Source organism: Eumetopias jubatus, unplaced genomic scaffold (assembly GCF_037043125.1).
Source record: "Eumetopias jubatus isolate StellerSeaLion01/CBP00866 unplaced genomic scaffold, mEumJub1_p1.0 scaffold_3, whole genome shotgun sequence".
Taxonomy (NCBI): domain Eukaryota; kingdom Metazoa; phylum Chordata; class Mammalia; order Carnivora; family Otariidae; genus Eumetopias; species Eumetopias jubatus.
The window spans coordinates 113,540,217-113,611,366 of NW_028274809.1; the positions used below are offsets into that span (position 1 = coordinate 113,540,217).

Consider the following 71,150-nt stretch of genomic DNA (forward strand, 5'->3'; position numbering starts at 1 on the left):
CTTCTTCTGGGATCCCAATTATTCTAATGTTGTTTCATCTTATCGTATCGCTTATCTCTCAAATTCTGCCCTCGTGATCCTGTAGTTGTTTCTCTCTCTTTTTCTCAGCCTCTTTACTTTCCATCATTTAGTCTTCTATATCGCTGATTCTTTCTTCTGCCTCATTTATCCTAGCAGTTAGTGCCCCCATTTTTGATTGCACCTCATCAATAGCCTTTTTCATTTCGACTTGGTTAGATTTTAGTTCTTTTATTTCTCCAGAAAGCGTTTCTCTAATAACTTCCACGCTTTTTTCAAGCCCAGCTAGTATCTTTAAAGTCATGATTCTGAACTCTAGGTCCGACATCGTACTAATGTCCGTATTGAGTAGGTCCCTGGCTGACGGTACTACCTCTTGTTCTTTTTGCTGAGGTGATCTTTTTCATCTTGTCATTTTGTCCAGAGGAGAATAGACGAATGAGAGAACAAAATGCTAACAGGTTTACAACGTCCCCAGCAAATATACTGTATACAAATCAGAAAAGACCTGAAACCAGGGGAAAAGAAAGGGAAAGAAAGAAAAAAGAAAGAGAAAAAGAAAAAAAGAAAAAAAAAGATAAAAACAAAAACAGAACAATACAAATAAAGCAGAATGTGATCAAATATGATCAGGCTAGTGCATAGATCAGTGCCACACACTAGATTTTGGGCGTATTTTGGTCTGTTAGAAAAAAGTGCCTCCTAAAATTTTAAAGGAAGAAAGATATATATGTACAAAATAAGGGTTGATACAATGAAGGGATAGAAGATGACTGTAAAGATGAAAATTATAAAAGATTTTATAAAAGGACTTGATAAGATAAGAAGTTGTTTGAAAAAAGAAAGAAGATTTAAAAAAAGAAAAAGAAAAAAGGGAGAGAATGTGATCAGGCAGGAGACTAGAACAGAGCCATACACTAGTGATTTAGGGTATATTTTGATCTGTTAGAAGAAACTGTATCTCAAAATTTTAAAGAGAGAACAACTTATATATATATGCCAAAAATAAGGGTAACTACTATGAAGGGATAAAATATGACTCTAAAAATGAAAAATAAAAAAATTTTTTTTTAAAAAAAGAGATTGATAAGATGTTGGTTGAAAAAGGGAAAAAGAAAAAAAAACAGTTAACAAAAATTAACTTTGATGAACTAATGAATCATGGTAAAAAAAAGCCATGAATTCTATGTGCAGTATTCCCCTAGCGCTGGAGTTCTCCCGTTCTCCTTGATCGGTAAACTTGGTCTTGGCTTGCTGGCTGTTCGTGCTGATCTTCTGGGGGAGGGGCCTGTTGCTGTGGTTTCCAAATGTCTTTGCTGGAGGCTGAATTGCCCCGCCCTTGTCGGTCCCGGCTAAGCAAGCTGCTCGGGTTTGATCTCAGGAGCTTTTTTCCCTGCAAGCTCTCCGTACAGCCTTGGAGGACCAGGGCAAAAATGGTGGCCTCCCAATCTCCACCCGGAGGAGCTGAGAACTCAGGGCCCCGCTCCTCAGTGCGCCCCCAGAGAAAAGCAGTCACTCCCTTGTCCCCGGTCTCCGGCCGCCCTCCGTGCTCACCCGGCCTGTGACCGAGCGTTGCTATCTCCGGCACCTGACCCCGTGTGGAGTCCCCAAACCCAGTAGATCCCTGCGGTGCATTCCCGCGCCGCTCCTCCCCGGGAAGGAAGGGGAGTCTCCCCGGCTCTGCTGCCTGTTGGGTCCCTGCTGGAGGAGCAGTGGCCCGACTGGGCCGCGGATCACAGTTTATGGCCACCCCGAGCTGAGAGCCCGCGCCTCAGCTCCGTCTCTGCAGCCGGCTTCCCCGCTCCGATACCTGGGAGCTCTGGCGCACTCAGGCACCCCCGGTCTTTCTGTGACCCTGAGGGTCCTGAGACCACACTGTCCCGGGAGGATTCCACCCCCTGCTTAGCCACTGCAGCGACGTCCCTCCGCGGAGCCGACTTCTAAAAGGTCCGATTTTGTGCTCCGCGACCCTATCACTTGCCAGAAGCGGCCGGCGGAGGCCCCTCCCCCACCGTCTATCCTCCCGAATATCGCCTCGGATTCACTTCTCCGCACGGCCTACCTTCCAGAAAGTGGTCGTTTCTCTGTTCAGATAGTTGTTGCTACTCTCCTCTTTGATCTCCTGTTGAGTTCGTAGGTGTTCAGAATGGTTTGATCCCTATTCAGCTGAATTCCTGAGACCAGATGAAATCTAGGTCTCCTATTCCTCCACCATCTTGCCTAAAGCCTACCCTTCTAAAGAACACTTGTCAGTTCTTTTTCTAAAAACTGGATTTGCTCAGGCTATTCTCCCACTCGAGAACTTTCAAATGGCTTCCTACTGCCTATACAAATGTCTGCAGGCTAGTTTAAGATTAAGGTCTTTCCCATTATGGCCCACATCTACCATTTCCAGGCTTCTCTCCTATAATATCTCTCATCTACCCCCAACTCTCCTTTCATGCTATCTGGTTTTGCTCATATTGCTCTCTCTGCCTACAACATTCTATATTCCCCTCTCTTCTACTAAATGAAAACTTACTCATCTTTCAGTTATCATGTTTGAATCCTTCTAGACTCTGCACCGTAGGATAACCCACTCTATCCTCTGAACTCTCTACTGTACTTTGATAATACCACTAACATAACATTTCTCACAATATATCATGGTTAGTTCATATATACACGTCACTCAGATTATGAGCTCCTTGAATACAGAGACCCTGTCTTACTACAGTATCTAGCACAGTGCTGTGCTCATTAGAGGTGCTCAGACATAACAGGAAAATTAGGGAAGTCCTTTTCTTTCTGTCTCACCAACCCTAATAATTGTAATTCAAATAGTGGACTAGTAAATAAGAGCTTAAGACTTTCTTTTTGTCGTTGTTTAAGATTTTTTATTTATTTATTTGAGAGAGAGAGAGAGCACAAGAGGGAGGAAGCTCAGAGGGAGAAGCAGACTCCCGGCTGAGCAGGGAACTTGATCCTGGGACTCAATCCTGGGACTAGGATCATGACCTGAGCCGAAGGCAGATGTTTAACTGACTGAGCCACCCAGGCACCCTGAGCTTAGACTTTCTTTTTCCAACTACACCTTACACAGCTGCCAGAATTGTTACTTATAAGTCACTTCCAGAATTATATTACTTATAAGGCACTTTCTTGCTCAGAAATAGGCAATAACTCCTCCAACTTGTCCTTGTTTCTAGTCTTTCTAGAACTGAACCACATCCTACAAAGCCATCTCTCTTCTACTCCTTCCCAAAAAGAACTCATCCAAGAAGGCTAATTTCTTAAATAATATTCTTACCAACTATCTACTCAAGCTGAGTTTCTTTCTTTGCCCAAGTCATTTCCTAAACTATAATACTTTTTCTTCTGTTCTCCACACCCACAAGGTTCTGATTAAAATGGCATATACTTCTCTAATACTGCATCTTTAGACTTTAAAAAAATACAGAAATAGAAAGGAACTATATATAGCTTTCAATGTTATTTCTAATCCCAGGGTACTTTCTCATCAACTCATTTCTCCAATTTCTATAGCATTTTGTCTAAAATAAACATTTTTGTACCTAATAATGCCTAAGAAATTTACCTCTGCATATTTGGGATACATATTACATTATTATAATATTTTTTTGTATTCTCCAGAGTTGCAGAATAGATAGTAAAAGACAACTCAGACTTTTTTAAAGAATAATAGTCCTACAGAAATTTGAACAAGGATATTTCTTTATTTAAGGTGATAGAAATTTGTCTGAAATTTAATGTCAAATTGCAGCCTAAAAATGCCAAACATTCCCATACAACCAGTAGTTGAAGATTTTGAGCAACATCAATAAAATATATCCTACAGACCACAATATACATAAAAAGTGTGAGCCACACACATTATTAAAATACACACCCTACGGTGACTCAGTAGGATAAGCCTCATACTCATGATTTCTTCAGCTCAGGTCATGATCTCATGGGTCTTGAGGGTGAGCAGCCCATTGGGCTCCCCACTCAGCAGGAAATCTGCTTGAGATTCTCTCCCTCTGCCCCTCCCCCCACTCGTGCATGCTCTCTCTCTCAAATAAATATTTAAAAAATAATAATTAAAAAATAAAATACATACCCTATTTCTACATCAGCATTTCTAACAGGTTAATAATATTTAATGCACATTATCAAGGCAAGAAAAACCATTAGACTATACCCATCATATTCAAATCTTCACTCATTCAGAACCAAATAAATCAGAATGGAACAATGACCTCCTCTCATATAACCAAAAGAAACTTCAAAAAAATTTTGGTAGACAGTATGTATATAAAAAACTCATTCACGGTGACCACTTTTTTTTTTTTGAAGATTTTATTAAGTTATTTGAGAGACAGCGAGAACACAGAGGGAAAAGCAGACCCCTGGGGAGCAGAGAACCCATTGTAGGACTCGATTCCAGGACCCTGCGATCATGATCTGAGCCGAAAGCAGATGCTTAATGGACTGAGCCACCCAGGCGCCCCACAGTGACCACTTTCAATAAGAGACCAGCACCTAGGAGTGTCTTTTTATTCTTTAGTTTCAGAGGTCTACTGGAAAAAGACAAAGTATACAGAACCGGGAAGTTGATAAAGGCACCTTGTTTTCACTTCTGTTAGAAAAAATAAAAAGGACCACTGCAAACGAACTATTTTATCATCAAGACAACTTTTCTACCTATTCATTGTAAACAAGTGTAATGATATATTGAATCGTTAAACAAGAAGATAGCACTGAAAAGAACCTGATGACCATTTAAAACAGAATAGACATCATTACACACTTTCAAAAGATTTACAGCCAGGGCGCCTGGGTGGCTCAGATGGTTAAGCATCTGCCTTCGGCTCAGGTCATGATCCCAGGGTCCTGGGATTGAGTCCCGCATCGGGCTCCCTGCTCGGAAGGGGGCCTGCTTCTTCCTCTCCCTCTGTTGCTCCCCCTGCTTGTGCTCTTTCACTCTCTCTGTCAAATTAAAATCTTTAAGAAAAAAAAAAAAGATTTACAGCAGAACAAGAACCAAATACTTACCCAAAGTAGGATGTAAATTAAAATTAAATTCTCTACCCAGAACAGTGTCCAGCAGAGCAGCTACATCTGCGGCCATAGCACATGTATTACACAAAGCAGTATTGCAGGGGACAGGGCTGCAGTCCCAAAAGGATCACAGGAAAGTGCCTGCCTGCTGAAGTTCCCTGAGTATATAACCTGATCGAAAAGTCACTCCCAGTCTTCATTCCAGTCTTGTTCAAAGCAAGAATTAAGAACTAAGAATTAATAAGGTAAAGGAAAAGGTGCACGATCAGGTTTCAAAAAAAGTTTGTAGGTTGCTGTGTATTGTAGAAGTACGAAAATATGACATTATTCTTTGGATTGGGTCTGTGATCATATGGAATGGAGAAGTCAGAAGTCAGACTTGATACCCAAGTGGGAATATCGACCTGCCAGTCCCTACGTAAGCCTAATCCTTTTAAGTTATTAATTTTAAAAATCAGTTTTATCCTATTCTGTTGAGTCTTTCTTAGAGACTCTCAAAAATGCCTAAGCTTCAGGGTAAATACCTAGTAGTGCAATCGCTGGGTCGTAGGGTAGCTCTATTTTTTATGTCTTTAGGAACCTCCATACTGTTTTCCAGAGTTTCTGTACCAGCTTGCATTCCCACCAACAGTGCAAGAGCCACAACCTCGTCAACACTTGTTGTTTCCTGTCTTGTTAATTGTGGCCATTCTAGCTGGTGTAAGGTGGTATCTCTCATATGTGGAACATAAGAAATAGAGCAGAGGACAACAGGGGAAGGGAGGGAAAACTAAATGGGAAGGAATCAGAGAGGGAGACAAACCATGAGAGACTCTGGACTCTGGGAAACAAACTGAGTGTTACAGAAGGGAGAGGTTGGGGGGATGGGGTGACTGGGTGATGGGTATTAAGGAGAGCACCTATTGGGATGAGCACTGGGTGTTATATGCAACTAATAAATTGTTGAACACTACAACAAAAGTTATGATGGCTGTATGTTGACTAACTGAACATAATGAAAAATTTTTAAAAAATGCCTAAGCTGCTTGAGACATCTTAAACTATAAGATACATTACACCAATAATTTCAGTGTCATACAGATAATAAGCAGTATGCCATCTTTCTTACCATTTTTTAAAAGAAAATTGGGAAAAATAAGTCTCCAAGTCTGATAAAAATTATAGCATGATCTAAAACGAGAGCTTAGCTTTCGGTATGAACTTTTACGTCCAACAAACATATACTATAATTCAAAATAAAATCATGACATATAGCAAGGATAGTTTTACTTGGCATTTGTTAGTATAAGAGGCTATAAATTCACATGCTTGCAAAAACAGAGATAAAAAACAACAATCAGCAAATTTGGAAGGAGGCTGAAGGTTTGGGAAAAAGGTAGCTATTTCCACTTTAATCTCATCCCTCAAGTAGTGGTATGGGAGCAGACTCAAGAACAAAAAATGAGAGCAACCAAGGATAATTTATTAAAATTCACCTTAAAAATCGAATCTGCCATCTTGGATCTCTGTACCTGGTGTAACTTCCATAGTACAGTCTTCAGCCCAAGTTAAATAACATATTTCCCCATTAAGATACCACGTAATTTTTCACTGAGAGGCCATATAAGGACAGACTAGCTGTGCCTATGACTTGAAACTAAGAACATCGGATAATCATTAATATGAAACTGAAAGGGAAGGAAGGGAAAAAACAAACATGGTAAATAGAATGAAAATTTTAAACTATCTTATAGCATTTAACCACCTTAATGGGGAAAAAGTTATTTATCTGGGGAGTAAGTTTGAGACTGTAGAAAAGGCTGGGGTATTCTGGAATATTTACTTAATTACTGTAATTTTATTTGTAGTAGAGGTAACTGGTATAACTTCAAGTCCCATTCATAACCTCTTTTGTTTTTCACAGTAAGCTTTCCAGGTATCTTCATTAAAATCATAATTTAAATAATAAGAAAGATCAGCATCTAAAGATGTATCACAGTGTTAGTGTACAAATATCTCAATTCTATTTTTATGTAGCATATAAAAGCGAATAAACTATAAAAATATAAATCTTGTGTTCTGTCAGTTTTATTACCCCCTCTAATTTTCCCAATTCTCCCAATTACTAACATAAAGCAACAGGACTATAAAAATTATTTTTATATAAAAATAAGTATTTTATATATAAATATATATATTTCTATTAAAAAAGTATTTCCTTTAAGCCAGAGAGTATTATGCTAAGCAATATAAGTCAGTCAGAGAAAGACAAACACCTTATGACTTCACTCATGTGGGATTTAAGAAAAAAACGAACAAAAAAGGAGAAAAAGTATTTCCTTTAGAAATGGCATTAAGGAGGGCACGTGATGTGATGAGCACTGGGTGTTATACTGAACCGATGAATCATTGAACATTATATCAAAAACCAATGATGCACCATACTTTGGCTAATTGATTTAAATTTAAAAAAAGAATCACCACTGTAAAGTAAAAAAAAAGAAATGGCATTATAATAAAAAATATGCGAGTCTACTTTGATATTATGCACAAAAGGGTGGCCTAAAAAAAAAATCCATTTAGGGTGACTGAATCTTAAAGTTCCAGTAGTCCAAGGCTTTGCCCCAGATGGTTATAAGAAGGACTCTGTTATAAATAAGTTTTAAATCATGTGGCCTTGAGAGAGGGAAACTGAACTCCATAAAAATCTTTTTGCTCCTTCCTGCTTTTATTCTTGCTAGGAACTCCACCCACACTTTATACATGCCTGATAGGGCAAATAGTGTATGTCTTCCTTGTAAGGGACAGAGTTAATAATTTCTTTAGAGTCTTCCAGCAAAATAGACAACATCTAAGGAAGGACCAGGTGAGAATGACAAGAAGAAACCATCATACACACATTCCAGACCATTTGTGCTAGACATTTCTATCCCAAAACTCCCTGGCTCAAAGGAATAATTGACTTATGAAGGACACTTGGGAACTTGTCCATGTTCTAACCAGTTCCTGGATGTCTGAGAGGACATATACACTGGACTACAATCCTCAGGAAAAACTCCAGACCCAGAGCAAAGACAAGGCTCTCTCCTTTCCTTTCTAAGTCTCCCAGATACTCTGCCGGTCCCTGCTCTCTCTATATACCTTCAGTAAACTCTGCTCTCATCTCCTGATGGCTTGCATTTGATTTCTATCCTGTGTGTAGCCAAGGAACTTCTTGGCTGGTCCTGCGAGACACCCTCTCTAGGTCCTTGGACCCAGCCTGCCTGTATCAGCCTGGGCAATTTCGGTGTTAATAAGAGCATCAGGTTGCCCTTATTAAATATATGTGGCTGAGGTTGGAGCTCCAGCATTAATCTGTAGGCAGGCCCTCTAATAATGGCCAATTACTATAAGCCCTTTGCCTCAGTTGTTGGCTTGGTTCATGATGGGCATGTTTCTTTGGCTTGTAGGGTTTACATTAGCCAAACAAATGGCATGCAGGCCTCAGCATTTGCCATGTTTAATTAAAACTATAGCTTCTTTGGGGCCCATGGGTGACTCAGTTGATTAAGTGTCTGCCTTCGGCTCAGGTCATGATCCCAGGGTCCTGGGATGGAGTCCCACACTGGGCTCCCTTCTCAGCAGGAAGCCTGCTTCTCCCTCTTCCTCTCCTACTCCCCCTACTTGTGCTCTCTCACTCTGTCAAATAAATAAATAAAACCTTTAAAAAGGAAAAAAAAAAGAGGTTATTGCTTATTTGGAGGGTTTGGGCCTATTACAGACCAATGAAAGCACTTAATAGTAATAAGACAACAGTCAAAAGAATGGTGTGCAGCTGCAGTCAACAAGCTTTTGTTGTCTGATACTGGTTTTCCTCTGGAATACATCATCATTACGGGGTATGGTGTTGATTTTATTATCTCTGTGATTTTTATTTAATAAGTGGAATTTTCTATCTACTTTTTTTGGTATTCCACATTGTCTATGGGAATGGCCCTGGAGAACTAATTTTAATTTCCTAAAGGGGATCAGAAGGAGAGCCCAGTTTAATTATGTACCTCTTATAACTAAATATTCAGGGAGACTTTTTTGTTGTTGGGGATGCCTGGGTGGCTCAGTCTGTTAAGCACCTGCCTTCGGCTCAGGTCATCATCCCAGGGTCCTGCGATCAAGTCCTGCATCGGGCTCCCTGCTCTGCAGGGAGCCTGCTTCTCCCTCTGCATCTGCCTCTCTCTCTCTCTGTCTCTCATGAATAAATAAAATCTTAAAAAAAAAAAAGGAAGACTTTTTTGGTTGTTGTTTTGGGGATTTAGGGTTTATTGAGTGGTAGAAGTTTAGACTCAAATGGGTCCCATATCAGATGACTACTACCTGGCCCATGGGGCAATCAATGGTTAATGAGTCCCAGGAGAGTACGCACCTTCAACCAGGACTCCAGGTCTTATGGGATGAAGATGAAATTAAAAGTTGAGAGAGATAGAGAGAGCCATATTAAAGGGGTCTTTGTATACATGGAGGCAAAACATAACCCCCTTAAAGTATAAGAAAGAATAATGGTAAAGTTTTGGGGGGCTTTTGTTCTTTTTAATTAATTTTTTAATTAACATATAATGTATTATTTGTTTCAGGGCCACAGGTCTGTGATTCATCAGTCTTACAGAACACACAGCACTCACCACAACATATACCCTCCCCAATGTCCATCACCCAGCCACCTCATCCTCCCACCCCTCTCCCCTCCAGCAAACCTCAGTTTGTTTCCTAAGATTAAGAGTTTCTTATGGTTTATCTCCCTCTCTGGTTTCATCTTGTTTCATTTTTCCCTCTCTTCCCCTATGATCCTCTGCCTTGTTTCTTAAATTCCACATATCAGTGAGATCATATGATAATTGTCTTTCTCTGATTGACTTATTTCGCTTAGCATAATACCTTCTAGTTCCATCCACGTCATTGCAAATGGCAAGATTTGTTTCTTTCTTTCCTTTTTTTTTTTTTTTGATGGCTGCAATGGGAAAGTTTTTTTTAAAGTTGGTTTATCAGTCAGGATTTTTCAGAGATGCAAGCTAGCAAATCCAAAATCTGCCTGATGAGCTAGTAGGAAGCAAACCAGGAGAATCATTGCTGCAGTTACAGTCTAAAGGCAATGTGCTCTATAACCAGGAAGGACTGATATTACAGATGAAATTGGAAAGCAGTCTGCTGGAGAATTTTCTCTTGCTCAAAGGAGGCTAGTCTCTTTGTTCTACTCAGACCTTCAACTGATTTGATGAGGCCCACCCACATAAGAGAGGGCAATCTGCTTTACTCAAAGTCTACTGATTTAATTCTTAATCCCATCCAAAAATGCCCTTACAGAAACATCTAGAATAATGTTTGACCAAATATCTGGGCAGTCTATGGCCCAGCCAAGTTGACACATAAAATTAATAATTATGGTTGTGAATTAGGTCTTAAGGCCTGGGGCAAGAAGAGATTCATTAGTCAGACTGGAATTTGAAAAAGGAGTTGTTTGAGGAGACCATATGTCTCCTTTAAACTATCTGGGAACTATCAAGGACATAAAAGTTTTACTAAATACTTTTTAAGAGCCCAGCACTGTGTATTTTGAGAAGTAATATTTGTACCTTGGGAAATGTCTGTAACCCTGAAGAGAATAAAGAACATCCTGGCAAGTCTTCCTATTGTGGTAGATTTTTATTTATATTTTGGTGTATGTGAGGCAGGAGATTCCAGAGTTCTTTATCCTGAAGGGGACAACTCTCAGCAATGATCCAAAAGTTTGTAATGAATGTGCAGATGGGACCATTTGATGGCCAGAGGATCCAATCTAGTGCTAAGATGACTGCCTTAAATTTGACCAATTGCATTGATCCCTAGTCCATCTATTATCAGAGATATCTTGGCTACAGGATGAAAGGCAGTAATATTCCACTGAGCTCCATTTGTGATGGTGGCAATGCTGTCCATAGAGTCTACACATTTCCATCTCTGCTCACTCAATTTATCTCAAGGGACTCACTGGGTAGCCAAGTGATCTTGAGGAGGGGTGACCTCCTCTGGCACTGTGGCATCTGACAATGGACTAAGAACAGGGAAGGCCTCCCCATCCTGTAGGTGGAATATGCCAGAGGGCCCAGGATTCCCTCCATCCTGTCTTCAGGAGACCTGTATAGCCATGTTGAGCTTGTGATATACTGTTTCCATGATCCAAAGCATAATGGACAGCTGGGTATGGATGGTCACAGGCTCAGGGTCTGTGAGAGCCCTTATTTCCAGGAGATCCCAGTATGTAGCCAGCAGTTTTCATCTTAATAGATTTTATTCCAGGCCCAAGAGGACCAACTTCTTGCACCAGAGGCTTTGGGGCAACTTATAACATTATATGTCATCCAGAGACCCCAGGGGGCATAAGAAAAGGAATCAAACCTCTCCAATGAAGGAGTCTCTGAGGGCACTAATGGAAGTAACTGTTGATTTTAATTTGGACAGATTCTAAAGTATTTGTTGGAGAAACTCACTTAAAATAGGTTGATTTGTAAGTAGCAGCATCAGTGAGATTAAGAAAAATTTGTAAATGAATATGTTGCCACCAGAACCCAAAAGAGATTTGTATGTCCTTAATTGTCCTTAATGAATATGTCCAATGAGTATCCTTGGAGGACGGTCATCACTGTAATGTCATCCTGGTGTTTGTGGAGAAAGGCTATGTAGTTAAGATCCTGTCTGTAAAGATTATGGATTATGTGTGATAGTAAAGCTGTGAGGAACCCCATGGGCAGCCTGGAAAGAGTATATTGTGTCCCTTTGGAGGTGAGGCAAACTGCAGCTGAGAAAAATTGGCACTGAACAGAACATACTAGATAAATCTGTAATAGCAAAAGATTTACCAGTTGTTGATTGGATGGAGTCAGTAATTTTAATAATATTGGGCACTAGGTATAAAACAATTACTGGATAAGACCACAAAATTAGGGTTGCAGTAATCAATCCTGAGTCATCCATGCTTTTTTTGTTATTTAAAATCAGACAAAATTGAGCTGTTAAAGAATCAGTGGGGATAATCACTTTCATTAATTAGGTCTTTTTTTTTTTTAAAGATTTTATTTATTTGACAGATAGAGAGCACAAGTAGGCAGAGTGGCAGGCAGAGGGAGAGGGAAAAGCAGGCTCTTCGCTGAGCAGGGAGCTGGACGTAGGGCTCAATCCCAGGACCCCAGGATCATGATCTGAGCCGAAGGCAGCTGCTTAACCGACTGAGTCACCCAGGCGCCCTATTAATTAGGTCTTTTACAATAGATTTACTCCATAAAGGCCCTGTTCTAACCTACATTGGGCCATATTAATGGGAGGTCTATGGAGGTCTCACTATTATCCTGCCAATTTGTAAATGTCAAAAACTTAATTTAATTTTAATTGATTCCTCATTGTGTTAGAGGATCTATGTCCAATCTGGGATATTTTAGAGCAATAAGTACTATGGTTATGGGAAATTTAGGCAAGGCTATGGTTAAAGTGACACATACTTATTTTTCTCTTTTATATTTTGTGCCTTTCCTAAGATTATAGGGGGTACAATGTTTATACTTAGTGGGACCCCAGGTATAACTGTAATTTGAGCCCAAGCATTAAGACCATGAAGCTTTGTCAGTTGGTGCATTTTAGCAGATGTTAATTTAGAACCTGTATTGTTGAGGCACAAAAGCCCTTTTGTTTTTTATTATATGAAGTCTTTTAGTAAAATTTCCACTTACAATTGAGTCAAATTAAATATATATACTTTATTTACTTTTTATTTTCCACCCTGCATCTACATTTCTTTGGGTGCATTTTTTTTCCTTTTTCTTTTTTTCTTTTTTTTTTGGTTAGTTTGTTTGTTCGTCTTAGTCTTTTAGTTGCCTGAATCCACAATTTCTAGTTTCTGTCTCTGGCTAATAACACTATGTGTGTACCTTCTAAGTGGTTACAGCAAAAGCAGGGGAGAGGGAGGAGCCCCTAATAGGTGGCACTTCCTCCTTCCAAGCCATCCAAATACACCTCCCAAAGATTGGGGATTTGTACTTAGAAAGCTATAACAGCCTCTTCTTGGGATAGTGCAGTTAGCTCTTGGTCTGAAGTACCAATTCTTTTTCATTGTCTTTTTGGTAAAATCTTTAAAAATGACTTGTATGTCCAGGCGGGTAAAAATTTTAGTTTTTGTTTTAGTCTCCTGTTTGTCCCAAACTATTTTGACCTTTGAGTATTTACCAAAGTACTTGGTGGTCCCAAATGGTCTTATCTGTAGGGGGTGGCCACCCTGTCCATGATGTCTAATTTGACCTCTGAGGGGTCCACATCCACTTCCAGGAGAGCAACAGTGGCCTTATCAGTACTTTGAGGATCCAGGTTTTGAGCATAAGGCCCTCGGTGTGCTGGTGAGCAGTACTCAGAAAGGCCCATGAGTGTTGCCCAGAGTTTTACATTCCTGAAACAATGGTGTGACTTCCTCAGGGGTCTTAGACAGAGTAGGGGTAGTGTCCCCCAACCTTTCCCTTTTCATTAAGCTTTGTGCTATTGGCTTTCATCCATGTGGCCCCTCCTACCCCGCTGAGTCACGCAGTTAGACAAGCAACAGTATAACAATCATTTCCTTTATCACAGGACCTGTGGGTGCCATGGTCACTAGGATACCCTCACATTGACCCTATGAATGGCTTGAGAAGAGAGTAGTTTCCTACATAGTGTGGAACAGGCCAAATAAAATGATTCTGTTATAGGATATAATAACTTCATTGGCCCCACCACTTGCTGACCAGTAGGCTACTCACACCCATACCCTGCCACTTGGATGGGATCATACCTCACTCCCTTCAGAGGAACCTTTTAACAATCAGAAGTAGCCAATTAATTTGAGCTGCCCCCAGCTGCTGTCCTAGACACTTAACACCTTGACTCAGAGAGGACACAAGGGAGGACTGTTCACAAATTTCACAATTTGTGGAGTAGATTCACAGCAACATCTGGTAGAGGCCACAAAAAGCAGCTATGGCCCACAGCACCAACATGCCAGCTGGTGGCACACCTGCTAAGGGAGCTACTGCTGTCTGGAAGAACCTGTAAGTCAGAAAAGTCTAGTGACATGTCGTTTGGTGGAAGCAAACCATCCTGCTTTGCTGGGCTAATTGTTTTGGTAGGTTTTATTTATTATGATTATTTATTATTATTATTATTTAGGTATGGTAAGGCCAATAGATCAGGAGACAACTGATACTGAAAAGATAGTTTATTTTACTCAAAGTTCTCAAGAGAAGAAGTACACATCATGTGGGGGCAAGAGGGTGGCAGTGGGGGACAAAGAATGACCAATGGTGAGGTCAAAAGGCAGACAGGGTGAAGAGGAACCTGTACACAAAAGATTTTATGATGATTTCCTTGGGAATGAATGGATTAGGCAGGGTAACCAGAGTTAGGATTGGTTAGTTTGAATCATTTCAGCAGGCTCGGGGGCATAGGGGCTTCCCCTGTCTCGTTATCTGGCCCTGGAGTGATTAGGATAGGTATATAGCAGCCCATAGTGTGAGAGCCTGATAAAGAAAGTGGTTGGGGTGTGGATTTAATTACTCAAGAAGGGGAATTGACTAGCCTGCAGCCAGAGCCTCAAAACTGAGTCAAGATAGCATTCATAAGAACTATATTACAAGAATCCACTGGTCTTGTAATTTGTTCCAACATGTGCTCAGTGGTGGGGTAAAGAGTGTCTTCCCCCAAATTCATGTCCACCTGCAACCTGTATGTGTATAATCTTATTTGGAAATAGGATCTTCGAAGATGCAATTAAGTTAAGATGATGTCATACTGGATTGGAATGGGCCCATATCCAATCACTGTTGGATTGGGTCCATAACTAATCTTCCTTATAGGAAGAGAAGAGGACACAGAGAGAAACATAGAGGGAAGAAGGCCATATGAAGATGGAGGCAGAAATTGAGCAATGCATCTGCAACCTAAGGAATGCCAAGGATTTCCAGGAGCCACCAGAAGCTAGGAGGAGGCAAAGGAGTTTTCCCTAGAGTCTTTAGAGGACAGGAAGGCTAGAGAGGGTTGGGTACTTCTCTTCCCGCAGGTTGGGTGGGCTCTAGTAAAACAGTTTCCCTGAGGATAGGCCTTTGTTGGAGAACTGGGTGCTCTGGCATATTTCCAAGTGGTTACTTTTCCCTCCTTTTGCCAGAGCACCAGGGGATTCTTCTCCAGTCTTGACCCTAAGAACCTGGTAGGGTTCCTGGAGGTAAAACCCACAAGAATGTGAGGGTTGTCAATGCGAAATGAATAAAACTTTCAGAAACTCTAAAAGAAAGAAAGTTTTATTCCAGCCCAAGTTAGGACAGCTGCCTGGGAAACACACTCTTCACAGGAAAGATAATGCTCCAGAGAACGAACACTTTGTACAGGGTTATAGATTTTTTTTTCCGTTTTGTAAAAGGTCAAAAGATTACAGATTAACATATAGGCAGGAATCACAAATTTTAATTTAACATTAATGCAATGTTAAAGGCGAAGGGGTAGGAGTATTCATTGATACCTTAAGGACAAGATGGTTTTCCTTTATGGCTTGGCAGGCCATAAATCAGGCTTTTGGTTTAAACAAAGTTTACACAGTCATGCTAACTTAGAAATCTAAAATGGCTTCCCCTTGGGAAAAATTAAACAAAGATGTTACTGCAGATAGAAATCTCTTCTTTTGCCTTTGACCAATGTCATACTCAAGGGCTTTATTCTTTCACAAAATCTGTACATGCTCTGGTTGGGGCCTCTTCATTTCCTTAGTTTATAAATAAGAATGCCCCAGTTCCTCTGGTGAATCTGCCTGTTTCTCTCTGTCCTGGCTGAGGAGTCAGGAGGAGAGGTGAGGTTGTGCTGATCACCCTGTAGCTGAGGTAGAAAACCTTTGATTTTGCCATCTCTGACAAATTTCTTCCAGTTTTCCTGAGGGCTCTGACTCTGAGTCTGATGGCCATTGGATCCATGCCTAGATCCCAAATGGAACTGGAAACTGTTCTAACTGGCAAAATCTTTGTTTGTTTGTTTGTTTTCAGTTTTTATTTGAGGAAAACCGACATTTACCTGACTGGCTATTTCTAGTCTGTTTATAGATGTGTGAGTTCCCTGGGTCTGAATCTGCCCAGGGAGTGTTATGGGCTCCATGTTAAGGAGGGCCACAGTCACAGTGACTTTCTCACACTGAAAAACTTGAAAATTATATAACTGTCTACATCAGAGCCAAGTTATATTTGCTTTATAGCAAACTGTGGAGAACTAAAAGTGCATTGTACAAAATGTTTATACTGTTCTCATATTTCACCTATGTCATATTCATGTGACTAGATCAGTACTTTCTAGAAAATGGTTCTGTTAATAACTTAGTGAGTCGCTGTTAAAATTGCTATGGTAATAAATTGATGCATCTTAGCTATTTTTGTCTAAATTAAGCCACCATGGTAGCAAAAACCTAAGATTCTTGTTCTGCAAAAGAACGATAAATATTAAACATGTCAAAATAAAATAAAGTAAAATAAAATAAAGTAAGATAAAATAAAAAATAAAATAAAATAAACTTCCTTTATAGATCAGGTCTTTAGAGAGTTTTTCTCTCAACAGGGTCAATTAGCCTTTAAGTTTTCCTACCAGTTACTGGCTCCAGCAGCAGCTTCTGAGCCTGGTATACTATGACTCTCTGTAGTCAGTCTTCCCCCCAATTTTCAAGGCAGCAATTCAGCCGTGACTTCAATTTTCTCATGGATCTAAGAAGAGTTGTTAAATTTTAGTTTATTCAGCTTTTTTTCTTGTGAGGACAGACTGATCACTTCCCAGCTCCACTGTATCCTATTTTAACCTATACACTTTAAATTAATATGATTACAGAAATAATTTCTCCCCTCCCCCTCCCCCCTCCCCCCCACCAAATGTATGAGTGAATAAATGAGTGTAGTGGTCCACTTCTGAAGGCAGAACCTCAGCCCTGCACATAACCTCCTTGGGTTGACTAAGTGAACCAGACAAAGGGGGTGGAAAACTGACAAAGGCACTTAGTGACTCATGTTTGTATGTTTGGCTCTCCTTTTGACTGGAAGTGTGCAAGTGTTGGGGGTCGAGAGGGATTCTTAAGTTTAAAGTAATTTCTTTCCATAAAGGGTTGGGGGCAAACTGGATTGCTTAAGAACTCTAACCACTGGACTAGAAGGCAAACAAAGTGGCCGCAAGACCAGAGAAAATTAAATTGCCAGAGACTTCTTCCAACTGGCCCTCTCCAGTCCATTCATGCACTTCATCCTATGCTCCTCCAGAGATTCAGCTCCACTTGTTGCAGCCCAGCCTCTGGACTGGCTCTGGAGCAGAAGCTGCAAGGGTCTTGACTTCACCCATCCCTTCCTCCCTCCCGGAGGGTGCCCCCACCCAGAGATTGACAATAAATTTTGAGTATTTTAAATATTATTCAATATTTAAATATAATGGTATTCAAATCTATAATGTATATGGTATCTTATATAATTAATAAATTACTGATAGAGAAAACACTTTAATGATGTGATGAAAATTAATACTTCGTTCAAAACACAGAATGATAGGTCCCAGAGCTCCCCTCGCCCGTTTCTCCAGGCTTAATTGGAAAGAAACGCCGAATTCGACCTGAGGCATTCTAGTGGCGAAAATACAAATTTCTGGCCTGGGCAGTAGAAACGAAAAGAAAAGTTAGTCCAATTCCCATACCGGGAGTCGAACCCGGGCCGCCTGGGTGAAAACCAGGAATCCTAACCGCTAGACCATATGGGAGGTGCTGAAAATACATCTCTCATTTCTATAGACATCCCTTACCTCAGCTTGCCGTCTACCCCTTCACACAAGTTTCTTACCCGTTGGGATCGCTCCGCCCCCGGAAGTCCTGACTGCGGCTGCGCAAGCCCCAGCTGCAAGGATCCCCTTCCCCCCAAACGGGCCCTGGGCTGGAACATCTGGGCCTCTCTGAGGGGCGGGAACTCCTGCTCCGGGAGATCTCCCAAAGGACTGGAGCCAGGGCACGTTGCAGAGCGTTTGTGGTTTTCTCAGTCCCTATTTGCCTACTGTGCTGGGCATTCAAACAGTAAAATGAAGGCTATTGCTTGACCTTCAACATCAACTGACATCTAAAATAAAGGACCCCATCCGGGACGGAGTTCCTCGTGAATATCTTTTCTGTGAAAAACAAAAACGTATTGTTACTTATTTTGACTTCAAAATCTCACTGGCTTGACACTTCCTAGCAGGATTTTGTTCTGAAATTCAACCTATGTGATAAGGGATGTACTTTTTTTCTCTAGTTTTTTGAGTGCTTCCATAGGCTTTTCACTGACAACTGAAGCTCAATGTGGCAAAACAAAATAAAAAAACAATTCCTCCGAATCCAACCACAAATAGGACCTACTGCGATTAAAGTAAATGTTAAAGACTCAAGGATTAAAACAGTGTGGTACCTGTGTATTAACTGACAGTAAAATCAATGAAACAATGGAAGCTCCAAAATACAGTATGGGTTTATGTGAAAAAAAAGGTGACATCTCAAATCAATGGTTCAACATACAGTTTGTAGACCTATGGTAGAAAAAACAAGCTGGATGCAGGATTCACCCCATACCTCACTGAAACCACAAAAGTTCTTAAGGAAAATACTGGAGAATTCCTTTATCATATCATTTACAACCCTAAATCCAGAAATGATAAAACAGCTGATTGATAAAGTCAACTCTTAAATCAGTAAAATTTAAAAAAATATGAGAGCTGGTGGTGGTTACTATAGCTTTCACCTTATTCATTAAACTATTCAATTATTTTGTGCAGTTTAATGTGTTTTATTTTACAATAAAGGTTTAAAAAAAAACAATACCATAAGCAAAGTTACAAGAGAAATTGGGAAAAATATTTACATTCCATATTATGAACAAAAGATTAATCTTCCCGCAGCATAAAGATTACCTCCTAGAAACTACTAAAAATACCAACAACCCAATAGGAAAATGAAGCTGATCCCAGCACAGGAAATACATTTGGCCCTTCAAAAATTAAAAGCAGCTCAGTCTCACTCCTATAAAGATAAAGAAGAGTTCCTAGAGTTCCCTTGAAAATCTAAGTCAGATCTTTTTTACTTTTGGGCTTAAAACCTGCCAAGGACTACCTATCTACTTAGGTGTTCATGTTTTTTATTGACATGGAATCAAACTGTCCTGATTTGTTAGCCATGTTTGCTTTTTTTCCTACATCAAAATTAGTTTTGAGAATCTAGTGAAACTGAAGCACCTATTTGTTGTCCTTCCCTGCCACTAACTGTGCAGTATTTCATCCTGTAAAGAAGCCACAGCTGATATATCCATGAGGCTGTTCTGGTTATTTATGAACTAACCTAACAGCTTTGCCCCTGCCCCACATGAATGTGTCCTAGGAGAATACAAGCTTAGAAGTGGTTTCACAGTAGTGACTTTCAACATTATTCAGTTTGCTTCTTCAAACTTTTACACCTAACAAAGCTAGAAACATGCAAACCAGAGAAATTTTAAGGATAAGGGATTAGTTGGGGTGGGAATAGGGGCAGGGGCAATCTGTGAAGGAGGAAGGCCTGAGATAAGGCAGCCACACCAAAGAACAGCTGTGCTCACTGCCCTGCCTCTGGTCACAAGTCAGGCAGACTCAGGCTCCAGCTGCTTGAGTTTCTCCTGGAGCTCCTGGAGTTGGCTTCGACCCCAGTCGATCCGGATCTGAAGGCTGGCCATGTCTGTAGCCAGCTGCAGGCCTAGAGGAAGAGATAAGATTGTCACCATAGTATCCTCGATGTGACACATGACTCGGGGGCTCTGAACATCTCCAGGGACTGGAAAGGCTCCAGAACTTTCTGGCCTCCACACTTCCTAAAAGATTCCAAGAAGAGCCTTGCATTGGCTGCTTCAGAACCTCACTAGACCCACACCCTCACCTCCTTCAGATCTTTACTAAAATGTCACCTCTTCAACAGACTTTCTTTACTCCCTTATATTACCCACCAGGGACTAACAAACACTGTTGCATGCCCTCATTTCCTTCCTTCTTTCCTTCATTATAGTAGTCCTTCACTGTTCTCAGCCTCTCTTCTGTTTTCTCTGCCCCCAGGAGTGTTCCACATTCTGGATCCACATCTAGGTGGCTTTTGCCTGATGTTTCTGCTTAACAGTCTTCTGGGCCCTCCATGCCCAGTCCACTCGCCAGTTCAGTCTTCAGCCTACCTGCCTGACAGCAGAGCTGGCCACACATCTGCTCACCTCCCTCCAGGAAGCACTTTCTCCTCTTGGCTTCTGGGATCTCTCACCCTCTGGTTATTGCTCCCGCCTCACCGCTAGTTCTCAGTCTCCTTGAGTGGTTTCTCCCCTTCCTCCTCCCACCTTCTGTCCACATTCTGAGGCCCTCTGCTGATTTCAGCTTAAATGCTGTGTCTGTGTCAGCAACTTGGGAATTTAAACACAAGGGTTATGCAGTGGGCTCCCAAAACTCTCTTTCCAGCCCAGGTCTCTTCCAAACTCAGATGCATGTGCCCAGACACCCGAGCAGTCTCCACCACACAGCACTAGGAACACACTCTCACCCAAGTCCTGACTTACCCTTGGCTGCAGCTCTCTCCCACCAGGTGAGGGCAACTTCATTCCCTCAGGTGTTTCTGCTGGAATCTGTGGGCTCAGCCTTCATTCCTCTCCTTCCCTTACTCTCAAATTAATCTGTCAGTAAATCTTGTGACTTCTATTCTCAAAACATGCAGGTTCCCATCACTTACCCTCTCCTTCACTGCCTCCACCTGCATCTCAAGCCTGGCTGCTCCCCGTCACCTGCTTCCTCCCTCTGCTCTTGTCTGTTCCCACCCAGCACCAGTCTTCCTATCACTCTGTGGGTCCAACTGTGCCTCCCTCTCTTCAGAGCCACCCATGACTCCCAAAGTCCTCATCAGGGCCTGTACCTCAAATCACGTGGGCCCAGCCCCCTCTGACCTGCGCTCCTGGCACTCCCTGATACATAAACTCCACTCCAACCCATTTGGCCTCCTCTCTGCCATCCTAAACATGATCTCACCTCAAAGCTTTTGCCCTGGCTGGTCCCTCTGCCTACAGCACTGATCCCCCAGATCAACCATAAAGTTCTCTCCATCTTTTCAGAGAGGCCTTTCCAGGCCACCCTTCATAAAATAGCTACGCTCACCCACTCCTGTCCCACTCCATCCACCATACCCTATCTTATTTTTCCCTAACAATTCTCACTACCTGGTATTATATATGGGCCTACTTATTTATTTGCATGTTTTCATTCTCCCCTCAATAGAATAAACATTCCATGAGGGGTGTTTATCTCTTTTGTTTCCTGCTGTTATCTCCAGCACCTAGCATGAGCCTGGAACACTGCCAACAGCCAGTAAATGCTTTGTTGAAAAAACAGCAGGTGTGCAACAAAAGCCTGCTATGGAGAAAACCTGGAAAACCCTTTGCAGATTAACCCCAGCCAGGCATGGCATTAAGTACTCAAGTTCTTCCTGCAGACAGAAGTCTACTCACCTTCCCGGAAGCTGGCTTGGGCATGACGGAGACTGTGAGGAACCAGGATTCCAAACCAGTTCAGAGGGTCCCTGGGGGCTGGGGAGGACTCCGGCTCTGGGGTTCTGGTGAGACCCTTGCGTCTGCGCAAAGCTGGAGAAAGACAGACTGGAGGTTGAGGGTCTCATTACCTGTCCCTTGTCTTCTCTGTGACAATGTTGAACTTGATCTGAGCTCATGATCCTGACAAACACTGAAGGCTGCAAAATCCCTCCAACCATTTATGTTCCAGAAAACAGCTTACCACAAAGAACAACCCTTCCCTTTATGATTCAGATGAGATGCCCAGACCACTCCTCATGACTCTCACAAGATCAGCAGATACCCCCTTGTTTACCACAAGGTAAACAAGGAGCCACACACTTACTTTTCCCATTTTGCCTGAACATGCTGAAAGGCCAGACAGACCCTCCAACTTCCCGTTCGTCTCATAAATGATTGAGATTAGAAGTTTGTCCCTCTGAAACCAGACATTTCCTGTTCAACTGACTGAAGTTTCCCCCAATTGCAAAACTATCCCAACTGTAAAAGACATCACCTATAACTTGTCTATTTCTCCCTACAGAAGTCTAAAGCAAAAAACAAACAAACAAACAAAACAAAACAAAACAGCCTGCTGAGACACTGTGATCCTCCCATCTGGGCCGCTCTCTCCATCGCAACACTTAATAAAATCATCTGTTACCCTGTACGTTTTGTTTTTGACATCGGGAGGACGCCCTGACAGGAAGAAAGGGGGACTCACCGGCCTCACGGGGCCCCACCTCTTCTGGAGTCTGGGCGCTGGCTCTCACCACCCAGAACTTCTGGAGTCCGTCCTGGGCCTCGCTGAAGAACGAGAAGGTAGAATCGACATTTGGAGGCCCCAGCCTGGACCCTGCCCGCCCACCCGTTCCAACATGCACGGCTCCTCACCTAGTGTAGACGCAGACCTGAGGCTCCATGCGGGAGGCATACTGCAGGGGACCTACAGACTTGGCACCCATGGCGTAGCGAGCTTTAGAGAGCGAGAGCCAGCCCTGGGATACGAGGAGAGAGATGAAACTCAGTTTACCTCCGCATGCCCGCCCATCCCTCCCTCCCCAAGATCCCACCTCCTCCACCCGAGTGTTCAATGCCGCCCTCTTCGCCTCCAGTTCTTCCAGGTCCCGGAGCAGTTGCAGAAGGAGCGAGTCCACCTGCGCCCTTACGTCCGGCGCAGCCATGGGCCCACGGTACTGAGGTCTGGAAGCAGCCTCCTCACAGGTTGCCCAATCGCCGCTCGCCATACCGCCATGACAACCAATAGGCTCACCTTCAAGGGGCGTTCCCAGCCGTGGGCCGAGTTGCCCAACGTTTCTAAAGGCAAGCGCTCTTGAAGCAGCGACCCAGAATTGACTAGCTGTGCTCACCCAAAGGTGTGAGGCAACGGAACGGTCGGCTAGAACTGGGTAGAGCTGTGGGTGGTTCCGAGTCGCTTTTGGAAGAGGCCGCATTTTACACTTGAACTTGGCCAAAAGGCCGAGAAGCGATAAGAGGCCGCATTTTAATAGTAGGGCGATATCTGTGGTGATGGAAGAGGCATAGCTGTATGGCAGCCATTTTAAGGGAGAAGAGGCTTTAATTCCAGGAGCCGGTAGGCGAGCCTCCAGTCAACCGCTGTGCTGCTTTTACGGTTGCTGGATCATTTCGAACCGCCAGTTATTACTCAAGCGGTTCATCACTTGCCCATCTTAAAATTGGGCATCCTGCACAGCAGTGATAAGTAATGAAGCCATGCAGCGACATCTTTAGTAAGGGCGATCCTTAGCGACGTGACAACGTTTTGACGCCAGCCTATTGGCTGTTCCAATAAGCATGCGCTTCCAGATTGGCCAATCGCCTTGCGACTCCCAACCCACCCTCCGTCATCTTAACATTGGGCACTCCCGACAGTAGCAGAGTGTAGCGAAGCCTCCAGCGACCTTCTTGGTTGAGGGCAGAATCGAGGGTGGCGTTGCTTACGCTGCCCCGGCATTCTCCTGGACCCACGTGGAAGTCGCGCTCAGGATGGTAGGAGGGATGTTTGAGCTCCTGTTTTTGATGTTGGGGACTCGCCCAGGGCTGGGGATTATTCCTAGGCTTGGGGCTGGTGAGGCTGGTGGCCCCCGAGGCCCGGCTGTGCGTGGCGAGAAAGAGGCTGATCGGACCTTCTGTCCCCTAGCTGCGTCGTGAGGCCCGCCTTCGCCGGGAGTACCTGTACCGCAAGGCCCGCGAGGAGTCGCTGCGAACCGCCCAGGAGAGGAAGGAGAAGGTTCGGCGCGCCCTGGAAGGTAGGCACGTCTCCGCCCCCCCCAGCGGGGGGGGGGCTCTAGACCTATCGTTATAAAAGACCTTTGGTTTGCATTTTAAAATCCAACGGAGTAAAAGACCAAATGGTATAAAACGCGTTTATATTAGTATTTCTTAGTGTTTGTGTGGCTGAGCATCCTTTCAAGTATTTACTGGACGTTTTTCTTGTCTTTTGGCTTTGCAAATGCCCCTTCCGTGATGTTATAAATTTCCTGTCTTGTCGTATATGCTGCGGTGTCCAGATTTTACAGTTTGCCTGTTAGTTTTGTTTATAGTGTGTTTAGTTCTTCCCAAATTTTAAATTTTTACGTTGTCCTATAGATTTTCTCCCTCCCGCACCTCCCCCATCGTTCTTTTTTTTTTTGATACCTTCTTCAGTACAAGGTAACAAAAATATTTTACTGTCTTTTTATCGTTATTATGATTCCGTTGCATTTTAAAAGCATTAAACCGTTGAGAATTTAATTTTATTCGACTTGTGAATTAGGATCTAACTTTGCAATATTTTCTCCACTTTTTATTTGTCATACTAATGAAGAGTAGTAACATGCCTGAATGGAAATGTTATATTTATCCCTATTTTCTTGGTTCTTGTGTAGAACTTTGTTTCCTATCTGGATGGTACATCAGCTTACTACCTGATTATTTTAAATTCACTTTGATTTTCTGTGTTTTAAACAAATAAAGTGCATGTGGTATGTGACTATATGTTTACATTAAGCGTTATGTTAAATACCTGTGACCTATCTGCCCACATTATTAATAAAAAATCCTCAATATATTGAAATTCAGAATATTTTCCCCAACTCAGATAACCACAATACAGGATACTGTTTAAAAATAAGCCATTTCCTTGCTTTTCTTTGTGCTTTTATCATACTTGTTTGTATCCCTAAATCATATGGGTTGGTTTTTAGTTTTAAACGTAGTTACTAGGTTGTATGTATTCTTTCCCAGCTTTATGATTTCATTCAGCATTGTTTCTAAGATCTATTGAGTGTAGAGGGGGCTCCCATTTCCCTGTCCTTGGTGTTGACCTCATTTTTTAGTCTGGGGCAGTTAGGAACAGCATTGCTGCTATGAACCTTCTCTTCCATGTGCAAGAATTTCTCCAGGGCGTATTGGAAAGACCTGCTGGTTCCAAGGGCATGTTCATATTGAGCTCTGTACTCCAAAGTGGGCATGCCCACAGCCCAGCCCTTTTTTAACCAAGTCTAGCTTTAGTTCACAGAGGAAACCTATGAGTCAAAGCATCAAGTTTAGCAGTTTTGTTGTCAGAGGGTTTCAGGGTTTCTGGTCCACCTTCGTACAGAAAGAGCACTCTGTATTTGTTCTTTTAAAAATTAGTTTTTTAACTTTTTTCTAATTACAAAAACAATATGTACTTGCAACTAAATATTTTAGAAAGCCCTCAAACCATGAGACTCAGGAACCATAGAAAATGAAATCTCCTGTAACCATTGTTAACAGGTTGGCATGTAGACAAAAATAGTTTTGTCTCTGTCTTCCCCCTGCCAAAAAAGTTGTGTATCACCTTTCTGCACAGAAAGGAGTGAAAAGGGTACTTTTTAAATAAAGTCTGTACAGTTTTTGTAAGCCACAGTGTTATATAAACTGAGGGCTCCATGCATGTGTCTTACTCAGCCCGTCTGTGTTCCACCTGCAGAGAATCGCCTGATTCCCACCGAGTTACGCAGGGAGGCTCTGGCCTTACAGGGGTCCCTGGAATTCGATGACGCCGGCGGTGAAGGTAAACTTTCCTGACACTGGGCCAGCTTCTCCCCCTGCAGTTGAGCCTGCTGGTTTCCATCTCATTCTGCAGACACCTTGAAGGAAAGGCCGTGGAGCTCCTCCTTGCAAAACTGTCTTCCATATGCCCTCATGACTCTGCACAGATGGCACCTCAGGAAAGCTCTTTCTTAGTGCTCCCAGTTTTGTTTATATAACATACAGTATTATCCCACTTACTCTGTTTTGTCTGTTAATTGCCCCCCTTACTAGAATGTGAACTCTGCTGAGGCAAGACAGTGTCCATTTTGTTCACTGCCATGTCCCCAGGTCCCAGCACTTCATTAACACCCAAATGTTTCATTCATTGCATTATTCAACAAATATTAAAGGTATCACAGACGTTATAAATTTTTGTTATGAGGAAAAGGAGTCTGTTACCTTTGGCCTTAACAGAATCCAGACTTGCACTTAGATGGTAGCCATTAGTCCTCTGTGATAAAAAATGAACTAAAATTAAATCAAATTTAAGTATTTAGTTTGTCAGTCATACTTGTGTTTATAGCCAGTGTCGCTGGGGAGCCACCCTCTTGCTCAGTGCAGGTGTGGAGCATTTTAGGTTCATTGTCGAAGGTGTTGTCAGACAGTGCTGCTCTAGACAGATTCAGCCGCCCTCAAGTTAGCATTGTATTTCCCAAGACAGTGTCTCGTTGTTGCCTCTCATGCTCTGACAGGTGTGACCAACCATATGGATGATGAATATCGATGGGCAGGGGTCGAGGATCCTAAGGTCATGATCACTACCTCCCGAGACCCCAGTTCCCGCCTCAAGATGTTTGCAAAGGTACCAGTAGTGGGAAGTGAGTGGGAGGTGCTAAGGCACTAGTGGCCCCAGTCCTAACTCAAGTGAGTTCATGCACAGGAGCTGAAGTTGGTGTTCCCAGGTGCCCAACGCATGAACCGTGGCCGGCATGAGGTAGGGGCACTGGTGCGAGCCTGCAAAGCCAATGGTGTTACTGACCTGCTGGTTGTCCATGAACATCGAGGCACACCTGGTAAGACTGTGGGTGGGAACAGGGTGTCTTCTGGGGTGGTTGTCTGAGAGCCGATGAGGTTTCTGACGGCCCGCCTGGCCCCACCAGTGGGGCTCATTGTCAGCCACCTGCCCTTCGGCCCTACTGCTTACTTCACACTGTGCAATGTGGTCATGCGGCACGACATCCCTGACCTGGGCACCATGTCCGAGGCCAAGCCTCACCTCATCATGCATGGCTTCTCCTCCCGACTAGGCAAGCGGGTGAGTCTGGGTCCACAGGGTGATGAGGGCTGGGGGCAGGGAGTTCCCGGCTGGGCATTTGCCACTCTCCTTCCCTCTGACCCAGGTCTCCGACATACTCCGTTACCTGTTCCCTGTGCCCAAAGATGACAGCCACCGGGTCATCACCTTCGCAAACCAAGATGACTATATCTCCTTCCGGTAGGTCCGTGGGCTGGCCTCAGAATAGTGTCCTGACCTTTGTGTCCCACTGCTGTTTGTTATTGACCCACATCTGCTCCTTGTCTTCCGTTGCCCATGCCCTGCCTCCCCTTGCCTCAGGCACCATGTATATAGGAAGACCAGCCACCGCAGTGTGGAGCTGACCGAGGTTGGACCTCGCTTTGAACTGAAGGGTGAGTTTGGGGCTTTCCTGCCCTTCTGGTGGTGGGGGGGTGCTGGCGGCGTAGGTGGCAATGTGCCCATCTCCGCCCCCCCAGTGTACATGATCCGCCTGGGCACCCTGGAGCAGGAGGCCATAGCAGATGTGGAGTGGCGCTGGCACCCGTACACCAATACCGCACGCAAGAGGGTCTTTCTGAGTGCTGAGTGAACCCACGCGCTGGTCAGGACGCGGGCCTGGACCCAGGACTTGGGGAGCGGTCAGAATAAAGTCTATGTGCCACACCACCCCCTTTGCCTCTGTGTGGTCAGGACAAGCCCACCGTCAGGCTGAGTGTGAGGGACAGTTTCCACTGGGTCTTCTTAGGTGGGGAGCTGACAGCTCAGAGACATTTGCAGGTGTGCTGTTGACATTGTGTCTAGGACAAGGCAGGCCCAACCTGCTGGCTTGCCCCTTAGCCGTAGCCAAGGTTTGGGAGATTTGGTGTTGCTGTCACTTGGGAGTCAGGGGCCCTGTGAGAGCCCATCTCAGACTGGGACTGGTATGTACCCAAAGACCTTGGTTTTACACAGAACATGTGTCAGGACCCTACAACATGCCCCCAAGTTGATGTGAAGGGGGGTATAACATTAAGTAAGAAAGCCATCACACCACTTGGGGCAGGCCTATGAAAAAACAAGTCAGGCAGGGGGATGGAGAGTGGGGGAGACCTCTGCAGATGCCCTGAAAGTTACAGGATGGCATGAAGCAGCAGGGACCACCTGGATGACGCACGCAAAGACCCTGAGGTGGACGTGCTCATAAGGGTTCCAGGAGCAACAGTGGCCTAGTGAGAGGAGTCTTGATGGAGAACAGGCAATAGGACTTCACAGGGATGTCTGTGACTTCTGGCCCCACTCATGTGAATCTAGGGCCTTCCAGAGCCTCTCTCACCTTGATGTAACCTCAGCTCACAAATGAAAGATATGCCACTAAAACTTTTATGCAAGTTATGGAAATTCCAAAATACGTACAAAGTAGAAGTAGTATGATATTTATATTAGTTTTCTGGGACTGCCAAAACAAACTGCCACAAACTGGGTGGCTTAAAATAACAGATTTATTCTCTCACAATTCTGGAGGCCAGAAGTCAGATGAAGGTGTTGGCTCCACTCCCAAACCCTCCTCCATTACTTGCGTCTTCCAAGCTTCTGGTCGCTACTGACAATCCTTAATATTCTTTGGCTTGTAGTTGCATTATTGCGGTTTCTGTCTTTGTCTTCACGTGGTCTTTCTTTACTGTCAAGTTTCCTCTGTGTGTCTCTTATAAGGACACTTGTCCTTAGATTTATAGCTCATCAGAAAATCAAGGATGACCTCTTCATTTAAAGATTCTGAGCTTAATCACATCTGCAAAGACTTTTTTTCCTGAATAAGATCACGGGCTCCAAGAATTAGGCTGTGGACATATCTTTTGGGGCCACCATTCATCTGACTACATGTCCTCATTCCTCACTTTCAGGAGCTGTGGGGCTCCTGCCCTTCCTGTTCACTGTATCCCCCTGTACCTTGCAAGCATCACAGGCATGAGGATGATGCTCCCCTGCTTACTCTGAGCATCCTCCCGGGTGAGCACCATGAGGCCTGGGGCTGCATTCACTATTTCACCAAGCCTAGAGCAGGCCTTTAGTCACTGGTGTTTTGTTTTTTAATAACAGCACAGAAGTCTCAGAGCAGGCCTTTGTGCAAACTATTTATTATTCATTTTATTGTGGCTTCCACTGCTAAAGAAGTCTTTGAGTGTAATTCTTTCAAGTTCCTCAGAGAAGCCAACACACTTGGCCTCACCAGTAGTGGGGGGCTTTATGGAAGACGGTTGGGTCCACGTTTTGCTCATCAGCTGTGTTTAGCCATTGGATGTGAATGGTATGTACTGTCAAATGATAGCTGGGGGAAACAAGACCCCTCATACTGTGCTGGTGGAAGAACCTGTAGGTAAAGGCTTTTCAGATGGCAGTTTGGTAGAGTTTCTTAGCATTTAAAATATTCTACTTCTTGAGTCACCATCCTAGGGTCAGAAGTGGTCACTGTTGCTGCTGGGGACAGCTTAGGCACACCTTTGCCTGGATGTTTGAGCAGGGGGGTTTGTAAAGTGAATCAATAAAATAACAGTAATTAAAGCATGAAATAAGTTGTGGGAAATGTCCACTGTAGTGCCCTGTGTATTGCACAGATAATATCCTGAGGACTCACAGGGAGCCTTGGATTTGAGGCTTGGTACAGTGCTTAAAGAGATATTTATGCATCTTTTATTTGACTTTTTTTAGGAAGAAATCATTCTTGTATGGTTTTGAAATGTGAAGGACAAGGGAGGAGACAGAAGTGGGGGTGGGCTTTGGTGCGTACCATTTGGAGCATCTCCTCTGGCCAGAGAGCAGTGGCCCAGGGAGAGTAGAGGGCCTTTGTGACCAGGAAAAGCCCTGTGTCATGTCTGCAACTGATTTTCGTGTTCTAGTATTCTCAATATTCAGAAATATTAACGTGGGGAATCCAAGTGAAAGGCATGAGAGATCTGTGCCCTGTTTTTGCAACTTTTATATAAACATGACATTTCAAAAGAAAAGTTACAGAAGTTTTAAAGGAATTACTGCTAATCTATTGGGTAACAATATAACATTGGAGTTCCTTTAGAAAATGTTCTTAGTTTTTAGGTATAGTGAAGTATTTAGGGGTGAAATATCAGCCTGATACTTGCTTGAAAATGCTTCAGTGGAGGGGGAAAAACTGAAGCAAAATACTAATTGTCACATTTAGGTGATGCAGACGGGGTTTGTTACAATATTCTTTCTACTTTGATATATGTTCTAAGTTTTTTTGCAGTAAAGGATTAAAAGGAAAATAATTACAAATGCCTACTGTTGTTATTAAAGCATTTTTCATATTTTTAAGTTGTTAAAAATCTTCAATAAAAAGGTTGAGGTATGAAAATAAAAGGGAACCTCCTTTACAATAAAATTGTAAAACCAGCAGGGAGTGATCTCACGCCCTACCACTCCTAAACTCCTTAATTGCAGACCCAAATGGAAGAGAAACCATGTAAGTCCCTGCTACTTTAGCTACTACTTTGGTATCCCAGCAGAAGAAAGAAAGGTTTTCTACTCCTCTGGCAACAGCCCAGCCAATGAGAGACAGTCACAACTCAGCCAATGAAAAGCCACTATACTTTGAACTCCCAGTTTACTCTAATGGACTTTTTGTTTATAACAGCCCTCCCTACTTCTCACTTTCCTCTGTAAAAGAACATTCCTCTCTTTTGTTCTCTGGACTTGCCTATGGTTTTGCCTTACCAGGCTTGTCTTGGATTGCAATTCTCTGCTATTCCCAAATAAACCCATTTTTTGCTGGTAAAACAACTGCTGGTTTTATTTTTAAAGTTAACAAAGGAAACGTGCCAACCATTAATGGTGGTTGAAAGCCATTGAGAGGGCCAAGGGGTGGTGGTAAAAAAAAGAGGAAAGAGAATGTGTTCATGTACAAAAAAGTGAAAATTCAAGCACAATATGAGGTACATTTTAGGCATTGGTCCACCGAACTGGCTACAGTGAACATCTTGCCCGCTATCCCTTATTCTTTACCTAGGGTACACTCCTAGAAGTGGAATTTCTGATCCAAGGAGATGTGCAAGTCCAAGCCTTTTGATATTTAGTACCAGAAAGTTTATAGCAGGAGACGGTTTTTATCAGATTGGCAAAGATGGGGAAGGTTCAGTATGGTTCATAAAGGTGTGGGGAGTTGAGTTTTGTATAATAGATGTAAAACTGTGGGGAAATTTTATAATTTCTACTTTGATCCTGTAGCCAGACCTAGGAATGTGCCCAACCTGCACACCATGTACACAGTGGTCACCGTGCAAGGATCTGTACCGTTGTCTGTAGCAGCAAAAGCAGGGAAACAGCCTGGATGTCCATCAGTAGCACTGAAGTTACATAAACTAGGATGCATCCACAGAGTGGAACACTGCAGCCACTAAGCACCTCAAGATAAAGTGTTGAATAAAAAGCATGGTGACATGCCATATATGATATGCTACCAGTGTGCAGAAGGAAGGGGGAAGGCCTTGTGCTGGTGTATGAACTGCGTTATCCTCAGGAGGGTAAACATTCAACTGGTGCCTTGCAGGAGGGAACAGTGCACCGAGGATCCAGGGAGGAGGGAGAATTTGGTGCTACTGTGGGTAGGTAGACATTTCATTTACTTGTTGACCACTTTTGTGAGCTCCCATCTGGCTTCTCTGCCCAGTTTTCTTTGGAGTGCAGGGAAGGCACTTTGATTTTGTCTGATTGGCTTCAAAAGTTTGAAGATGTTGTAAATACTTCTCTAATACTGATACTTCTTTAAATTACAAAAGTAACACACCCTCAAGTTAAAAAAAAAAAAAAACAACAGAAATGCACAGTGAAAAATAAACCACCTTCCTCCTTCCTGTGCCCCCAACAATCCCACCGTACTCTCCAAAAGCTATGGACTATTGACAAAAAATATATGGCCAGATGTTTTCTCTTCATGGTATTTTTTAACCCAAAAATCATGCTGTATACACCATTCTGAAACTTCCTGTCTTTCCCTTTAATGATCTCTTTCAGCTGCCTCTAGGTTATCAAGGGTATCCAGTACATGTGGATCCACCTCCTATTTAATACCTGCACATTCAAGTTGGTTTCTATTTTTGCTACCAGAAACCTTGCTTCAAGAACATTATTGAACATACCTTTGTGTATACTTATGCAAGTATATCTGATGAATAAATTCCTCTGAGTGGAATGTTGTCTTTAAAATGATCATAGATGCTGCTGCATTGTCCTCCAAGAGGCTGTCCTGGCCACTTGTCAGTAGATCTGAGTGCCTGTTTCTGTGTCCTTGCTGGCACTGGGTACTATCAGACTTTTCATCTTGGCCAAGTTCTAGGTACAAAATGGTTCCCCAGCTGAATTTGTATTTAATTATGATGGAGGTTGTGCATCTTTTCAAATACTATTGACCATTTGTATGTGTGTGTGTTCTCTGACCTGTTTGCTCTCTTTCTCTATAGAAATGATTGTTCACCTCTATATTGATTTAAATATTTCAATTGTGCAGAATTTCAAACATACAAGAGCAGAGAGGACCATACAGTGAGTCCATGAGCCCACCTCAAGGTTGACCAGTCTGGTTTCCTTCCTGGTAGGCCCACCTACTACTCCCTATATCCACTCACTTGTTTATTTTGAAGCAAATCCTTGACATCATGTCATTCCATTCATGACTATTTCTGTATGTATATCCAAAAGATAAGGACTCAACAAGAATAACAATACCATTATCACACCTAAAGAACCAATTATTCCAAATATATATTTTATATATTATATATTCCAAATATATTATTTCAAATATCCAGTTAGTGTTGAGTTTTCCCCGATTACAGTATGTTAGTTTGAACTAGGATCCAAATGAAGTCCATTCATTGCAAATGATTGAAAAGTCACTTGTCATTCTTTTTAAATAGCTTTATTGAGATACAATTCACATATCACACAGTTCACCCATTTAAGGTATACAATTTAAAAAATATATACAATTAAACTTTTTTTATCATCATCACAGGATTGGGCAACCATCGCTACATTCTAATTTTAGAACATTTTTGTCCCTTCTAAAAGGAACTCCATACCCATTAGTCACTTCCCATTCCCCTCCAACCATCCCTCCACCCTCAGGCCCTTGTAACCACTAATCTACTTTTGGTCCATAGACTTGCCTATTCTGGACATTTCATACAAATGGAATCATACAATATGTGGTGTTTTTTGACTGCCTTCTTTTACTTAGCAGTGCATTTTCAAAATTTATCCCTGTGGTAGCATGCATCAGTACTTCATTTCTTTTTACTGCTGAGTAATAGTCCATTGTATGGATATACCATATTTTATTTATTTATCACTTTATGAAACTTGGGTTGTTTCTACTTTGGGGCTATTATGAATACTGCCGTAAGTATTTGTGTATACATCCTAAGTCTCTTTTAACCTATAGGATTCTCTCTTTTTATTTTTTCTTTGTAATTTATTCAATTAGGAAACTGGTTTATTTGTCTTACAGAATTTCCACAGTCTGGATGTCTCTGATCTTGTCCCTGTTGTGTCATTTAACATTTTTCTGTGCCCTTCTGTTTCCTCTGAATTAACATTTAGATTAAAGGCTCAGTCAGGTACAGGTTTAAATTTTGTTGGTGGGAATACTTGGCGGAGTGTTGTGTTCTTTTACTAGGAGGATGATAATGTGTGGGTGTCTTTTTTGTGATGGTAGCAGACATTAATATCATCGTTTAGCTCTATTAATTCAGTAGGGGTTTGGAACCTGGTGCCTATTTTTCAAGAAATTAATAGGAGATTTTTTTTTTTTGCATTACAGTTTCAAATTCATTTTTGCTGGTATTTCAGAAAGTGATTTCTGTATGTATGTGTGTATTATATTTCAACTGGATACGTTACTAAATTTTCTTATAAGCCTTTTGGTTTCAGTACTCTCTAGCCTGGGGGCACCTGGGTGGCTCAGTCGTTAAGCATCTGCCTTCAGCTCAGGTCATGATCCCAGAGTCCTGGGATGGAGCCCCACATCAGGCTCCCTGCTCAGCAGGAAGCCTGCTTCTCCCTCTCCCATTCCCCCTGTGTTCCCTCTCTCGCTGTGTCTCTCTCTGTCAAATAAATAAATAAAATCTTAAAAAAAAAGGAACTCTCTAGCCTGATTATGCATGCCATGTGCCAGTTCCACAGTACTTTTGACAGACCCCCACTCTTGCTTTCTCCTTGCCACAGTACATTGGCTAGGACTTCAGAACACCGAGCAGCGGCAGCAGTGTAAGATGCCCCCTACCCTTGCTCTTGGTCTCATTACAGGAATCCTTCCAGAGATGTGCATACTTGCCCAGACATAGATGTGCACTTAACTTCTCTCTGGTTTTATAATTGAGGGGCAGAAAGCGATGGAGAAGATCCATACCTCCCTTTGGTTGTGACGCCATGGGCTCTGCATTCAGCACCCACAGAAGAGCCCTTAGCTATGCAGAACTCCAGCCAGACTAAGCTTAAAAGAACATGACTAGTTGGTCTTTTCCAAATAAAGTGCTGGGCTGAGCTAAAGTTGGGTGTGGAAGCTGCAAGCCAAGGATGCAGGGTGACCTGACCAGAGGCCCCAGAATGCTACCAGCATCACCGTCAGAGCATTTGTTTGCCTAAAGCTTACGGCAGTTGGAGCTGTTGGCACAGAGCCCAGGGCTGAGTTTATTTCCTCCAAAGGCATGTACTAGCATCTGGGGCTCACTCTGGGTGATGAAGATACCCAGGCTCTGCCCTGGAAGAGTGGGGCTGGTTGGTATGAACATTTTAAGGATGTCATTTTTTAAAGATGAGGAAGAGGGCTTTCCCCCTCCCTCTGTGAAGCAGAACAACAGGGCAGTTCCCAGGAGTAGAAACCAGCCTCCACAGAGAGGTCATGTGGGTTGGCAGGAGGACTGAGAAACATAGGGTGGCTTTCTCCTTGGGCTGTGTTCCCCCAGTTCTAAGCTGCTGCTTTTTTTCCCAGAAGGGGACCAGAAGGGATCCTCAGTTTCAGAACACTGAAATCCAGAACCCCTGAGGAGTTAGGGAGACTAACAAAAGCCCTCCCAAAGGTAGTCAGCTGCAGTCACTGGTGGGCACAAGCTGCCCCTATTGGAATCAATGTCCTTTTTCCTGTTTGCTAAGCACCACATTTGTGGATGGACCCACAGGTCAGCCCACCCTGCCTGCAGGTTCTTAACAGGAGCAGCGGGAGAATTTTTTTCAAATGTCTTCTGCCCTTTTTGGTCTATCAAAAAAGGAAGCCGGAGAAGAACTGTACAGTAGTATTATCGATAGTCTCAAAGTATCTCCCAACAAGCTCCCTGGGTTAAGGTGGTATCTATCTTTCTCCATTATAGTTACAATTTTTCCCTTTGCAACATCTGCTCAACCTGGGTTCCTCACAGCATTAGGAAAGCTTACCTAAGCACCTTCCAGCACCCAGTTCACTTGCCTCTGTTGAGTGAGCACTATGAGCAGGCAAACAGGCAGATTGGCATGTGGCATGTGGGCATCGGGATACTTAGGATCTTCAAGGGCAGTGCCCTCTGCTCCCACTTCATGGGATTGCCACCAATAGGGTGAACAAAAGAGCCCCTAGCAGCAGCAAATCCCATTGTAAGAACATGGCATGCAATCCTCTGGGAGAAGGGAGAGGTGGGACAGGCTGGGCTACTGGAGGAACTCCCATGGGTCTCCCCATCCCCCACACCAGCCTGAGCTGAGTAGATTGCAAGCCAGGAGCATTTGGGTATCTGGAGAGACCTAGAGGGATAGTCAGCGGGACACACAAATTAAACAGTGAGAGGCGGGCATGGAGTTAGGGTGAACATGCAACCAAAAATATAGCCAATCCAGCTGGAAGCATGACAGGTGGGCTACAGCCTCAGCCATTCTGTTCATAAGCCATAAGATTTTGAACCAGATAGAAAGATCCCCAAATAGGCAGACACACAGACCCCTGGCTAGACAGACTTCTGGATGGACAAAATCCCAGGGAGACAAAAAAGACTCCAGAGGGAGAGACAGCCAGATAAATGGACAGATTCTTGAACAAATGGGAAGATACCCAGCCAGACATCCAGAAAGACCTGTGGTCAGACACATGGACACCTTCCCAGCGCCAGCCAATTAGGTGATCCCAGCCAACCAAGAGACAAAATCCCTCAAGGACAGACAGACATTACCCTAGCAGAGAGATACCCCACCTACCCAGTAAATTAGCCAGGTAGACCTCAGCTTGACAGGCTTAGCTCCTGCCAGTAAGACAGACCCCAGCCTATGAGAAAGCCAAGCCCTTAGCAAGATAAACATCACCCTGAAAAGCCAGGTGGACAGATAGATACATCCCCCCACTGGACAAACAGACCCTCAGTCACTGGTCAGAAGATCCCCAGCTAGCCAGACCCCAGCTTCTGGGTCAGCCTTCCTGCTTCCCAGTCACCACCATAGATGATATGGATGGCCCAATGACCCTTCAATGTTGCATCTGCTCCCCAGGTACCACCAGTTTCCAGTGACCTTTGACCTCCAATGACATCCACTAACACCAGGGTCCACAAAGACATTTCATGATCCCACAGTGACTCTTCCTCATTTACTCTGGTATCCACTAGTCCCTAATGACTGCCATTAGTATCCATGAGTACTCAGACTAAAGAGTGTCCATGACTCCTTCATTGAACATCCATATCTCCTCAAAGTTCCCTGATACTTCTGTAGCCCACCTCCCTGAGTCTCCAAAAACCCATGACCATCCACAAAATCTCAGTGATTTCATTGACATACACTATAGTGCACTGAGCAGGAGCCCTCAATGACCTTCCTTCTTTTGATCCCTCAGTTACTTAAACTACCACTCCAAATCCCAATGGCCCTTCAGCTACTTTCACTGTCTCTCACTGACCTCCAATGACTGCTAATAACATCTGATGACAGTTGCCCATGAACATCCAAAGAACTCTCACTGACCTCCAATGAATTCACTATAAATGTCCATTCTCAATGATCACTACTGACCATCTTTGAACTCTTAGAGATGAAACTAAGAAACACTGAGTCCACGGTGATCCCACCCAACCCCTCAAACAAAACCAGTGATCATCCACTTTGACTTCTGTCACTTAAACCTGAGTCAGTACAAAGTCCAGGCACTGTACCAGGAATTGCTAGGGTTCTACCTATCTTTCAATTTAAAGTGCTGATGTTTAAAAACAGTTTCAAGGGTAGGGATGAGACCCTCTGTACTTTACTTATTTTGAAGAATCAGTGGTAGGAGCAGTGAAAAAAATCCCATGGAATACATTTTTGAAGTAGCACGTTTCTGAAGTCTTAAGTAAGTCGATTCAGGTTCTAACCCTTTGCTGTACACAAGCAGATAGAAATGCATCTGTTATATGAGTGAGAAAAGGCTGTATGCTAACTGAGCATGCTTTTTAAACCCTTTAAAAATACTCAGCATATAAACTTGCGTTTGAGCTTGCCAGTGGTTTTTTTGTTGTTGTTGTTAATGTGTGTTCTCTCTCAGATTTTCTAATGTGTGCTGTGAATAACTCAAGAAGACCAGTTCCTTTTGGGTTCCTTATTTGATTTACTTAATTATATATTAAGTACATTTGAACATTGCAAATATTACCATAAGTGGGTAAAAGTAAAATTGGTCTTCTGAAAATGTGTCCTGTGCTTTTAAGTTCCAGAAATACAAAGTACACGCATTTTCATAGAAACTCAGTATCATTTCTAAACCAGAAGTGTTTTTTCTTGTGCTAACAATGATATAAGAAGGAAAAGTAAAGGAGTTTTTTTCTGCTTAAAAATATATAGTTATTTGATTTCTAGCTACATTAAAAATAAAGTATGGTTTCAAACCGGAAAAAAAAAAAAAAAAGAAACCTGGGTCATTAAACCAGGTTACACAGCTCAGGCTACACACACAGAAATGTTTTGTGACACATGAAAATTACATGAAATTAAAATTTCAGTGTCCACAAATAGTTTTATTGGAATATAGCCACACTCATTTCTTTACATGTGGCCTATGGCTGCTTTCACACTGCCATGGTGGAGTCGAGTAGCTGGGACAGACACCAGAGACAGCAAAGCCAAAAACCAAAGCCTTTTGAAAAAAAAAAAAAAAAAAGAGTTTGCCCATCCCTAACTCAAACAACACTCTAATAATCCATAATTAATTAAATCCACACCCTGAACCAATGACCTTGTTGACCCCTCAAGCACTTAAAGTACACCTTACCCCATTGGTTAACCTTTCACACCTCAACGACCTCAAACTGAACTCCACAGACACCCCCTCCAGTGACACCCCCAGAAATTCCTTCCATGACTCCTGGAGCCCTGCTGGGTGAGGGGTGGGCTGGCCCATCTACCCAGGCAGGACCCCTAGGCTCCTCTCTGCTTTCTCCAGCCTCCCCTTGGTTACCCGGGGAACTGGGTCACCAAGTGGTTCTCCTGGCCTTTTCCTGCGCATTTTCTGAAGTTGAGGGTGTGGAGACAGCAAAAAGAGAAGCTCTTTGAAAGCTCTGAGAACATCTTTCCCCCTGGAACCCACTTTGACCGCCTCAGTTCTGTTTCCCTGCAGGTTTATGCGGGTTGAGATCCTTAAATTCAGAAAGGATCCTGGCGCCCCAGCTCCTCCTAGCCCGACCCAGAAAAAGGAACCTCGGGAAATACAGATACAGAAACAGCCGCTTCCATTCGGTCTTTCTCACAGCAGGGGTGTCCAGGTGTCACCACCCCCCCCCCCCCGCGGCAACCTCGGCAACCTCCCGTGACCTCCCTCGGGCCCCGCCGCTGGAGCTCACAGTGAGGGACGCCCCCAACCCAGGCTCCTCGAGGCAGGACTTGCAGCTCGATCTCCGCGACCATCTCCACTCACAGCTGTCGCGCCGCCTCTCTGGTTCGGAGCCTAGTCTATCTCTCAGGGAGACTGGACCTGGGAGGCCAGGCGAGAATGCAAGGCCATCTACCCAACGCGCGCCCTTGGAGGAAGGTTGGCCCGGGACGCGGATCCTGGGAACAAGCAGGAGAAAGCGTCCAGGGGGTTGTGCGGACGCAGCCAACATGCCCGGCGCGCATAAAAAGGGAAGCACCTGCGCTGGACTCAGTTCCCAGGCCCAGCGGGAGAGAACGTAGGGCTCCCGAGGCTGCCCGGGTCCCGGAGCCTGTGGGCGGTACCGGGGCGAGCTCCGAATGTCATTGGCCGAGAGGCGAGCCCTGCCGGCTGTTGCGCGCTTCCATTGGGTTGCCAGATAGGAGGCGGGACCTCCGCAGCCCGCCTCCGCCTCCAGCTTTCTTGCTACTAGCTGAGCCGAGTGCAGCAGCTGTACTGGACCTCACTGGCCCACGGCGTCATGAGCCACAACTTGGACGCTGCGCGGAGCTTCTTGGAGCAGTTGGAGGCGCGAGGCGGCAGGGAGAGGGCGATCCTTGCTGGCGAGTTCAGCGTAAGTAGGCGAGAGTGGACGGCCAAACCGCGCACTCAGTCTCCTGGTCCTGGGCTGTCCGATGTCTGTCCTGTGCGCCCTGCCGCGTTTTGCGCCCCCCTCCTTATGCGTCCAGGGTGTCTCCTCGCTTCAAGGTCTATTTTTCTCCCCCCGGCACCTCTCTGTTGCTCTCTCCCCTGACTCTGTCCTCATCCTCTGACCACAGAACCCCAGAGGGCGAAGTCCACGGCCGGGTTGGGCGGTGCCGTACACGCCCTTGTGTCACTGTGCCCTCATCCAGCTCCCGGAACAGTCCCGCTACTGGGTGGAGCAGGAGAAGCCGGCGCAGCAAGGGAAGGCAGGCGTGCACTTGCGCTTGACACCGGTCACCCGGGCCTCTCCAGGCACCCCGGTGATCACTTCTGTGATCATGTGGAAGAAGGGGTTAGGGGAAGAGGAACCAAGAAGCCCTACTGCGGGTGGGGGGGAAGAGGGGGTGGTGGTGTGGATGCCGGACTCTAATAGGCCCTGTGACCTAGGGTACTTTACCCGGGTCCTCTGGCGTCAGTTTCTCCTTGGGTAAAACGCAACTGCTAATGACCTGAGGAACTGGTGTGGGTAAAAAAGCGCCTAGCACATCTTGAGCGCTCAGTTTGTAGGATCCTTTGTCACTAGTTATAAATATTCTGAACATTACAATGCGGTGATGCAAGCCATGTGTAAGGAATGCTAATGCAGCGTCGTAGGCATTGGTAGGTGTTACTTACTATCGTCTGATTTTGAATAGCTGATATGATGGTAATACACTTCATGAATTATAATAATCTAACAGTAACAAAGTATCTGTAATATTTTGTTACATAAGTAATGTTATACATTATAATTCATATACATTGTATATTGTCACATATATCATACATCATCATGTTTGTTATATTAAATACATGTTCCATTACAATTATTGTTTACAATACAATGTAACACAGTTTGAGCATTTAGGGCATAGATGCTGAGAGGTTTGAGTGCAACCCTCACTGGGTGGGACTTTTGGCAAGTCACTCAATCATGTGGTGCGTCAGCTTTCTTACCTACACAATGGGGACATTAATAATAGTACTAACTTCGGGGTGACCTTGTAATGATTCAATGTCATTAGCACAGAGCCTGGCATAGAGAAGGTGCTCTGAGTTGCTATTACTATTGTATCACTACAATTACCCAGGCACCATGCTATCTAAGAGTCTGAATTCACCTCTCACAGGCCATGTACCTTGTATCCCTACAAGTGCCTCTGTGCCCCAGAACTCTGACCTTGCTCTTCTCTTCCTCTCTCCTCCCTTTCCTGGGTCGGCTAACGGTGGCTTCCACCAGGACATCCAGGCCTGCTCAGCCGCATGGAAGACTGAACGTGTGTGCTCCACTGAGGCTGGCAGTCTGCCGGGAAATGTGACGAAGAACCGCTACAAAGATGTGCTGCCCTGTAAGTCGGGGGCTTCCAGAGGGAGTCAGTGAAGATCTGCACACATCCTCCATCCCATGACAGTCCAGTCCACCCCACTGTGCTCCCAGTGCACTCCCTCTCAGATCCTTGCAATGGCTGCATTTCTCCTGAGCAGCTCACAAGAAGTGCACCCAGGTGGGATCCCTGCTGGGTGTGCAGTAACCCTGCTGGCTTTCATCCAGGAGGCCATCAGGGCTTTGATGCTCCTATCACCCCAAAGCACTTTTCTCACCTCTCCCGCTGGCAGATGATCAGACACGAGTGATCCTCTCCCTGCTCCAGGAGGAGGGACATGGCGACTACATCAATGGCAACTTCATCCGGGTCAGGCTGGGAGTCAGGGAAGGGGTGGACTTGGAGGGGGTGACAGCCAGATCTCGGTGATGAACTTAGCCTTTACCAGGGCACAGACGGAAGCCAGGCCTACATCGCCACACAAGGACCCCTGCCTCACACCTTGCTAGACTTCTGGCGCCTGGTCTGGGAGTTTGGGGTCAAGGTCAGCCTTAGAGGACGGTGAGGTGGGACTAACATTCTGAGTCCTCCCTTGGCCTTGTTTCTCCAATTCCCTAACCCAAATCACTCCCCTCTTCCCTTACCCTTCTTGTCTAGGTGATCCTGATGGCATGTCAAGAAATGGAGAATGGGCGGGTAGGTGTCCTCAACCCTCTAGAATACATTTCCTTGTGCAGGAAGGAGGCAGGAGAAATCTTGCTAGCACCTCCCTAATCCCAGGTCTGAAAGGCCCAATTCTTGAAGTGACTCCACTATTGCTCTCTTTAATTTTTTGTTGATTTTTTTCCTTTTATTCATGGCGCTCATCCCTGCAGTGTTCACAACCCCTTTACTGCAGGTCTTCCCAACCCAAGTCTGCATCATAGACCATAAGTCCCTACACTGAGCTGTCCCTGGTACAGCTCTTACCTCTGTGTTTATTTCTCTCTCCTTTATTCATTCCACTCTAGCCATTTTGGCCTTTGCTTTTCCTCAGATGTGCTAGGGATGGCACAGTCTTAGGGCCTGTGCCTTGGCTGTTCCCTTTGCCTGGAACATTCTTCTTGGCTTGCTCTACTACCACCTTCAGATCTTTGTTCAAACGCTACTTTCTCCATGAGACCTTCCTGGATCTTACACCATTTAAAACTCCCAGCACTCCCACTCCCCTTCCTGTGTCCTATTTTCCTTCGAAGTTCTTACCATTTCTAGCATACAAGGTAATCTACACATTGTTTATTCTCCATCTCCTTGATTAGAAGATAAGTCCAGGAGTGCAGGGATCTTTGTTTTGCCTGTTAGCATAAATTAGTTACTCAATAAATGCATGTCAGCTTTGAAGGCACATGGTTTCTACATTCTGGTCTATTCAATAGACAGGGTTGGGAAGTGGGGTAAGTACTGCCCAGGAATGAATGGCTGATCATGGAATCTGTACAACCTGTAGTGATGCCCCTTTTTCATTCCTGATTTTGGTAATTTGTGGTCTATCTCTCCAATGTCAGTCTGGCTAAAGATGAGCAAACTTTACCTATTTTACTAGGTCTGTCTTGCTGCCTTTTTTTGTAAATAAAATGTATTAAAATACAGCCACACTCATATGTTTAGATATTGTATATACCCACTTTCATGCTACAATGGCAGAATTCAGTAGTTGCAAGTTGGGTGGATTGAATGGCTCACGAAGTGTAAAATACTTATTATCTGGCCCTATTTTATAGGAAATGTTAGCCGTCTCTGGGTTAGAGGTTTGTCAATTGTTGTTGCTGTTGCTGTTGCTCTTGTTGTTGTTTTTTAAAGAACCAGCTTTGGGTTTTATTTTTCTCTATTTTTTCTCTTTTATATTTCTCTATTTTTTTCATTTTTTATTTCATTAATAACTTTTCATCTTTTTCATTTCCTTCCTAATGTTATTTAGGTTTAACTTGCTCCTATTTTTCTAGTTTCTGAAACTTAGATCATTGACTTGAGATTTTTCTTTTTTCATATATAAGCATTTAATGTTATTCATTTTTCTCTAAGCACTGCTTTAGCTACATCTCACGAACTTGATAAATTGTATCTTCTTTTTCAATTAGTTCAAAATATTTTCTAATTTCCCTTGTGATTTCTTCTTTGACTCATTGTATTTGACCATGGTTGTACTTAGTTTCCAAATATCTGAGGACTTTCCCATATATCTTCCTGTTATTAATTTTTAGTTAATTCCACTGTGGTCAAAGAACAACTTTATATGATTTTAATCATTTTACATATACTGAGACTTGTTTTATGGCTATGAATATGGCCTATCTTGGTAAATAGTCTATGTACACTTGAAAAGAATGTGTATTCTGCTTTTGTTGAGTGGAGTGTTCTATAAATATCAATTCAGTCAAATTGTGTCTTTTTTGAAAGACACTTTAATATTTTTGTATCTTTGCTGTATTTTATAAATCTTTACTAATTTATTTTCTCTAAATGTTCTATCAATTGCTGAGAGAGGAGTGATGAAATCTAAACTATTCTATAACTGCCAATTAGGACAAATATTATTCAAATCTTTTTGTTCATATGACTTTTTAGGGGGTCTTCTTGCCCTATTATTTGCTGAAATAATGTTGAAATCTCTAATTTTAAAATTATCTGTCTTTTCAGTTCTGTCAGTTTCTGCTTCAGCTATTTTGAAACTCTGTAATTGAATGCATATACAGTTAGGATTATGTCTTCCTGATTAATCAATCCCTTTTCCAATATGTAAGGTTCCTTTCTATCTCTGGTAATATTCCTTTTCTGAAGTGTACTGTGATATTAATATAGCCATTTAAATTGTGCTAGAGTGTGCATATCTTTTTCCATTCTTTTACTTTTTATCTATATTCATCTTTATTTTTAAAGTGTCTTGTAGGTGGCATATTGTAGGGGCTTACTTTTTAATTTAGTCTGACAATCTCTGCCTTTAATTGGAGTAAATCTACCATCTTTGTTTTCTGTTTGTTCCATCTGTTCTTTGCCCCTTTATTCTTTTCTATCTTCTTCCAGATTGAGAATTATTTATTTATTTATTTGAGAGAGAGAGCATGAGTCAGGGAGAGAGGCAGAGGGAAAGGGAGAAGCAGACTCCCCACTGAGCAGGGGCCTGACGTGGGACTTGATCCCAGGACCCCAAGACCAGGACCTGAGCCAAAGGCAGATACTTAACTGATTGAGCCACCCAGCTGCCTCCAGATTGAGAATTTTTATGAATCCATTTCATAGTCATTATTTACTTATTAGTTATACCTCTTTGTATTATGTGCTTAGTGTGGCTTTAGGGTTTATCAGTTATATCTTTAACTTATCAGTCTATACTCAAATAATATTATACCATTTCATTTAAAACATAAGAACCTTATACTAGCATATTTCAAATTTCTCATTCCATGCTTTATGTTATTGTTGCCATAGGTTTTAATTCTAAATATGAAATATACTCCACAATGCACTGCTATAATATTTTTGCTTTAGATTGTCTTTTTCTTATTTTTTTAATTTTTTAAGTCCAGTATAGTTAACATACAGTGTTATATTAGTTTCAGTGTACAATATAGTAATTCAACAATTCTAAATATTACTCATTGACCATCATGATAAGTGTACTCTTAATCCCTTCACCTATTTCACCCATTCCCCACCCCCACCTTCCCTCTGGTAACCACCTGTTTATTCTCTATAGTTAATAGTCTCTTTTTTGGTTTCTCTCCCTTTTTTTTCTTCATTTGTTTGTTTTGTTTCTTAAGTTCCACATATGAGTGAAATCATATGGTATTTGTCTTTATCCGACTGATTTATTTCACTTAGTATTATACCCTCTAGTTTCATCCATGTTGTTGCAAATGGCAAGATTTCATTCTCTATTCCATTGTATATATATACCACATCTTCTTTATCCATTCATCTATTGATGGACACTGGGCTGCTTCCATAATTTGGCTATTGTAAATAATTCAGCAATAAACACAGGGGTGCATATATCCTTCTGAGTTAGTGTTTGAATATTCTTTGGATAAATACCAAGTAGTGCAATTCCTGGATCATAGGGTAGTTCCATTTTTAATTTTTTGAGGAACCTCCATACTGTTTTCCAGAGTGGCTGCACCAGTTTGCATTCCCACCAACAGTGCACAATGGTTCTTTTTTCTCCACAACCTTGCCAACCCTTGATGTTTCTTGTATTTTTGATTTTAGCCATTCTGACAGGTGTGAGGTGATGTCTCATTGTGTTTTGATTTGCATTTCCCTGATGATGAGTGATGTTGAGTGAGCATCCTTTCATGTGTCTATTGGCCATTTGGATGTCTTCTTTGGAGAAATGTCTGTTCATGTCTTTTGTTCATGTTTTAATTGGATTATTTGGTGTTTGGCTGTTGAGTTAAATCAGTTCTTTATATATTTGGTATACTAACCCTTTATCAGATATGTCATTTGCAAACATCTCCCACTCAGTAGGTTGTTTTTTTTTTAGTTTTATTGTTTGTTTCCTTTGTATGCAAAAGCTTTTTATTTTGCCACAGCAATCAGATAAGAAAAGGAAATTGGTAAACAAGAAGTAAAACTTTCACTATTTGCAGATGACATGATAGTATATATAGAAAACCCTAAAGATTACCCCAAAAAATTATTAAAACTGATAAATGAATTGAGTAAGGTCGCAGTATACAAAATCAATGTAGAGAAATCTGTTGCATTTCTATACACTAATAATGAAGCAGCAGAAAGAGAAATTAAGGAAACAATCCAATTTACAATTGCACCAAAGATAATAAAATATCAAAGAATAAACTTAACCAAGGAAGTGAAAAACCTATACACTGAAAACTATAAAACACTGATGAGAAAAATTGAAGGTGACACAAATAAATGGAAAGCTATTCCATGCTCATGGATTGGAAGAAGAAATATTGTTAAAATATCCATACTATCCAAAGCAATCTACAGATTTAATGCAATCCCTAAAATACCAACAGCATTTTTCACAGAACTAGAACAAACAATCCTAAAATTTGTATGGAACCACAAAAGATCCTGAATAGCCAAAACATTCTTGAAAAAGAAATATAAAGCTGGAGATATCACAATTCCAGATTTTAAGTTATACTACAAAACTGTAGTAATCAAAACAGTATGATACCGGCACAAAAATAGACACATAGATCAATGGAATAGGATAGAAAACCTAGAAATAAATCCATGATTATATGGTCAGTTAATCTATTAATCTTCAACAAAGGAGGCAAAAATATGCCATGGGAAAAAGAGTCACTTCAATAAATAGTGCCCGGAAAACTGAATATCTACATGCAAAAAAAAAAAAAGAAAAAAAAAGAAACTGGACCACTTTCTTACACCACACACACAAATAAACTCATAATGCATTAAAGACCTAAATGTGAGACCCAAAACCATAAAAATCCTAGAAGAGAGTACAGGCAGTAATTTCTCTAGCATTGGTCATAGCAGCATTCTTCTCGACATGTCTCCTGAGGCAAAGGAAACAAAAGCAAAAATAAACTACTGGGACAGAATCAAAATAAACAATCTCGTTTAAAAAACAGCTTTATCAAGATGCAATTTATCCATTTAAAGTGTGCAATTCAATTGTTTTTAGTATATTCCAAAATTTAGTATATATTTAGTATATTTAGTTATGCAACCATCCCTGCAATAAATTTTACAACATTTTCATTACCCCACAAAGAAATCCTGTATCTATTGGCAGTCACTCCCCATTTCTCCATCCTAGGTAACCCCTACTCTATTTTTGGTCCCTATAGGTTTGACTACTCTGGACTTTTCATGTAAACTGAATCATATGATATGTTGTCTTTGTGACTGAGTCCTTTCACTTAGCATGTTTTTAAAATTCATGCATATTATAGCATGTGTCAGTACTTAACTCCTTTTTATTGTTGAACAGTATTCCATTGAATGGATCTACTGCATTTTATTTATTCATTTATCAGTTTATAGAATGTGAGTTGCTTCCACTTTTTGGCTATTATGAATAATGCTGCTATGAACATTTATGTGCAAGTTTTTGTGTAGAAGTATGTTTTCAATTCTCTTGGGTACATACCTAGAAGTGGAATTGCTACATCATATGATAACTCCATTCTTAATATTTTGAGGAACTGTCAAACTTTTCCACAGCTACATCATTTTACTTTCCAATCAGCAATGTATGAGGATTTGAATCCTTCACATCCTCACCAACACTTGTTGTCTGTCTTTTTTTTTCAAAACTTTTTTTTTTCAGCCCTTGTTGTTTGTCTGTCTTTTCCCCATTGAATGGTCTTGTTATCCTTGTTGAAAATCAGTTGACTATAGGGGCGCCTGGGTGCCTCAGTCGTTAAGCGTCTGCCTTCAGCTCAGGTCATGGTCCCAGGGTCCTGGGATTGAGCCCCGCATCAGGCTCCCTGCTCGGCTGGAAGCCTGCTTCTCCCTCTCCCACTCCCCCTGCTTGTGCTCTCTCTTCTCCCACTCCCCCTGCTTGTGTTCTCTCTCTCGCTGTGTCTCTCTCTGTCAAATAAATAAAATCTTTAAAAAAAGAAAATCAATTGACTATAAATGTAAGGGTTTATTTCTGGACTCTCAATTCTATTCCATTGATTGGTAGGTCTATCTTTGTACCAGTACTATACATTTTTTTATTATTGTAACTTTATAGTAAGTTTTGAAATCAGGAAATGTGAGTCCACCAAATTTCTTCTTTTTTTCAAGATTGTTTCGACTTTTCTGGGTCACTTGCTGTGCAGAAAAGAGTAATATAGCAGGCTTATGATTAAAAAAAGACCTTCCTACTAGGTTGGATCTTGCCTGGAAATTGGATTTTTAATAAAAGTGGCTCACTATGTTTGAACTGTTTATATAAACGGTATGGTTTATTTGAACACCTGCCTTCCTTCTGGGAGTCTGAAGTTGTGGTACATGCTAGTCAGAGGGTGCCCGCATAGCACATGGAGTGCCCCAGTGAATTCCCTGGGCACTGACTGCCTAATGAGCTTCACTGTGGACATTTCACACATGTTGTCACAAATCATTGCTGGGGAAATTAAGCACATTGTGTGCGACTTCACTTGGAGAAGACCGTTGGAAGCAGGAATCTTGTTTCCTTCACTTTGCCCTGTGCATCTTTTCCCTTTGCTGATTTTTTTCTGTATCATTTCATTGTAATAAATCATAGCCATGAGTACAACTGTATGCTGAGTCCTGTGAGTCCCCCTAGTGAATCATCAAACTTGAGGGTAGTCTTGGGTATCTACGACACACTCATTAATATTAACATATTAATGTTAAGATCCCCTTGCCAATATCTTCAAAAAGCCTTCTGGGATTTTGATAAGGAATGCATTGAATCTATCAATTTGGGAGCTATTTCCATCTTAACCATATTGTCTTCCATCCATGAACATGGATGTTTTTCCATTTATCTAGGTCTTCTTTAATTTCTCTTAGCAATGTTTTATAGTGTTTAGTTTAGAAGTCTTGCACTTTTGTTAAATTTATTCCTAGTTTATACTTTTTGATGCTATTGTAAACAGTGATTTTCTTAATTTCATTTTCAGTTTCCTTATTGCAAACTAAATAGTTTTCACTATATAGAAATACAATTGATTTTTCTGTTTGATATTATGTCTTGCAACCTTGCTGAACTCATTTATTAGCTTTAATAGTGTGTGGGGGGTGTGTGGTTATGTGAACAACTTAGGGTTTTCCATATATAATATGATGTCATGTGCAAATTGAGATAAATTTGCTGCTGCTTTTCTAATCCAATACTCCTCCTTCCTTCTTCCTTCTGTCCCTCCCTATTTTCCTTTCTCCCTTCCTCCCTCCCTCCTTTCTTCCATTTCTTTTTTCCTAACTGCAGTGACTAGACCTTTCCGTACAAAGTTGAACAGAAGTGGCAAGTACAACCTGATTTTAAGTGCAAAACATTGAGTCTTTCAGCATAGGTCTAAAGATTGGTTGTGGGGTTTTTTTGTAGATGTATGTGTGTGTTGTTGTTGTTGTTTTAATCAGGCTAAGGAGTTTCCTTCCATTTCTAGTTTCCTTTGTATTTTTATCATGAAAGGGTGTTGGATTTTATCCAAAAATTTTTTTCTGCATCTATTCAGATGATCATGTGTTGTTTTATTTTCTATTAATATGGTATATGACATTGATTTTTTTTATATATATACAACCAATCTTGCATTCCTGAGATTAATCCAACTTGGTCGTGGTGTATGACCCTTTGCTGGTATTTTGTTGAGGATTTTAATGTCTTTATTAATGAAACATTAGTTAGTAGTGTTCTTTTCTTGTGATATATATGTCTAGTTTTGGTATCAGATTAATATTGCCTTCATACAGTATGTTGGGAAATGGTCCTTCAATTTAAAAAAAAATTGTGAAGGACTGCTATTAATTCTTCCTTGTTTGTTTGATAAAATTCACTAGACTGTCTTTTTTAAATGTTAAAAATGAGAAATATTTTTTATATTTAGCCACATATTTGCTTTTTCTTTACTCTTCATTCTTTTGTGTAGATCCATATTTCATCTAGTATCATGTCCTTTGTATGAACAGCTTACTTTAATATTTCTCACAGTACAGGTTTGTGATAAATTCTCTCAGCTTTTGTTCATCTGAAAGTTTTTTTTTTAATTTCAGCCTTTTTAGAATGTCACAACTTTGACCTCTGACTTGCAGAGTTTCTGACAAAATTCTGTCATTCTTATCTTTGTTCCTTAATATGTAATGTGTCTTTTCATGTGTGATGTTTTTAAGTTTCCTCTCTCTCTCCGCCCCCCCGCTGGCAATTTGATCATGATCTGCCTTGGTTTGGCTTTCTTTATGTTTATTCTCCTTATAGTTGACTTTCTTGGACTTGTGGGTTTGCGGTTTTATCAAATTTGGAAAATTTTCCAGCGATTATTTTTTCAAATATAGTTTCCATTCTCCCCTCTCTCCTCACCTTCTTCTGGACTCCAGATACACATACTTTAGACCATTTGGTATATTTCCACAGGTAACTGATTCTTTGTTCATTTTTTCCCAGTAATTTTTGTTTTTTTCATTTTAAATAGATTCTATTGCTATGTCTTCATGTTCACTGATCTTTTCTTCTGTGTCTATCTGCTATTAGTGACTTTTTAAATTTCATGTATTTTATATTTCCTCTCTAGAAGTTCCATTTCAGTATTTTCTCTATCTTTTGTTTCATTTTCATTATGTTCATGTTTTCCTTTTCATCTTCAAGTATATTTAAAATATTTTTAAAAAACTGTTTAAAGGTCTACTTCTTTCTTCATCCTTATTGGATCTTCTATTCACTTATTTTTCTCCTGGTTATGGATTATGTTTTCTTGTTTCTTTGTATGTCTAGTAAATTTTTATTGGATGCTTGACATTTTTAATTTTGTAGGTAACTGTTAGATTTTATTGTCTTCCTTTAAAGAGTGTTGGACTTTTTCTGGAAGGCAGTTAAGTTACTTTTGGAGGTTTGATCATTTTAAGGTTTGTTTTAAAGCTTTTGTAGGGCAGGTCTAGAGTAGCCTTTATTCTAGAACTAATTTCATTCTACTTCTAACATGTGGTCCTTCTTGGTTCCCTATTGAATGCCCTTATAGTCAGTTGGGTCTCTCCACTTTGGCTGGAGGAATGTAAATTATTTCTATCCCATTATGATCATTATAGGAAATATTCATCTTATAGGTCCTTAGCTATTATTCTTTTGTCGGAAGTTATTCTTGCCTGACTTCAGAGAGTTTCATGATGCTCAGATTATTATTCAGCTAATAATACTCAAGGGGACCATATGCAGACTTCTGAAATTTTTAACTCTTGTTTGCATAGCTCTGTTCTTTCCAAGACTCTGCCCTTCAAATTCTAGCTGCTTTGGCCTCCCTGAGCCATGATCTCTGGCTCCTCAACTCAGTGGGATCATTGGACTATCCATGTCCTGCAGGCTGATGACTGCCTCTAGGCAGTAAGCTGGGGCAGTCATAAGATTTGATCCATGTTTCCCTTTGTTCAGTGATCATAATCCTGCAATACCTGTGGTCCAATGTCTGAAAATAGTGGCTCATATGTTCTGTCCAATTTTTTATTTGCTTACAGTATGAGAATATTCTGGCCTGCCTTCCTCCTGCATAGTCAGAAGCACAAGTCTCCACTGTGTCTGTGTGTTTAATCTGACAAGGCTCTGCCAGCTGGCCTGCATGATAGCTACAGCTATCTGTGCTTCCACCAGCAATGCCTGAGGTGTCCTGTGGGGGGGGGGGGAATGTATTGAGCTGGAACTCTAAAGCAGACTACTGCTCTTCACTCCCTGCCCTTTCTCCCTTGCCTTTTGCAGAAAAAGTGTGAGCGTTACTGGGCCCAAGAACAGGAACCACTACAGATTGGACTTTTCTGCATCACCCTGGTGAGCTGGGGCAGAGGTGGGAATAGTGTTTTGTGAAGTCTTGGATGTTGTGGGAGGTTTCACAGAAGATTTTCAGGGAAGCTTTTGGGCTGGGCCTGAAAGGATGAGTTTTCCCACAGTCCCCTCACACTGCAGGGAACCCTCTGGTATTAGGGTGCAATAGCCAGAACTCAATATATACATTGCTTTTGCATTTTATCTATGATCACGGTTATCTCTGTTATATAAATGTGCCTGGTTAAGTTCTTAAAATCCCCATTTCCCTTACCATTTCATAACTCAGGAAAATCTCTTACCTCAAGTCAAATATAGTTGGTACATAATAAGTACAATAAAACTTTTGTAGAACAAAAGAAATCTTTTTTCTTTTTTCACTATAAATGAGCTTGTTGGGGTTTTTAATCATAGTTCTTTCTCCCCTCTATCAAATGTTTCCTTCAGGAAAGCCATGGGGGATGTTTGAGCTGAATGAATTTTTAAAAATATGTTGCCTTTGAGTTTTAATGAGAAATGCTTTGTTTTCTGCAAATGTCTTTTGGCACCTGTGGTCTTTGCTCTCCTCTCTCTTCCCACCTGCCCCACATCCTCAGACAAGGGAGACATGGCTGAATGCAGACATCATGCTCGGGACCCTCCAGATTACTTTTCAGAAGGTACTTAAAGGGAGGAGGAGGCTCCCATATGGGGAGAGCTATTTTCTGTCTCTGTTTTCTCATTTGTAAAATGGGCATTAGCAATAGTACCTATCTCTTCAGTTATTATCTGTTGGATTTAAATGGAAGATGTTTAGAACTGGGCCTGACAAGCAGTAGGTACTCAATAAATGCTTTTTTATTATTTGCCACTCTTTTCCTGTGTTTCAGGAATGTCGTTCTGTGTACCAGCTGCAATATATGTCCTGGCCAGACAGAGGAGTCCCTAGCAATCCTAAACATGTGCTCACCATCGTGGAGGAAGCCTGTTGCCTCCAGGGATCTGGACCCAGCCCCCTCTGTGTCCACTGCAGGTTTAAGAAATGGGTTTTATGGGGGTCTGGTGAGACAGAGATGACTGCGGGTGGGGGGGATGTGGAAGGCAGGGAGGCCAGTGCAGGCCTTGAAGCCAGTGTCACAGTTTGAGTGCCTCTTTTGAAAAACCTGAAGCCACACTAGCTTGTGCTGTATCAACTGAAATTGAGCATTTATTGAGTGCAGACTGCCTGCGGGAGAGTAGTAAACACAGAGTTGATGCTCAACAAATGTAAGCAATTAAAAAGTTTTTTCTTTTAAATTGTAATCTGGGGATTCTGAGAATCAAAAGGTGCTGCAGGGGATCCTCGATTAGGACCTTCACTCCCAACCCCAAACGCCCCATATAAAAGGGGTTGTGGGCAGGTCCTGACTAAGCTTATGCTTATTCTTGCCTGTCAGCGCAGGTTGTGGGCAAACAGGTGTCCTGTGCACTGTGGATTATGTGAGACAGTTGCTCCTCACCCAGGTATGAATAGGGCATATGTGTGCTTATGTGCAGTGCAGGTCCCATGCCCACCAGGTCCTGCTCATGTGCCCTCTCTGCCCCAGATGATCCCACCTAACTTCAGCCTCTTCAACGTGGTCCTGGAGATGAGAAAGCAGCGGCCCGCAGCTGTGCAGACAGAGGTGAGAGCCTCAGTCTCCTCAATACAAGGACACATCCCTCCTCCTCTTGTCTTCCCTTTCTGATGATTCCTCTTCCCCCACCAGGAGCAGTACAGGTTCCTATACCACACAGTGGCTCAGATGTTCTTCTCAGCAGTCCAAAACACCAGCCCCATTTACCAGAATTTCAAGGAGGTACCAAGGTCCCCTTCCTACTCTCTTCCTGCCCACCATCAACACCCTCAGAGACCAGGACCCAGAGCAGAAGTCTTTGGCCACCATCACTGCAGCATCTAGCCCATGGACTCCTTCTGGGAGCAAAGACTGACTATGAGATCCACTTTTGTCCTCCTTGCTACCTTATCAGACTATTCCTCTTAAGCTTCCCCACCCCAGAATCCATGGTCACCTCCATCAGGAGTCTGGCCAGTTTCCTCCAAGTTTCATACCCTCTCCCTCCTGTCTTTCCCCAGAATTGTGCCCCAATCTACGACGATGCCCTCTCCTTCCAGACTTTCCAGACCCTTCCCACCACACCGCGCCCACCTGGCGAGGTCCTCAGGTACCCAGCTCCATCTCCTCGTTCTTCCCTTTCCAATTTCTCATGCTCAGAGGCTAACCCTTTCCTCGCCCTTGAAACTCCAGCCCTTCCTTGCTGTTCAGTTTACCAAATATTCACTGGCTCTTTCTTTGAACTGAGTCCGGGAACCTGACCCAAGATGACACTTTGATCCCAGAGATCCCATTGCCTCTGCCTCTAAGTCTAGCCCCTATGTTAGCCCTTTCTTTGCTTCCCTAGACATTAATTTAGCAAATATTTCTTGAGGCCGCCCACTTGTCAGGCCTCATGTCATGACTCTGGGGACACAGAGTCAACCTTGGTTTGCAGCAGATTTCACCCCCACGTCCTTTAGACTAGCTCTCCATTTTGAGGCTATCCCTCCCTCTCTTTTAGATGCCACTTCCTCATTCTTTTATTCGGACATGTACACAGAAATGACCACCCCTCAGTACCAATACCCTGCCCCATTCACCTGCCAGGCTGTCCCCTTCCCTTCACCCACCTAACCTGCCAGGCACTCGAGACACAGAACCGAGATCCAGAGACCAATCCCTCTCTCCCCTGAGACCTGCCCGCCTGCTTTCCCCGACCTGCGACCGGCGAGCAGCCTCGGGCGGGAAGGAAGCCGGCGGTTGGCGAGCTAAGCGCACTCCCCACCCCCTCCCTCCCTTGGCTCAGTCGCTTCACTTCCTCCCCCGCCCGCCCCATCCGCAGAAGCATCTCGGTGTCTGGGCCCCCGGCCCTCGCCATGGCCGACACGTACGCGGTAGTGCAGAAGCGCGGGGCGCCCGCGGGCACCGGGGCGGGGGCGCGAGGGCGCGGCGCGGAGGAGGCGCCGCTCTACAGCCAGGTGACGCCGCGCGCCCGGCGGCCGCAGGCGCACGCGGAGGACGCGCGTGGGTTGCTGCCCGGCCGCGGTGAGTCCGGGGCGGGCCGGGGCGGGCCGGGCCGGGGCGCTAGGCGGGAGGGCTGGCACTCACCTGCGCCTTCTCCAGACCCAGTCTTGCTGGGGTCGGGAAGTCCCTGACGGCCTCAAGGAGCTCCCCCCCACCCGACACACACACACAAACACACACACACACACACACACACCCGCCCCCAAGTCCGGCCTGGTCAGGGTCTAAGCTGACGTACGTGCTCTCCCGGCCACGCCTCTGGGACTGTTGGCCAACTCCGGTCACGGCCGGAAAAGGGTGCCAGGCCTAGCCTTGGACTCAAGGCTGGGTCCGTTTCTCTGGCGACGCTAGCTAGTCCAGGCGGACACGTCCGTTTCCGCTACCCGCCCTCTGGCTGCCCTCACCGCCCTGGCCCCCAGCCTGCCAGCTCAGGCCCCGGGAGCCTGGAGGATGCAGTTCTGCCCCGGGTGGGTTCCGGAGCTCCGTGGGGCTGCCTGAGTCAATCCTTGGGGGGTGGTTTTCTGCCCGCAGTTCCTGCTGACCAAAGCCCTGCTGGGCCTGACGCCTATGAGGATGTGGTGGATGGAGCTCAGAATGGTGGGCTAGGTGAGTCAAAGCCTGGGTTGCTGGGCCTCCGCAGCTTTGACCAGGATTTGGGGGTTTAGGGATGGTGGCATGGGGCTCACACTCTCCTGAGTTCTGCGGATTTGGCTGCAGTAAACAACCAGGGCCTGGAGGCTTAAGGATGACCTTCCACACATCTCCGCGCTTCAGCTTCTCCACGAAACACATGGTGCCCTTCTTCCAGGCTTCAACCTGCGCATTGGAAGGCCTAAAGGGCCCCGGGACCCCCCTGCTGAGTGGACCCACGTGTGAACGCTGCACCCTGCCTGCCTGCTGCCTCACATGGGCACCTGGACTGCTGACGGCCATTCTCTGCTATGTGAAGTGTTGGAAATGGGAATGCTGGTCCTGGATCAAAATAAAAGTTTCTCAGGGTGGAAATGTAGGGGCTTTGCCCCAGTGATTATAGTATTCAAGGCTTGAGGCTGGGGGAGGTAGTTGGGAGATAATGGCTGGTGAGACTGCAGTGAACAGATTCAAGAATAAACATCAGGAACGGGCCCAACCCCAGGGGACTAGGCAGGTTCTCCCAGGTGTGAAGAAAAGGATGGGCAGATGGGCTTCTGGAGACTTCGCCATCACCACATAATGGACTAGTTCATCTCAATATCTGAGCCTCCCTCACTTAAACACTCAGCTGGACACAGAAATGGGTAGGCCCTGAAAAAGACTGATAGACACTCCCCCACCCCCCAACCACCATTCAGACAGATCCAAGCCAAGTATAACAACACAACAAACTGCTTTCAAACAAACAGGTAAAAAAGATCCCCACATGGGTACACAGACAGATGGGCTGCCAACCAGGACAAGTAGATAGCTATACACCTAGACAGCCAGACCTTCAGAGGGACAGTCCACAGCTGGATGGATGGACCTCCCGTCAGATAAATCAACTAACAGCCTGACAGACCACCCCCCCCCCCCGCAAGAGAGACCATCAAAAAGACCCCTCTTCCAGCTAGGCAGCCAGCCAGACACCAGCCAGATGGACCCCTAGGTGGATGGACTCCCAGACAGACATAAACAAATCCCTAGCTGAACAGATACAGACATCCTCTCAGCTAGACAGACCCAGCCCCAAGTGGGCAGATAGACTGACAGACCTAGTCAGACTCCAACCAGCCAGATGGACTCCCAGCCAGACAGAAAGACCCTTGATTGTACAGACACCTTCCAGCAAGGCAGATAGGTGGGTAGTCCCCACCAACTCACCAATTCCAAAGACCCACATTTTAGCGGACAAATTGATGCACCACCTGCTGGGAAGACTGCCAGGTGGATCCCCAGGAAGTCAGCAGGCCAGATAAGTAGACAAACCCTCAGGTAGATAAGCATCCTAAGCCAGACCAATTGCCCACTGTCCAAACCATCTACCAGCTTGGCATACCTTGCAAATCAGCAGATCCTTCAAACAGGCTAGATCCCTGCTCACCAGATCGACCCTCCAATCTCTCAGGGCCTCATTGGAGGATGAACCCCTAGTCAGACACATGACAGATGACCCCAGCCAGTCAGTGAGGCACTATGCTCAGAGATAAAAGAACCCCAAGCCAACTAGCCAACTAGATTCTGAGCTAGACAGACAGAACCCAAACCAGATGCACAGGTGGACCCCCATCTGGAGAGATGAATGGATCCCCAACAAGTCAGACCCTATTTAGACAGATCCCCAACTAGATGGACCCAAATCTGACAGGAAGACCCCCCAACCAGACTAACTTGGAGCTGTTCACACAGACCCTGGCCAGACAAACCTCCAGTCCTTGAGCTGACAGCAGATGCACAACAGATTGCTAGTTTGGCAGATAGATCTGCAGCTGGTAAGACAGACACCTAGCCTCACAGACAGATGGACTGACCCCAGACTGACAGATCAGCCTGTAGCCAGACGGGATGATAAATCTCCAAGTAGATAGCTGGAAAAGTGAACTCCAGACAGACTGAAGGCCAGCTTGGTAAGACCCTCAGAAAGACCTCTGGCTAGACAGATACGCAGACCCCCAGCCAGAAGGACTGCAGCCAGACAGATCCCCAACTAGACAGATGCTCCATGAGCCAGACAGATCTCCAGTGAGACAGAAAAATGGACCACCCAGCCAGAAAACAAACAGTCCTCCATCAAGATGGATCTTCATACCAGACAACCCCAAGTGGACAGTAACACAAGAGTAGATTTACACTTGATGCTCCAAAACCCTGATCCTGCTCTGTGAGCTTCTCTCCTGATGTGATCTCCTGACAATGTCTAGTTCATTCAGGTTCCCATCCAACCTTCCCTAACACAGAAATCTGTCCTGTGTGATGAGCATGGACCAATGAGGCCTTCACCTGCCACCTGCCCAGCCAGGCCCACATCCCTCATACAGTTACTGTGAGAACTCAGTGAAAGAGAACATAAGATTTAGTTCAGGAGCTTATGCTTGATAACTGTTAGACCATAATCAGGCTGAGACCAGTCATTTGCTCTTTGAGTGTTTGTAAAAGGAAGGTGAAACTTGCCTTCCTTGACCAAACAATGCTTGCTGGCACTGGACTTAATTTGTCAAGTGCTGTAAGGTCTGCATAAGAAGCAGTTCAACCAGCCAAAACCTGGAATTGCAGAGAAACCTAGGGATTCTCCAGCTTAATGGGGAACAGGAGGCCAGCATTACCTGGAGTCCAAACTCTTAGGCAAAAGTTAGAGCTGACCTTGGTGGAAAGAGGCAGGAAGGCAGGAAGGCTCCAAGGCTGCTGGTAACAGAGGAGAGTCAAGGTGTCATTTAGAGTGTAAACTGATCTCATAGCCGGAAATATTAAGTTCATTTGGCTCCAGAGACCAGAAAGGGAAAAGCAGTAGTATCTTGGAGGAGAGGCATCCCATGGCAGAAGGAAGAAGCATATTTCCCTCCTCGGGGGAGGGAAACCAGTGTCAATTAGAGCATTGGTCTCGGGTCTGTCCTGAAGCCAGCACCCACTCAGCCCAACTTCCTACCAGAAACCATAACTGTGGGGTACCGTAGACCCATTTAGGTAAGATTTTTTAACAGTTAGGTCTAAGGCTGAACTATTTGCAATTCTTAGCTGCCCATTCCAGACTGAAGAGTTGTTCTGCTGAAAGTGAGGAGAACAGCACCCTTGTGACTATCTGAGCAGGTAGATGCCCAGCAACATAGAAAAACCTGTAGGCTTGCAAGGTAGAGCATTCAGAAGAATGCTGGACTGGGCTCTTCACATATTTTATCTCATTTAATCTGTAAAGCAATATTTATAAGTAAGTATTGCTACTGAACCCATTTTGTAGATGCAAAGAAGACTCAGAGAAGTGAGTTGTTAGTTTGAGATTCACACCCAGATTTAGGTCTCAGTGTTTAGTGTTACAGAAATATATGGCTCCGAGCAAAAGAAGCCCTAAAACGTTAAATGAATATAAATAGCTAGCACTGACTAGGTCCTTGGTATGCACAAGGACTGAATGATTAATCTTCAGAGCAACCCACACATAGAGGTAAGTTTGTTATCCCCACTTTACGGGTGCCAGGAATAACTGCAATGAACACAGCATCATTTAATATTTCTTTAAACTAAGTAGGCCTGTATCATAGTGATTAATAGCTTGGACTCAGTCACTTACTAGTGGTGTGATCTTGAGCAAGTTTTCAGTTTCTCTCGGGTTCAGTTAGTTTCCTAGTCTATAAATTGAGGACAATAAAGTTACTTTTATCATAGGGCTACCACATGAATGATTGTTCAGAGCACGAGTGAATCTGGATTTTTACAACACACATAGAAAAGAAGATTTCTTATTTTTTCAGGGATTATTTCCAGAATAAAACGATTTACATAGTTCTAGTCTTGGTTAACAGTTACATTTTAAGTCGGTGGGCAAAAAAAATGATTTATTCAACATATGGTATTGAGATAATTAAGTAGTCATTTAGGAAAAAAGAAGTGTGAGCCATACATCATACCCTACAGCAGGACAAATCCTAAATGTATCAGAGATTTAAATATAAAATAATAAACCATGGAAGCATTAGAAGAAATTATGGGAAATTTTCTTTATATTCTTGGACTGCAACAGTGCTTGCTAAATATGGAAAGGCATCAGAAGCCCAAAAGAAATATAGATAAATTTTAATGCATAAATATATTTCAACCTCCATAAGCACAGTCAGAGAGTTAATGACAAACTTGAAAAAATTTACGACAGATCGAACAGAAAGCTCATTTTCTGAGATATAAAAATCTCTTAAGAATAAGTAAAGGCCAAAAACTCAAAATAAAAATGTGCAAAGATGCCCTATCTTACATGTAATAAAAACATGAAAATCAAAATTTTATACTGAGATAGCTGATTCCACTTATGTTAGCAAAGATCAAAAAGTTTAATAATACAGTGTGTTGTCTAAGATATAAGAAAACGTTCTCATATAGAGCCAGTGGGTGTTTAAATGCATACAACCTCTATGGAAAGCACTTTAACAATATCTATTTAAAAATGCACATACTCTTTGAGGCAGAAATTTCATTTGTAGGCATTTATCTTCTGTGGGCACTCACAGAACTCTAAAATGACTGTTACACTGAGTTATTCACTGTAACACTGTCTGTAGTAGCAGAAGGCTGGAAATAAATGTTCTCAGTGGGGTTCTGGTTAAACAAATGCTATGATGGAATCCTATGCAGTGTAAAAAAGGGGAATGAGACCACCTCTGTGCCCTGGTGTGAACAAATTTCTGAATCACGTGGTAAAATGAAAAAAAAAGTATATTAACTTACATTATAAAAAATATTTTATATGAACATATATAAATATGTTTTTCCTTATATACACATGAAAAGTATTTGAAAAAATCACCAGAAATTTGGCAAAGGCCTGAACGTGTGGGGCGCTATCCTGCAGCCACCCTGCCTTCTTTTCAGCTCCTCAAATCTTCCATGCTCAGGCATTTGTGTTGGTTGTCCTGTCTTCCCAGAGCCTCAAGTGACCATCTCTGACTCTTGTGCACACTGAGGTCCCTGCCAGTACTGCTATGGTGCCCTGGGGATCCACATCCAGCTCTGTCCAACCCACATAAAAAGATATCAGGACTTCTACCCACAAAGAGTAGCTAGTTTTCATTATGCTTCTTATGTGGTAGGTACTATTCAAAGGGTGTTAAATGTATCAATTCATTTAATACTCCCAAAGAGATTAGTACTATTTGTATCCCTATTTCATAGATATAAAAAACTTAGATGGAGACGTTAAGCAATCCAAGGTTACACAGTTAGAAAATAGCAGAGATGTATCTCTAATCTAGACATTCTGGTCCCCCCCACCAAAAAAAGTGTAGTCATGCCTAAAACTTTCTCCACCCTGACCTTCCTTAAATAGGTCAGTGTCCCCATGAAAACGTGAGATCAGAAGATCTACAGCTACCAGGAAATGTTTCAAATTTACAGTCATGTATACAGTGGATGCTTTTAAATCAACATAAAAAATATCAATAGTGTGATACTGTGATTTATAATAAATATATGTTTTGGCCTTCATCTACCAGTTCCTAGCTTCCAGCTCCTAAAACCTTTGGAATTTCCTAAGCATTGAGAGCATACTTTGTAATAATATCAGGACTTTTGTCCTCTATTCCAGAAATTGTTTCAGAGCCATAAAGGTGAAATGGGTGTAATGTTATTCATAATAAGGCCCTTTCTACCATACTTGAGTTTATGTTAATGAAGTGACTTTTGAAAAGCCTCTAAGTAACTAAGGTTAGAAGCTGGTTGCCAGGGAAACCAACCATATGATTAAAAGTTTGGAACGCTCAGCCCCACCTGTGACCTGGTGAGGCGGGTGGTACCTGGAGATTAAATTCAATCACCAATGGCCAGTGATTTAATCAACCATGCCTACATAATGAAGCCTCCATAAAAATCCCTGACTACCAGTTTGGACAGCTTTCGGGTTGGTGAACGAGCATGCACCCACATTCTGGGAGGGTGACACACCCTAAACTCCATAGGGACATAAGAACCTGTGTTTAGGATTATTCCTGACCTCACTCTATGTATCTCTTCATTTGGCTTTTCAATCATATCCTTTAATATCCTTTGTAATAAATCAATAATCTAGTAAGTAAGTTGTTATTCCTGAGTTCTAGAAAATTAATCAAACCCAAGGAGGGGATTGTGGGAACCTCCAGTTTATAGCCAGTCAGTCAATAGCACAGGTAACAACCTGAACTTGCAATTGACCTCTGAAGTAGGGTCAGTCTATCTCTAGGTAGACATCAGAATTGAGTTAAATTTGTGGGAATTGGAGAATTGCTTGACAGTGTTGGGGGGAAAAAAACACCAGAAATAATTACTTTGAATATTTTAGGGGACTCATTTCTCACTTTGGGTTTCTTCTGGAGGGTGGGGGAATCTCCATGATCAGGACATCCCAGCTTAGAGGAGAAGACTTAGCCATATTTCTGCTTTCCTGAAATATGACAAATGTGTTTAAGAAAAGGGAAACCAACATGGGGGATATGCTGGGGAAACCTGTATAGTGTCTGTGGGACAGAGGGAGGAGAGGAGACAAAAGACAAGGAAACACTTTCTCCAGCTGGTATTAAAAGTACAATAAACAGTGCAGGGAAGCATGGGTGGGTGTGTCTTAGTCCAGCAAGAAGTGAGGAAGGAGAGCATGGGTCAGGAAGGGCCTTCAAGAGGAAATTACACCTGGCTGAGCTGTATTTACTGAGTTCAGTTACTCGTGGGCTAATTTAACTGCTAGTGAAAGTTAACTTTATTTTTATGTGTATTCCTGGTCAGGTCATTGATAGGGAACCACAGAGACCCCATAACATGTGAATTGGTGCCTTCCTATGTTGGCAGTGGGAAAATATATTGGGGTAACTGTTTTGAAGAATTATTTGGCAATGTCTACCTTTTAAGAAACCAGTTCACTAAGAATCTACTCTCTGGATATATTCTCAGATTTCACTTTTAAAATAGTTGGCTAGGGGTGCCTGGGTGGCTCAGTCGTTAAGCATCTGCCTTCAGCTCAGGTCATGATCCCAGGTTGCTGGGATCGAGCTCCGCATTGGGCTCCCTGCTCCATGGGAAGCCTGCTTCTCCCTCTCCCACTCCCTCTGCTTGTGTTCCCTCTCTCGCTGTGTCTCTGTCAAATAAATAAATAAAATCTTTTTAAAAAATGGTTGGTTAATTTAACATAGTAATAAAAAATGTTTTATATTGATTATATGTTGAAATTATATGACATAAATAAAATATTAAAACGTAAATAAAATGTTTAATATATGTAATTTAATTAATATATTAATGTATTTAATTTAATTTAAAAAATGGTTTTCTCTGGAGCTGGGGAGTAGTCTGAGAATGAAGGGCTGGGACAGTGCTGTGTGATTGTTAAATGCAGCTGAATAAAACACTCCCCCAGAAGAATCATGAAAAGGCAGATGTGTTCTGTGCAATTTGGTGGCATAGTGGAGGAGAATTAAATGTGTACACTTAGTTAACCATCTCTCCATGTCCCCCTTTTCCTCTCATATTTCAGAGGAGAAAGTAAAATGTAAGGAGGGGCTCCTGCCTAGGGTTCTTCTATGACTGTGCCCTACATTAGTGGGCAAAGTTGTGAACATGAAAGGGCACCAAGTGGGCAGGCAAGAAGGACAAGGAAAGGGTCATTTGAAACATAGTTATATTCCCTCATTTATGTACACTATCTGCTTTTCCATTCAGAAGCCATGAGGCTGTTTCCTGGGACACATGACTTCCCCAAAAAATGTGCCCACTGTATATGCAGCATCCCCAGGGCTGACATTTGGAAAATGAGGGCGTCTCCTGTGTTCCTCCCTGAACCTGGGACACGTATTTGGCAGCTTTCTCACTGAGGCTGAGCAGAGCCCACTCTGTCCTTGCAATATAGAAATGCAGACTGTGGTGCTGAGTGTGCAGTGACAGAACAGCCTGAGTGAGAAAAGTAAGCCTCTGGCTACTATTTGTTCAGAGGCCTTTGTTTGTGTGTGTGTGTGTATTTTGCAAATGTGGCCTTAATCACATAAGCACACTCATTCCATCAAATCAATGTGCCTTACATACTCGCCAACACAGAATAAAATACCTAAGTCTCTAAGTTACTCTGAATTTTCCTGCTTCTCAGATGGTTTGGTGATTGGTGGGGACCTGACCAAGAGCATTTTGAGTTGAGGGGGATTTTGACTGCACTAATATAAACACTTCCTGAAATTTAGAATTAACACCAAGTGCACAGCTCTCATTAGCATCTGTCTTCCCATACAAGATTATCATTGAATCATATTTGTCTTTCTTGCCTTGGGAAGACAAGTTAAATGTCGAGGGAATTTCATGTCTGAAAAGTGCTTAATTTGAGGGTGCATTACAAAGAAATTTAGATTCCCTAGGACTAAGTGCCCTCTTGGGGAATAATGAATACATTTCTAGAGTGGCTTTACTGTTTGTTAGAAGAGAAAATATGCTTCACAGCCATTCCTTACAGGGTTTTGGCTCCTTTCCTCCCATGTTCCCATACACGCATACACACGCACACACAATTTTTTCAACATCAGCTATTTCTGCGTTTTCCCAAATCCTGTTTCTTGACACTTTCAGTTTTTCAAAGAGACCCTCATTAAGCAATTGAGTTCTGTGGTTCTAAGATGAGTAGGTATTTTTAGTTCTAATGTGGAATGGAGGATGCGGTGTTTGGGCGAGGGACAGAGAAAAAAATCATAGCCTGTTGGAACTAGAAAGCACCTTATCTTTGGAAGAGGGGAAAGGGCGAGAAGGAGGCAGAGAGAGGTGACATTTAGGAGTCAGGCATATGTGGATGTGAATGAGGATGAAGGCAAGAGAAATGGAGGTGCAAATGCAGAAGTGAAAAAAGACATAGATGACTTGCTCAGGACTGATGGCTTGTTGGCAACAGGTTCAAGAGTTGAGTCCTTGGCAGCTGACACTATGCAGATGGAATGTATTCATTGCAGAGTATCTTTGTTCCTTAGGGCCACAAAAGTTGGAGACATTGCAAAGTGGACCTAGGACTCTAGCAGAACCGGCTGATCCCTTGTGTCTTATTCATACCCTGCAATTCCTGTGAGTTCTGAGGATGACCAGAAAAAATGTTCCCAGCCCATGAGAAGAAGGTAAGTGCACATCTTGTGTGGCCTCTTGCCAAATCCTCAGTTGGGTTGCACCCGGGCCCTAGCTGAGGGAGCCAGAGCCATAGGGAGAGCAAAGCAGGGGCAGGGAGGCTTCGAGTGTTAGAGTCTCCAGCCTTGTTTCTGATTCCAGAGAGTATGCTTCACGGCCTTTGGCTACCCTAGGCCTCATTCCCATACTCACACCCACAGGGGCAATGCTTCAAATGCATGAAAGGAAGAGCAAGAGGCACCAGGGGATGGTGCATGGCGATTAGGGGCCATCAGCCCCTTGGAACTGCCAGAGTGGGGCACTGTGCTCAGCTGCTGCCCCCAGTCTAGTCTCTGGTCTGTAAAACAGGGTTGTTGGCATTAGAAGATATAAGGTATCAAGCACTAGGCACACTCCAGGAGCAAGGTGCTCCAGTGTCCCAGGGAGGTGTGGGAGGAGGAGGACACTGAGCAGGGCACTGGAGTGGGGGCCACACTTCAGCCCACTCCCACTGACCCCACTGGACAGATTGTGGCTAGGGCACTAACCTGCCATCTGTATGGTCAGATCAGATTAAGTTGGGTGGCCCGGTCAGGAGTTATTTGAATACCCAGACTTTAAAAACTAGCTGTGAAACTCCTGTGCTTATGTGTCTAGGTCCTCCTGGAAATAAGCATGCAAAATATAAATTATTCATTGTAGATGATGCATGGACACAGACCCAGGGTTGTGCTGCAACCTGAGCCACCCTGAGCCACTTTGCCCTGGAGAACCCAGCAAAACTATACCTAGATTCTCGACTCGGGAAAATTGAAGTAAGAAGTGTTATTGTCTAAGCTTTTAAGTTTGGGGATAATTTTTTTACACAGTAGAAATGAAATACAAAGTGCGTTACCCGAAATGACACGCCTGTTTGGACCCCCCCAAAGTGGATCAATTGGGAGCTCATTCAGGGGGCTTGGTCTTTCTCCTACTGAGGCCTGGGTAGCTCTCCTCTAAGACACTCCTGACCTGGCTCCAGCTCCAGGTTCAGCCCGGTCTCTTTCAAGGCTGCATTAGGTGTTTTGGGACCCAAAAACCAGAAAGTTCCTGAGGTATCACTAAGGTCTCTTCTCACTGGAAAAATCGGCTCCCACTGGCATTAAAGAAAGTGGGATTATAAAGTACGCAAGCCATCTTGGTAATTATTGACTTATGAGTTTATTGTCATTATTTGGTCCTCAGAAGCCTCATCAATTTTCAGTATCTGGGGGAAAAATCCAGTTTCTGTACCTGGGCAGCTGGTGGTAACCTTGTGAAGCCTGGTCCAGGAGCTTAGCCAAGCTCTCTCAAAGGGCAGTGTATGCCATCTTCCTTTAACATGACCATGAGTCACAGAAAAAATATGGAGCAGGAGTGGGTTCCTCCCCTAGCGAGTCAATACTCAAGAAGTATTTATTAAATGAATAAATAATTTCCTTTTACATCACTGATATGCTATATATATTTATATATTTATACTTAAAGTTTTGTGCCTTGCTTCTCTATTTGACATTATCTTTGAAGTGTCCCAGGCCACTGAAGTCTTTGTAGACATCACTATGAGGGCAGCATCACGCTCCATCCAATGGTGGCCACTCGTGGCTGAGCACTACAATCCTTATCTGCACTCTGCCCTGCTCAGCATGGCTCATGCATGGATTTGCTTTATAGAATTTCTTTACCATGCCTGTGTTTAGGGGGTATTTTCTCTGTTAATAATAATGCTGAAATGTACATATATTTCCACTTGCATGTGTGTCTTTGCCTATGATTGATCCCCAAAAGTGCTCCTTAGGTTAAAAGGCAGCAAGAAAGACCACAGCAGCCAGGACGTGCAGGAGCTGGCCTGGCATCACAGCTAGGCCCTTCTGTCCTCCTGTGGGACAGTAGCGATGTCACAGAAAATAACTTTCAGGCAAGGCTACTCTGGGACCATGATTGAGCAAGACAAGAACAAGTCCCCTCCAAGTTCGCGACTGGCCACAGACCGAGCACACACATTGTCCAGGTTACAAAGACCAAACATCCCTGTTTTGGCTACTCTGAGCAACCCCTGTGGCTTTACCAGTCACAGCTTTAGCCTTAATTCTTTCCTCCTGCCTTCTGGATAAAGATGTCCGATCACAATGCCCCCAATTCCTGACAGCATCCAGAGCAAGGCCTTGGGCCCTTCCTCCAACATAAGTCATCCAACATAAGTCCTAATCCTATCTTAAGTTCTTTTTAATACTCTCTTACTGAGTGAAATGAATTTGTTTACCTGGTGGTCTCTGGTGGAACATGATTAAGACTACATGTTGTACAAAACTGCTTTCCCAAAAGGTTGTACCAATTTGCATTCCCACCAGCATTTGAATCTGCTTTGTCTTCCCTCTAGAATTGGTGAGATCAAGTGAAATGAAATGATGTGTTGCTGACCAAGAAAGGTCTTTATCCATCTGGAGAAAGTTTTTGCTCCACAATAGAGAACACCTTCTGAGGATCTCCCACATGGAGGAGGTCAGCCCTAACTACCAAGAATGGCATTCAAATGTGGCGGCGAATTTCACGTCCCAGACACCATCACTTCAAATTCATTCATTCATTCTACAAATATTGAGGTGCCTTGGGGATGGAGCAGAGAATAACAAAATGAAGTCTCTGCTCTTTTTAACTAAGTTTTCATTACAGCAAGAGGAGACAGATAATAAAAAATCAAAAAATATACATAAATAGTGTCGACATATTATTTGGTGTGAATAAGTTCCATGAAGAAAATTCGAGATGAGAGGGAGGAAGGCTCCTGGAATGAGCAGACAGAATGTGCTCTATGAGGAGTATTTTCTCTGCCAGTGACTTGTGGTGTGTTACCCTCAGAGGGAGGCCATGTGGAAACGGTGGTTGGTATGGGCAGACAGGAGGAAAGATTCATAAAGGGTAACTTCTAACTTCCTACTATAATGGTTTTTTTTTTTTTTTGTAGGCTTAAAAAATACTACATAACCAAGTTTAAAATTAAACTTGACAAACTGATTCTATTCATCTAGGAGAGGAAAAGTACAATGATAGCTAAAAAGAATTTGAAGTATTTTGAGAACTATAGCAATTAAAATGGCAGAGATAGATGGAACAATGGACAAAAAACCTTAGATCCAGAAAAAGCCCATGTACAGCCCATGTACAGCTCATATGGTAAATGTTGAAGGAAATGTCTTAAATGGGTGGGAAAAAGAGGAATAGAGAACTGTGTAGAGAACTTATTACAAATTCATAAAAAATAATTTGGCAGCTCTCTTTTCCACCATTAACAAATCTAAATTTCACAGGGATTAAAACACTGAACATTAAAAAACTATAAAGGTACATTAGAAAAGATAGAAGAATATGATGTACCCATGGGATAGAAAATGCCTATTTCTATATCTGCTTTATGACTATATTTGTAAGTTACACATGTGGCCAAATGAACCAAATGAAAAAAGAATGGATGATTTTTTTAAAGGTTAAAAAGGTATGCAAACTGAAATTGGCTTACAATTCTAACTCTCCAATAAATTGGAAAAGGTTAATCTCAAATGGGGTCCCTAGATGAATTCTCAGGTGTTTGCAAGAGTACTTGCCTTGAAAAGGGTCCCATTCATTGCTCATTTGGGGCACTACTGAGGCATACCACAGATGGTACAGGAACCCCAGAGAGAAGAGCTGACTGGCAGCGTGGGTCATTCCTCTACCACCCTGATCATTGTTATTACCAATATCCCAATTTGACAAGACTGGATCATGGGGAAATTAACTCATGTTCCATTTTGTGAAAATTCATTCCATGCACATCCAGATTTATAAGCCACCATTCAGCAGGTGATGACCCTTTTTACCAAACTATCCAATAACGTTTTCAGTTGCATATCTAAGTGCCAGAGAGTGTTGGTTAGGCTGAGCAGTTGCAAAGAAGAGAAATGCACTCCAGTTCTTACAGGTACTGATGGTCATGCTGAGAGGCAAGCAAAGATCCTTCTTGGTGGATGCACAGCCTGACTTCCTGCAGGTCTTGGGCACTGACCATGACCATTCAGATACAGCCACAAACCCTGGAGGCCCTGTCATTTTGCCATACTTCAAAAACAGGCACCTTCTCATTCCTCTTTTCTGTTTCTCCTATTTCTTTGTTTTCTGTTCTTCCTTCTTGTATTGCACACAAAGTTCCCTGAGAAGTAATTAACTTGGTCCAGGGAGCTGCAATCCTGCATGGTATGCTCAGATTTGTCAGAGTTCTCAAAGCAGACTGCATTAAGTTTTCTACTTCTAGAGCTTCACCTGTCCAATATAGTAGCCATTAACTATGTGTGGCTACTTGAAGTTGTGTTTATTAAAAGTCGGTAAAATTAAAAATCCAGTCCCTCTGTTGCACCAGTCACATTTCAAGTGCTCAATAAGTACCTATGGTTTGTGGCAGCCTGTCAAACACAGATCCAAAACCTTCACAATTCCACCATGGCAGGAAGTGCTACTGGCCAGCCAGTGCTGCTCTGGAGGTCATAGGTATAGCAGTGGGTCCCAGGACCCGAGGCACAGCCATGTTTGCAGCTAACCTTTGTGGACTTGCATCTAATCTCTATAGACAGTGGCCAGAGCTATGTGGCTAGGGTGCAGGTCGAGTTGGGCTTAGAGCGTAAGTCCTGTTTTCCCGCAGCAGAGAGAAAAGGGTGGAGGAGCCCTGGGCCTCGCAATGGCCTGCATTCTCCTGACTTCATCCACTGTGCCCTCTGGCAGCCATTTGTACTCTTTGTGCTTCAATTTTTCTCATGCATAAATGATAAGATTTTTTATTTCCCACCCAACTCCGAGCACAGCATGGAGAAGCCAAGTGACTTATTCACTGAAAGCAGCAAAATGATAATTATCTAATACCTAAACCAACATTTTGATCACTAGAGAACTCACTGGGAGAAAAAGAACATGTTCACTGGCAAGTTTTGATGAGAAAGAAAATACCGTGGCTCCTTCATCAATAATTTTCTGAGTGGCTTTTTCTGAATACACTTTAAAAATATATGTGTTAATGTTTTATATTCCAAAAGAAACACATTCTTTTGTACAAAATTCGGATAGTATAAAGGATATTAAGTGAAGGATCATAGCTGTGTCCCAATGTTAACACAAACGGATTCAACCATGCTCACATTATGAGCCACCGACTTCCTCCCCCCAGCCCCTGTCAGCAGTAGTGCTCCAACATAAATGTATCATCATCTGTTCTACCAGGTCTCTCGTGGGCGGAGACTTCAAATCTTTCCAGTTCTCACTATTAAAAACTTCATTGATGTGAATACAATGTATCTTGTGTACTGTGTAAGTAAGTCTGCAAGATCTAGTCTTAGAAGGAGCATGGCTGGGGCAGCAGGCATATACATTTAAAATTTGGCAGTGATTGCCAAATTATCCTCTCCACATTGTGGAGATGTGTCTGCAAAGATGTGTCTGCAAAGATAAAATGAAAGTGGCTTTCCCCTCAACCTTACCTCTGGGGAGTGTTATCAAACTTTTCAGACTTTGCTTATAAGATAGGTATCTTTTTTTGCTTGAATTTATAAATTTTTGTCACTGAGGTTGAGCATTTATCACATGTTTATGGCCACGTGTGTTTTTCTCTGACATAACATTCATATCCTTTGTCATTTTGCCACTGGGTTTTTCATCCTTTTCTCTGAAAAAGTTCTTTGCATATTAAGTAAAAAGGCAACCATTATTTTTTATGGGCTAAAAGGCCTCAAGCTTAGTGGTTGTGCACAGGTAAGAAGTCATGAAAATTTATATGCTTTGACCCATTTATCCCACTCATATGAATTTATTGGAGAATAAATTCAAATAACTAAAAGTCCAATAGAAGATAAGAGCTATGTATCCAAAGGTATTCATTTATTTAAAAATGGAAACAACCAACCCTTAAAAATGAAAATGATATGCAACATGGAAAATGCTTCTGATATAATACTGAACGAAGTAAAGCAAATGGAAAAATATGCATGCGAATGACTTCATGCAAATAGCCTCTTCCTGGTAAGAGAGAGATAACTGCAGGCTGACTCTTCTAATGATAAACATTAAACAAATCAGGAGATAAAGTGTAGAGAGCTAGAGAGGGGTAGAAGCAGAGGTGCACCTGTTCATTGTGTGTTGTCAGATGTACTGGCCTGTGCAAATGTTGCAAAGGACCTCCCTCCACCCAGCCACACTTCCCAGCATCAGTCACTGAGGTGTACGACTTCGTGATATTTGTCATGGCTAGCTATTTTTTATTGTTTTTTCTCAATAATTTTCTCAGAATTGACTTTAAATCTAATCATTCTTTTTACTTGGTTGCATCTGTTCTTTAACGATTTATTTATTTATTATTTATTTATTTATTTATTTATTTATTTATTTATTTATTTTAGAGAAAGAGAGAGAGAGAGAATGGGGTGGGGGGAGGGACAAAGGGAGAGGGAGAGAAAGAATCTCAAGCAGACTCCATGTCCACCACAGACCCTGACACAGGGCTCAATCCCACGACCCTGAGATCATGACCTGAGCAGAAATCAAGTCAGCCACTTAACCAACTGAGCCACCCGGGCGCTCCTTACTTGGTTGCATCTTAAATAATAGTAATATTTTGCTAGTTACATTTTAATGCATATTAAAATTAATATAAAACTATTAAAATAAAAAACTTTTCATTAGTGTCTCTGTAATCAACTCATCACCCTCAGGAATAGACACACCATAGTAGGGAATACAAGTGACTAGAAGAACTACATCTTTGCTTGAAATATTTATTCTGTTTAATAAACTAAGTTTAGATGGCACTCCTATCAGCAGAGGTACTTCCAGGACACAGCCTTGTCGTGGCTTTGCCTCTCATCCCGGAGCTGAGTCAGCAAGGCTGCAAGTGGCTAGGAGCTGCACTGAGCAGGCGCCGGCCCTCCGGCTCCCACGGGGCTCTCAGCAACTGACACTAGCCGGAAATATCAGGCGTTAGAGACTAGAGGCTA

General features: G+C 42.9%; 3 protein-coding genes and 1 non-coding gene across 9 annotated transcripts; 2 read left to right on the forward strand and 2 right to left on the reverse strand.

Annotated features, from left to right (window-relative positions):
• Positions 1-17,751: 17,751 nt before the first annotated feature.
• TRNAE-UUC (transfer RNA glutamic acid (anticodon UUC)) lies at positions 17,752-17,823 on the reverse strand. Its single transcript has one exon. It is a non-coding gene; the product is annotated as a tRNA-Glu (tRNA).
• A 719-nt stretch (positions 17,824-18,542) lies between these two features.
• Positions 18,543-22,863, reverse strand: VMA22 (vacuolar ATPase assembly factor VMA22). The gene is made up of 5 exons (XM_028105361.2): positions 22,721-22,863; positions 22,542-22,645; positions 22,372-22,454; positions 21,588-21,719; positions 18,543-19,810 (listed from the first exon to the last, which is right to left on the reverse strand). Exons 1-5 carry the CDS (start codon positions 22,829-22,831, stop codon positions 19,698-19,700), a joined length of 543 nt encoding a protein of 180 aa, XP_027961162.1. The 5' UTR covers positions 22,832-22,863; the 3' UTR covers positions 18,543-19,697.
• Positions 22,864-25,692: 2,829 nt separating this feature from the next.
• On the forward strand, positions 25,693-30,714 carry IMP4 (IMP U3 small nucleolar ribonucleoprotein 4). Its single transcript, XM_088021771.1, is given in 6 exon segments — positions 25,693-26,508; positions 26,587-26,719; positions 26,807-26,973; positions 26,975-27,141; positions 27,262-27,335; positions 27,420-30,714. Coding segments are annotated over 6 exon segments (750 nt in total). The 5' UTR covers positions 25,693-26,412; the 3' UTR covers positions 27,533-30,714.
• An 8,509-nt stretch (positions 30,715-39,223) lies between these two features.
• PTPN18 (protein tyrosine phosphatase non-receptor type 18) lies at positions 39,224-55,380 on the forward strand. Of its 6 annotated transcripts, none has more exons than XM_088021773.1 (15): positions 39,225-39,398; positions 40,749-40,857; positions 41,126-41,202; positions 41,282-41,377; positions 41,491-41,529; positions 51,233-51,301; positions 51,892-51,954; positions 52,165-52,307; positions 52,711-52,777; positions 52,861-52,938; positions 53,023-53,112; positions 53,391-53,479; positions 54,194-54,396; positions 54,907-54,981; positions 55,093-55,380. In XM_088021773.1, the coding sequence occupies exons 1-15, from the start codon at positions 39,306-39,308 to the stop codon at positions 55,116-55,118; spliced, it is 1,317 nt and encodes a 438-aa protein (XP_087877899.1). In that variant the 5' UTR covers positions 39,225-39,305; the 3' UTR covers positions 55,119-55,380. The 6 variants fall into 6 exon arrangements, 4 of the variants coding, with proteins under 4 accessions (XP_087877899.1, XP_087877900.1, XP_027962252.1 ...); XM_028106451.1 differs by having other exon boundaries at positions 39,227-39,398; positions 55,184-55,380; XM_088021772.1 differs by having other exon boundaries at positions 39,227-39,398; positions 52,165-52,303; positions 52,716-52,777; positions 55,184-55,380.
• The last annotated feature ends 15,770 nt before the right edge of the window (positions 55,381-71,150 follow it).

Excerpts from the sequence above, each read along its gene's own strand:
- VMA22 (XM_028105361.2), bottom strand. The coding sequence starts at position 22,831 with ATGGCTGCGCCGGACGTAAGGGCGCAGGTGGACTCGCTCCTTCTGCAA. Across the intron at positions 22,646-22,720 it reads TGAACACTCGGGTGGAGGAG|GGCTGGCTCTCGCTCTCTAA; the intron begins GTGGGATCTTGG and ends CTCGTATCCCAG. Across the intron at positions 22,455-22,541 it reads CAGGTCTGCGTCTACACTAG|CGAGGCCCAGGACGGACTCC; the intron begins GTGAGGAGCCGT and ends CTCGTTCTTCAG.
- PTPN18 (XM_028106451.1), top strand. The coding sequence starts at position 39,306 with ATGAGCCACAACTTGGACGCTGCGCGGAGCTTCTTGGAGCAGTTGGAG. Across the intron at positions 40,858-41,125 it reads CTACAAAGATGTGCTGCCCT|ATGATCAGACACGAGTGATC; the intron begins GTAAGTCGGGGG and ends TCCCGCTGGCAG. Across the intron at positions 53,480-54,193 it reads CCACCTGGCGAGGTCCTCAG|AAGCATCTCGGTGTCTGGGC; the intron begins GTACCCAGCTCC and ends CCCCATCCGCAG.